The 60,948-nt window shown below is 43.5% G+C and overlaps 1 protein-coding gene across 1 annotated transcript; it reads left to right on the top strand.

Moving 5' to 3' along the window:
* Nucleotides 1-602: 602 nt before the first annotated feature.
* LOC121577897 (PHD finger protein 10-like) lies at nt 603-25,540 on the top strand. The gene is made up of 12 exons (XM_041891880.2): nt 603-757; nt 7,898-8,004; nt 8,318-8,448; nt 8,715-8,798; nt 8,950-9,074; nt 9,770-9,919; nt 17,686-17,795; nt 17,897-18,041; nt 18,201-18,344; nt 24,072-24,180; nt 24,365-24,553; nt 25,181-25,540. The coding sequence occupies exons 1-12, from the start codon at nt 689-691 to the stop codon at nt 25,276-25,278; spliced, it is 1,461 nt and encodes a 486-aa protein (XP_041747814.1). The 5' UTR covers nt 603-688; the 3' UTR covers nt 25,279-25,540.
* The last annotated feature ends 35,408 nt before the right edge of the window (nt 25,541-60,948 follow it).

Raw genomic sequence — 60,948 nt, 5'->3', positions numbered from 1 at the left:
AGTACTTTTTGACCACTAGGTTTTATGGGTATTATGACTTGTGCACTGTGGGGCTCTATACATCCCCATTTACTTTGTTCATATCATCTTTTATTATTTCTTATTGTTGTTGCATTGTCGAGAAGGAACCTGCAAGTAGTAAGCATTTCGTTGGACTTGTATACCATGTGTATCCTGACTAATAAAACTTGCAATTTGAGAAACGAAAAACACTGCTAAATCAAAACTGTTTAACCAATCACAGAGCGCTGATATATAGCTGATGAGCAACCCACTTATTTCGCCACGCCCACTTTCCGCGTATGCAGTTACCTATACTTGATTGGTTGTCACTAGTTACCACATCACAAAGTCATAATTATGGCTAAACCCCACCAATTACTACAAATGATCTTCTTAAAATCAGATTTTAAACCTAACCTTAACCACACTGCTAACCTTATGCCGAACCCTTAAATTAAGACCAAAAAGCAAATGTTTGTTTTCATGAATTAGTATAATATAGCCAATGTTGGTAAAAATGTGGCAAAAATGTATTCCCCGTCCATAGACTTGCTTTACCGCCTCCCAGTGGTTAGAGTTAGACATTACTTGAAGAACATTTGTTCCTTGTCTCTGTTTCCGGTCGGTAACATTATTTTCCCAGTGTGCATCTCTGAACTAGCTAGCAGCACAGTAGCCGCTAAACATGGCTACTGTTCTCCCACCCAGACCTTGCGATAGCAACCCTGCAACCCCGGGAGTTCAGTCTGTAAAGGTAAACTTGGCAAAGATATCGGACTGGAAATACTACTATACACATTGCTGGCCACATACATATTAATAATGTGTTGAAGACACAACATGCTAAGGTAGCTAACGTTAGTTAGCTGACAACACAACTCCTTTGTTTTATTCAACCTACTGCCGTTTCGCTAGTTAGCTAACGTTAGAAATACAATTGTTAGCTATCTAGTTATTGGGGTTCGATGTGTTGTAACTCTTGTGTCGTCGTTAGTTAACGACTAGATAGTTTACGTTATTAGCTAGCTAGCTATCCATAACGTTAACTACATTTTACTTAGCTAGTCTAGCTATCTAGGTAGGTACCTAGCTGTTTAATACTAGTGTCAGCATATCATTGTTTTTCATTACATCGTGTGTGTCATTATAAACTGGGTGGCTCGAGCCCTGAATGCTGATTGGCTGACAGTCGTGGTATATTTAAGCAATAAGGCATGAGGGGGTGTGGTATATCAAATCAAGTTGTATTGGTCACATACACATATTTAGCAGATGTTATTGTGGGTGTAGCAAAATGCTTGTGTTTCTAGCTCCAACAGTGCAGTAGTATCTAACAATTCACAACAATACACAAATCTAAAAGTAAAATAATGGAATTAGGAAATATATAAATATTATGATGAACAATGTTGGAGTGGCATTGACTAAAATACAGTAGAATCGAATACAGTATATACAGTACATTTACATATTAGTCATTTAGCAGACGCTCTTATCCAGAGTGACTTACAGTTAGTGAGTGCATACATTTTCATACTGGACCCCCATGGGAAACGAACCCACAACCCTGGCGTTGCAAGTGCCATGCTCTACCAACTGAGCTACTGTCAAAAGTTTGGACACACCTACTCATTCAAGGGTTTTTCTTTATTTGTACTATTTTCCACATTGTAGAATAATAGTGAAGACATCTAAACTATGAAATAACACATATGGAATCATGTACTAACCAAAAATGACAGCTTTGCACACTCTTGGCAATCTCTCAACCAGCTTCACCTGGAATGCTTTTCCAACGGTCTTGAAGGAGTTCCCACATATGCTGAGCACTTGTTGGCTGCTTTTCCTTCACTCTGCGGTCCAACTCATCCCAAACCATCTCAATTGGGTTGAGGTCGGGTGATTGTGGAGGCGAGGTCATCTGATGCAGCACTCCATCACTCTCCTTCTTGGTCAAATAGCACTTACACAGCCTGGAGGTGTGTTTTGGGTCATTGTCCTGTTGAAAAACAAATGATAGTCCCATTAAGTGCAAAACAGATGGGATGGCGTATCGCTGCAGAATGCTGTGGTAGCCATGCTGGTTAAGTGTGCCTTGAATTCTAAATAAATCACAGACCGTGCCACCAGCAAGCACCCCCACACCATCACACCACCTCCGCCATGCTTCATGGTGGGAACCACACATGCGGAGATCATCCGTTCACCTACTCTGAGTCTCACAAAGACAAGGCGGTTGGAACCAAAAATCTCAAATTTGGACTCATCAGACCAAAGGACAGATTTCCACCGGTCCAATGTCCATTGCTCGTGTTTCTTGGCCCAAGCAAGTCTCTTCTTCTTATTGGTGTGCTTTAGTAGTGGTTTCTTTGCAGCAATTCAACCATGAAGGCCTGATTCACACACTCCCCTCTGAACAGTTGATGATGAGATGTGTCTGTTACTTGAACTCTGTGAAACATTTATTTGGGCTGCAATTTCTGAGGCTTGTAACCCTAATGAACTTATCCTATGCAGCAGAGGTAACTCCGGGTCTTCCTTTCCTGTGGCGGTCCTCATGAGAGCCAGTTTCATCATAGCACTTGATGATTTTTAAAACTGCACTTGAAGAAACTTTCAAAGTTCTTGAAATTTTCCGTATTGACTGACCTTCATGTCTTAAAGTAATGATGGACTGTCATTTCTCTTTACTTATTTGAGCTGTTCTTGCCATAATATGGACTTGGTCATTTACCAAATAGGGCTATCTTCTGTATACCACACCCCAATCTTGTCACAACACAACTGATTGGCTCAAACACATTAAGAAGGAAATAAATTCCACAAATTAACTTTTAACAAGGCACCTGTTAATTGAAATGCATTCCAGGTGACTACCTCATGAAGCTGGTTGGGAGAATGCCAAGAGTGTGCACAACTGTCATCAAAGCAAAGGGTGGCTACTTTGAAGAATCTCAAATCTCAAATATATTTTGATTTGTTTAACAGTTTTTTGGTTACTGGATGATTCCATATGTGTTTTTTCATAGTTTTGATGTCTTCACTATTCTACAATATAGAAAATAGTAAAAATAAAGAAAATCCCTTCAATGTGTAGGTGTGTCCAAACCTTTGACTGGTACTGTACATATTAGATGAGTAAAGCAGTATGTAAACAATGTTAACGTGACTAGTGTTCCATTTATTTAAGTGGCCATATCTTATGTACAATTGAAGTCGGAAGTTTACATACACTTAGGTTGGAGTCATTAAAACTCGTTTTTCAACCACTCCACAAATTTCTTGTTAACAAACTATCGTTTTGGCAAGTCGGTTAGGACATCTACTTTGTGCAAGACACAAGTAATTTTTCCAACAATTGTTTACAGACAGATTATTTCACTTGTAATTCACTGTATCAAAATTCCAGTGGGTCAGAAGTTTACATACACTAAGTTGACTGAGCCTTTAAACAGCTTGGAAAATTCCTGAAAATTATGTCATGGCTTTAGAAGCTTCTGATAGACTAATTGACATCATTTGAGTCAATTGGAGGTGTACCTGTGGATGTATTTCAAGGCCTACCTTCAAATTTTTGCTTGACATCATGGGAAAATCAAAAGAAATCAGAAAAGACCTCAGCAAAAAAATTGTAGACCTCCACAAGTCTGGTTCATCCTTGGGAGCAATTTCCAAACGCCTGAAGGTACCACGTTCATCTGTACAAACAATAGTACGCAAGTATAAACACCATGGGACCACGCAGCCGTCATACCGCTCAGGAAGGAGACACGTTCTGTCTCCTAGAGATTAACGTACTTTGGTACGAAAAGTGCAAATCAATCCCAGAACAACAGCAAAGGACCTTGTGAAGATGCTGGGGGAAACAGGTACAAAAGTATCTATATCCACAGTAAAACAAGTCCTATATCGACAACCTAAAAGGCCGCTCAGCAAGGAAGAACCACTGCTCCAAAACCGCCATAAAAAAGCCAGACTACGGTTTGCAACTGCACATGGGGACAAAGATCGTACTTTTTGGAGATATGTCCTCTGGTCTGATGAAACAAAAATAGAACTGTTTGGCACTAATGACCATCGTTATGTTTGGAGGAAAAGGGGTTGGCTTGCAAGCCGAAGAACACCATCCCAACCGTGAAGCACGGATGTGGCAGCATCATGCTGTGGGGGTGCTTTGCTGCAGGAGGGTCTGGTGCACTTCACAAAATAGATGGCATCTTGAGGAAGGAAAATTATGTGGGTATATATTGAATCAACATCTCAAGACATCAGTCAGGAAGTTAACGCTTGGTCGCAAATGGGTCTTCCAAATGGACTATGACCCCAAGCATACTTCCAGAGTTATGGCTTAAGGTCAACAAAGTAAAGGTATTGGAGTGGCCATCACAAAGCCCTGACCTCAAGCCTATAGAACATTTGTGGGCAGAACTGAAAAAGCGTGTGCGAGCAAGGAGGCCTACAAACCTGACTCAGTTACACCAACTCTGTCAGGAGTAATGGGCCAAAATTCACCCAACTTATTGTGGGAATCTTGTGGAAGGCTACCCAAAATGTTTGACCCAAGTTAAACAATTTAAAGGCAATGCTACCTAATACTAATTGAGTGTATGTAAACTTCTGACCCACTGGGAATGTGATGAAAGAAATAAAAGCTGAAATAAATAATTCTCTCTCCTATTATTCTGACATTTCAAATTCTTAAAATAAAGTGGTGATCCTAACTGACCTAAAACAGGGAATTTTTACTAGGATTAAATGTCAGGAATTGTGAAAAACTGAGTTTAAATGTATTTTGCTAAGGTGTATGTAAACTTTTGACTTCAACTGTATATAGGGCAGCAGCCTCGAAGGTGCAGGGTTGAGTAGCCGGGTGGTTGCTGGCTAGTGATGGCTATTTAACAGTCTGATGGCCTTGAGATAGAAGCTGTTTTTCAGTCTCTCGTCCCAGCTTTGATGCAACTGTACTGACCTCGCCTTCTGGATGATAGCGGGGTGAACAGGCCGTGGCTCGGGTGGTTGATTTCCTTGATCTTTTTGGCCTTCCTGTGACATTGGGTGCTGTAGGTGTCCTGGAGGGCAGGCAGTGTGCCCCCGGTGATGCCTTGGGCAGACCGTACCACCCTCTGGAGAGCCCTGCGGTTGTGGGCGGTGCAGTTGCCGTACCAGGCGGTGATACAGCCCGACAGGATGCTATCAATTTTGCCTTTGTAAAAGTTTCTGAGGGTCTTAGGGGCCAAGCCAAATTTCTTCAGCCTCCTGAGTTTGAAGAGGCGCTGTTGCGCCTTCTTCACCACACTGTCTGTGTGGGTGGACCATTTTAAGATTGTCAGTGATGTGTACGCAGAGGAAATTGAAGCTTTCCACCTTCTCCGCTGCGGTCCCATCAATGTGGATAGGGGCGTGCTCCCTCTGCTGTTTCCTGAAGTCCACGATCAGCTCCTTCATTTTGTTGACATTGAGGGAGAGGTTATTTTCCTGGCACCACTCCGCCAGAGCCCTCACCTCCTCCCTGTAGGCTGTCTCGTCATTGTTGGTAATCAGGCCTACTACTGTTGTCGTGTGCAAACTTGATGATTGAGTTGGAGGCGTGCGTGGGCACGCAGTCATTGGTGAACATAGAGTACAGGAGGGGGGGACTGAGCACGCACCCTTGTGGGGCCCCTGTTTTGAGGATCAGCGAAGTGGAGGTGTTGTTTCCTACCATAACCACCTGGGGCCGGCCCGTCAGGAAGTCCAGGACCCAGTTGCACAGGGCGGGGTTCAGACCCAGGGCCCCAAGCTTAATGATGAGCTTGGAGGGTACTATGGTGTTGAAGGCTGAGCTGTAGTCAATGAACAGCACTCTTACATATGTATTCCTCTTGTCCAGATGGGATAGGGCAGTGTGCAGTGCGATGGCGATTGTATCGTCTTTGGATCTATTGGGGCGGTAAGCAAATTGAAATGGATCTAGGGTGTCGGGTAATGTAGAGGTGATATGATCCTTAACTAGCCTCTCAAAGCACTTCATGATGACAGAGGTGAGTGATACGGGGCGATAGTCATTTAGTTCAGTTACCTTTGCTTTCTTGGGTACAGGAACAATGGTGGCCATCTTGAAGCATGTGGGAACAGCAGACTTGGAAAGGGAGAGATTGAATATGTCCGTAAACACTCCAGCCAGCTGGTCTGCGCATGTTCTGAGGACGTGGCTAGGAATGCTGTCTGGGCCGGCAGCCTTGCGAGGGTTAACACGCTTAAATGTCTTACTCACGTCGGCCACGGAGAACGAGAGCCCACAGTCCTTGGGAGCGGGCTGCGTTGGTGGCACTGTGTTAACCTCAAAGCGGGCGAAGAAGGTTTTTAGCTTGTTTGGGAGCAAGACGTCGGTGTCCGTTACGTGGCTTGTTTTCCTTTTGTAGTCCGTGATTGTCTGTAGACCCTGCCACATATGTCTCATGTCTGAGCTGTTGAATTGCGACTCCACTTTGTTTCTGTACTGACGTTTTGCCTGTTTTGATTGCCTTACGGAGTTAATATCTACACTGTTTGTATTCAACCATATTCCCAGTCACCTTGCCATGGTTAAATGTGGTGGTTCGCGCTTTCAGTTTATACCACAAACCCCCGAGTTGCCTTATTGCTATTATAAACTGGTTACCAATGTAATTAGAACAGTAAAAATAATATATTTGTCATACCCCTGTCAGCCAATCAGCAATCAGGGCTCGAACCACCCAGTTTATAACAGACCGTATACCACGAGTATGACAACATTTATTTGTACTAGTCTAATTACGTTGGTAACACGTTTATAATAGCAATAAGGCACCTCGGGCCAATATACCACAACTAAGGGCTGTATCCAGACACTCCGCGCATCCCTTAGCCGTGGTATATTGGCCATATACCACCCCTCCTCCGGCCTTATTGCTTAATTGTGGTCCTCTGTAGCTCAGCTGGTAGAGCACGGCGCTTGTAACGCCAAGGTAGTGGGTTCGATCCCCGGGACCACCCATACACAAAAAAATGTATGCACGCATGACTGTAAGTCGCTTTGGATAAAAGCGTCTGCTAAATGGCATATTAAATTAAAATTATTATTAAATTAAATTATTAAATTAAATATTAAATTAAATTAATTAGACCATAGTCCAAATCCAATGCTCTCTGTTTTGCCTCTAGGCATGCCTAATAAATCAGACTGTGATAACAATTCATCGTATACATTCTGAAACAAAACACTGCAAAAACTTTAAAAGTTTCCTTACAATCCAGAATGTTGAATACAAGTACATTTGAACTTGGTACTTCAGTTGGTTGAAATTAGAGACAAAATATCCACAGGAAAGTATTATTTACCCAACTTTGTGCTCTGGCACATGCGCAAAACCATGTAAACACCTGCAAGACTTCGGTTAGTATGCATGTATCGCGTGCGTGTACTTCCATCTTGTGCACATGCCTTGGGTCATGTGCACAAGACGGAAGTAAACAAATCTTGATTGCCACATAGACTCGCGTTTTGAAGTCGTTTAATAAATATTTCCTGTGGATATTTTTGTCTTACATTTTGACCAGCTGAATGACCAACCCCATGGACAATCGGCAGAGTAAGTTAAAATATAATTGTATTCAACATTCGTGACAGACAATGGATGTTTATGTAAATGCGTGCCTATGCTATACATAATGGAAGGCATTGCCACAATCGGGAATAGGGCTACCTCTAAGTCAGCTTTATCTAGTGAGAGGGGAACGGTGCTTAATGGATCTACACAACAGAGGAAATTAACTAACCCCTTGAGATCTGAAAACGTCAACAAACTTTCATTTAGGAGAGAACTATTAACTTTAACAAGTAGTAATAGTTCAGGTGTTTTGTGTATCCTAACTGTATGGGCTATCCTTTTAGGATGACATCGAGGAAGTGTCCAATGATGGCAGTCAAGCTCCAAAAAGACGGCGCATGGGTTCAGGCGACAGTTCCAGAAGTTGCGACACCTCCAGTCAGGAACTTGGGTATGTGGTCAGATCATATCTGAAGGCGTAGATTGAAATATTTTCATCACTACTTCCTAATAGACCACGTCCAATCCCCATTACAAACTCTTAGGCTGCGTTTACACAGGCAGTGCAGTTCTGATCTTTTTTCCACTAATTGGTCTTTTGACAAATCAGATCTTTTCACATTAGATTTGATTGGTCAGAAATATCAGAATTGGGCTGCCTGTCTAAACGCAGCCTATGTGTCCAATAACATTGAGTCCCTCTTTCAAATAGGCTTAATACTTCTACCCTGCTCTTAACCTTTCAGTCAAATGTGTTTCCCCAGGCCCACATACTTCTCAGCAGAAAATCTGACCGAGTACAGGTGGCCGTCAGACGGCAGTGGGGAGTACTATATGTTGCAAGAACAAGTCAGTGAATATCTGGGAGTCACTTCATTCAAGCGAAAATATCCAGGTAATGTGACTGAACGTTTGGCATGTATGGTGTAGGAGGATCATTGTGTGTCAATTTAATGATTAGGCTAATAGGCTATAACGAAACTATCTGTAGATTATACTGGTCAATCTCTAGCTAACCATGCCTTATTTAAATGGTAATAAGCCTCCAGGTTTGATTTGTTTTTTTATCCTCAATAATTGTTTTTGTATGTAATGTTGTCTCTGGCTAGAGCGGTCTACTACTTTGAATTACCTAATCAATTCAATCAATTATTCTTTTAGATTTGGAAAGGAGAGACCTCTCCCACAAGGAGAAGCTATATCTGAGGGAGCAAAATGTCATCACAGAGACTCAGTGCACCTTGGGTGAGAACTGGAAAAACATGGAATTGTTGCGTAATCAGGAAGAGCTTGGAGTGCGGCATAAACCACCAGGGCCTCAAGCCTTACCAAGAGTTGTTTTGGGGAATTAGGCTATTCATGGATACATTCATTAATTGTGAATCTCATTTTCCAGGCCTGACTGCTTTACGAAGTGATGAAGTCATTGATTTGATGATCAAGGAGTACCCGGGAAAACATGCTGAGTATTCTGTAATCCTCCAAGAGAGGGAGCGCCAGAGGATAACAGAAGAGTACTCTGTAAGTACTCTCAGTTCAGAGAGTATCATTGTTAGTACTCTCAGTTCAGAGAGTACCACTAACGTTAGTACTCTCAGTTCAGTGAGTATCATTAATGTTAGTACTCTCAGTTCAGTGAGTATCACTAATGTTAGTACTCTCAGTTCAGTGAGTATCACTAATGTTAGTACTCTCAGTTCAGTGAGTATCACTAATGTTAGTACTCTCAGTTCAAGTTCAGTGAGTACCACTAACGTTAGTACTCTCAGTTCAGAGAGTATCACTAATGTTAGTACTCTCAGTTCAGTGAGTATCACTAATGTTAGTACTCTCAGTTCAGTGAGTATCACTAATGTTAGTACTCTCAGTTCAGTGAGTATCACTAATGTTAGTACTCTCAGTTCAGTGAGTATCACTAATGTTAGTACTCTCACTTCAGTGAGTATCACTAATGTTAGTACTCTCAGTTCAGTGAGTATCACTAATGTTAGTACTCTCAGTTCAGTGAGTATCACTAACGTTAGTATGCTCAGCAACATTGACACATTTTAATTGATGCAAAGTTAGTTTTGTGTTTGCTGATTTCTAGATCTTGTTACAGCAGTCTTGGACTTGAGTTCCCCGATTTGTATATTTTCACTCATAGTACATTTACAGTTGACATGGTTATTCAATATGTTGTTGGTAAGTTTTTATTCTATGTTTTTATCTCCAAGAAAATGCAGCAACAAAGGCCTCAGAAGGTTGAAGCCAGTAGAGTGCCAGAGTACATACAGAAAGCTGCCAAGAAAGCTGCTGAGTTCAACAGTAACTTCAACAGGGAAAGGATGGAAGAGAGAAGGGCATATTTTGACCTTCAGACACACGTACGTTAATTCATTGAATATATGCGTGTAGCTCTATTAGTCATTCATATTTTGACCTTCAGACACACGTACGTTAATTCATTGAATATACACTACCGGACAAAAGTTTTAGAACACCTACTCATTGAAGGTTTTTTCTTTATTTTTACTATTTTCTACACTGTGGAATAATAGTGAAGACATCAACACTATGAAATAACACATGAAATCGTGCAGTAACCAACAAAGTGTTAAACAAATCAAAATATATTTTATATTTGAGATTCTTCAAATAGCCACCCTTTGCCTTGATGAGCTCCTGAATGGCGCAGCGGTCTAAGGCACTGCATCTCAGTGCTTGAGGCGTCACTAAAGACACCCTGGTTTGATTCCAGGCTGTATCACAACCGGCCGTGACTGGGAGTCCCATAGGGCGGCGCACAATTGGCCCAGCGTCGTCCGGCTTTGGCCGGTGTAGGCCGTCATTGTAAATAAGAATTTGATCTTAACTGACTTGCCTAGTTAATAATAATAATAATAATAATAATAATAATAATATGCCATTTAGCAGACGCTTTTATCCAAAGCGACTTAGTCATGTGTGCATACATTTTTACGTATGGGTGGTCCCGGGGATCGAACCCACTACCCTGGCGTTACAAGCGCCATGCTCTACCAATTGAGCTACAGAGGACCAGTTAAATAAAGGTACAAATATATATATTTTTATGAAAGCTTTGCACACTCTTGGCATTCTCTCAACCAGCTTCACCTGGAATGCTTTTCCAACAGTCTTGAAGGAGTTCCCACATATGCTGAACACTTGTTGGCTGCTTTTCCTTCACTCTGCGGTCCGACTCATCCCAAACCATCTCAATTTGGTTGTGGTTGGGGGATTGTGGAGGCCAGGTCATCTGATGCAGCACTCCATCACTCTCCTTCTTGGTCAAATAGCACTTACACAGCCTGGAGGTGTGTTGGGTCATTGTCCTGTTGAAAAACAAATGATAGTCCCAGTAAGCCCGAACCAGATGGGATGGCGTATCGTTGCAGAATGCTGTGGTAGTCATGCTGGTGAAGTGTCCTTGAATTCTAAATAAATCACAGACATTGTCACCAGCAAAGCACCCCCACACCATAACACCTCCTCCTCCATGCTTACGGTGGGAAATACACATGCGGAGATCCTCTGTTCACCCACACCGCGACTCACCCTCCGTTCAAGACACGGCGGTTGGAACCAAAAATCTCCAATTTGGACTCCAGACCAAAGGACACATTTCCACCGGTCTAATGTCCATTGCTCATGTTTCTTGGCCCAAGCAAGTCTCTTCTTCTTATTGGTGTCCTTTAGTAGTGGTTTCTTTGCAGCAATTTGACCATGAAGGCCTGATTCACACAGTCTCCTCTGAACAGTTGATGTTGAGATGTGTCTGTTACTTGAACTCTGTGAAACATTTATTTGGGCTGCAATTTCTGAGGCTGGTAACTCTAATGAACTTATCCTCTGCAGCAGAGGTAAATCTGGGTCTTCCATTCCTGTGGCGGTCCTCTTGAGAGCCAGTTTCATCATAGCGCTTGATGGTTTTTGCGACTGCACTTGAAGAAACTTTGTAAGTTCTTGAAATTGTTAGTATTGACTGACCTTCATGTCTTAAAGTATTGATGGACTGTTGTTTCTCTTTGCTTATTTGAGCTGTTCGTGCCATAATATGGACTTGGTCTTTTACCAAATAGGGCTATCTTCTGTATACCACCCCTACCTTGTCACAACACAACTGATTGGCTCAAACCAATTAAAAAGGAAATACATTCCACAAATTAACTTTTAAGAAAGCACACCTGTTAATTGAAATGCATTCCAGGTGACTACCTCATGAAGCTGGTTGAGAGAATGCCAAGAGGGTGCAGAGCTGTCATCAAAGAAAAGAGTGGCTATTTGAAGAATCTCAAATATAAAATATATTTTGATTTGTTTAACACTTTTTGGGTTACTACATGATTCCATATGTGTTATTTCATTGTTTTGATGTCTTCACTATTATTCTACAATGTAGAAAATAGTAAAAATAAAGAAAAACCCTGGAATGAGTAGGTGTTCTAAAACATTTGACCGGTAGTGTATACGTGTAGCTCTATTAGTCATTCATATTTTGACCTTCAGACACACATACGTTAATACGTTGTGTATATATACAGTTGAAGTCGGAAGTTTACATACACCTTAGCCTTGTATACTCAGTGTATCTACTCAAACATAAAAATGTTCTTATAAACACAAAATATGAATGACTAATAGAGCTTTTCGTATTTATTCAAGGTATTAACGTAGAGTTGAAGTCGGAAGTTTACATACACCTTAGCCAAATACATTTAAACTCAGTTTTTCACAATTCCTGACATTTAATCCTAGTAAAAATTCCCTGTTTTAGGTCAGTTAGGATCACCACTTTATTTTAAGAATGTGAAATGTCAGAATAATGGTAGAGAGAATGATTTATTTCAGCTTTTATTTGTTTCATCACATTCCCAGTGGATCAGAAGTTTACGTACACTCAATTAGTATTTGGTAGCATTGCCTTTAAATTGGAGGTGTACCTGTGGATGTATTTCAAGGCCTACCTTCAAACTCAGTGCCTCTTTGCTTGACATCATGGGAAAATCAAAAGAAATCAGCCAAGACCTCAGAATAAAAAAATTGTAGACCTCCACAAGTCTGGTTTATCCTTTGGAGCAATTTCCAAATGCCTGAAGGTACCACGTTCATCTGTACAAACAATAGCACGCAAGTATAAACACCATGGGACCATGCAGCCGTCATACCGCTCAGGAAGGAGACGCGTTCTGTCTCCTAGAGATGAACGTACTTTGGTGCGAAAAGTGTAAATCAATCCCAGAACAACAGCAAAGGACCTTTTGAAGATGCTGGAGGAAACGGATACAAAATTATCTATATCCACAGTAAAACAAGTCCTATATCGACATAACCTGAAAAGCCGCTCAACAAGGAAGAAGCCACTGCTCCAAAACCGCCATAAAAAAGCCAGACTACGGTTTGCAACTGCACATGGGGACAAAGATCTAACTTTTTGGAGAAATGTCCTCTGGTCTGATGAAACAGAAATAGAACTGTTTGGCCATATTGACCATCGTTATTTTTGGAGGAAAAAGGGGGTGGCTTGCAAGCCGAAGAACACCATCCCAACCGTGAAGCACGGGGGTGGCAGCATCATGCTGTGGGGGTGCTTTGCTGCAGGAGGGACTGGTGCACTTCACAAAATAGATGGCATCATGAGGAAGGAAAATTATGTGGATATATTGAAGCAACATCTCATGACATCAGTCAGGAAGTTAAAGCTTGGTTGAAAATGGGTCTTCCAAATGGACAATGACCCCAAGTATACTTCCAGAGTTGTGGCAAAATGGCTTAAGGACAACAACGTCAAGGTATTGGAGTGGCCATCACAAAGCCCTGACCTCAATCCTATAGAAAATGTTAGGGCAGAACTGAAAAAGCATGTGCGAGCAAGGAGGCCTACAAACCTGACTCAGTTACACCAGCTCTGTCAGGAGGAATGGGCCAAAATTCACCCAACTTATTGTGGGAAGCTTGTTGAAGGCTACCCGAAACGCTTGACCCAAGTTAAGCAATTTAAAGGCAATGCTACCAAATACTAATTGAGTGTATGTAAACTTCTGACCCACTGGGAATGTGATGAAAGAAATAAAAGCTGAAATAAATCATTCTCTCTACCATTATTCTGACATTTCACATTCTTAAAATAAAGTGGTGATCCTAACTGACCTAAAACAGGGAATTTTTACTAGGATTAAATGTCAGGAATTGTGAAAAACTGAGTTTAAATGTATTTGGCTAAGGTGTATGTAAACTTCCGACTTCAACTCTACGTTAATACCTTGAATATATACGTGTAGCTCTATTAGTCATTCCTATTTTGACCTTCAGACACACGTATGTTAATACCTTGAATAAATACGAAAAGCTCTATTAGTCATTCATATTTTGTGTTTATAAGAACTCACTTGTCATGTTTGAGTAGATACACTGAGTATACAAGGCATCAGGAACAAATCAAATCAAATTTTATTGGCCACATGCGCCGAATACAACAGGTGCAGACATTACAGTGAAATGCTTACTTAAAGCCCTTAACCAACAGTGCATTTATTTTTTAATAAAAAAGTAAAATAAAACAACAACAAAAAAGGGTTGAGAAAAAAAGAGCAGAAGTAAAATAAAATAACAGTAGGGAGGCTATATATACAGGGGGGTACCGGTGCAGAGTCAATGTGCGGGGGCACCGGCTAGTTGAGGTAGTTTAAGTAATATGTACATGTGGGTAGAGTTAAAGTGACTATGCATAAATAATTAACAGCAATTAGCAGCAGCGTAAAAAGATGGGGTGGGGGGGCAGTGCAAATAGTCCGGGTAGCCATGATTAGCTGTTCAGGAGTCTTATGGCTTGGGGGTAGAAGCTGTTGAGAAGTCTTTTGGACCTAGACTTGGCACTCCGGTACCGCTTGCCGTGCGGTAGCAGAGAGGACAGTCTATGACTAGGGTGGCTGGAGTCTTTGACAATTTTGAGGGCCTTCCTCTGACACCGCCTTGTATAGAGGTCCTGGATGGCAGGAAGCTTGGCCCCAGTGATGTACTGGGCCGTACGCACTACCCTCTGTAGTGCCTTGAGGTCGGAGGCCAAGCAGTTGCCATACCAGGAGGTGATACAACCAGTCAGGATGCTCTCGATGGTGCAGCTGTAGAATTTTTTGAGGATCTGAGGACCCATGCCGAATCTTTTCAGTCTCCTGAGGTGGAATAGGCTTTGTCGTGCCCTCTTCACGACTGCCTTGGTGTGTTTGGACCATGATAGTTCGTTGGTGATGCGGACACCAAGGAACTTGAAGCTCTCAACCTGTTCCACTACAGCCTCGTCGATGAGAATGGGGGCGTGCTCAGTCCTCTTTTTTTTCCTGTAGTCCACAATCATCTCCTTTGTCTTGGTCACGTTGAGGGAGAGGTTGTTATCCTGGCACCACACGGCCAGGTCTCTGACCTCCTCCCTGTAGGCTGTCTCATCGTTGTCGGTGATCAGGCCTACCACTGTTGTGTCGTCGGCAAACTTAATGATGGTGTTGGAGTCGTGCCTGGCCATGCAGTCATGGGTGAACAGGGAGTACAGGAGGGGACTGAGCACGCACCCCTGAGGACCCCCAGTGTTGAGGATCAGTGTGGCAGATGTGTTGTTACCTACCCTTACCACCTGGGGGCGGCCCGTCAGGAAGTCCAGGATCCAGTTGCAGAGGGAGGTGTTTAGTCCCAGAATCCTTAGCTTAGTGATGAGCTTTGAGGGCACTATGGTGTTGAATGCTGAGCTGTAGTCTATGAATAGCATTCTCACGTAGGTGTTCCTCTTGTCCAGGTGGGAAAGGGCAGTGTGGAGTGCAATAGAGATTGCATCATCTGTGGATCTGTTGGGGCGGTATGCAAATTGGAGTTGGTCTAGGGTTTCTGGGATAATGGTGTTGATGTGAGCCATGACCAGCCTTTCAAAGCACTTCATGGCTACAGACGTCAGTGCTACGGGTCGGTAGTCATTTAGGCAGGTTATCTTAGTGTCCTTGGGCACGGGGACTTTGGTGGTCTGCTTGAAACATGTTGGTATTACAGACTCAGTCAGGGACATGTTGAAAATGTCAGTGAAGACACTTGCCAGTTGGTCAGCACATGCTCGGAGTACACGTCCTGGTAATCCGTCTGGCCCTGCGGCCTTGTGAATGTTGACCTGCTTAAAAGTCTTACTCACATCGGCTACGGAGAGCGTGATCACATAGTCATCCGGAACAGCTGGTGCTCTCATTCATGCTTCAGTGTTGCTTGCCTCGAAGCGAGCATAGAAGTGGTTTAGCTCGTCTGGTAGGCTTTTGTCACTGGGAAGCTTGCGGCTGTGCTTCCCTTTGTAGTCTGTAATAGTTTTCAAGCCCTGCCACATCCGACGAGCGTCAGAGCCGGTGTAGTACGATTCAATCTTAGTCCTGTATTGACTCTTTGCCTGTTTGATGGTTCGTCGGAGGGCATAGCGGGATTTCTTATAAGCGTCCGGGTTAGAGTCCCGCTCCTTGAAAGCGGCAGCTCTACCCTTTAGCTCAGTGCGGATGTTTCCTGTAATCCATGGCTTCTGGTTGGGGTATGGACGTACGGTCACTGTGGGGACGACATCATCGATGCACTTATTGATGAAGCCAGTGACTGATGTGGTGTACTCCTCAATGCTATCTGAAGAATCCCGGAATATGTTCCAGTCTGTGCTAGCAAAACAGTCCTGTAGCTTAGCATCTGCGTCATCTGACCACTTTTTTATTAACCGAGTCACTGGTGCTTCCTGCTTTAGTTTTTGCTTATAAGCAGGAATCAGGAGGATCGAGTTATGGTCAGATTTGCCAAATGGAGGGCGAGGGAGAGCTTTGTATGCGTCTCTGTGTGTGGAGTAAAGGTGGTCTAGAGTTTTTTTTCCTCTGGTTACACATTTAACATGCTGGTAGAAATTAGGTAGAATGGATTTAAGTTTCCCTGCATTAATGTCCCCGGCCACTAGGAGCGCTGCCTCTGGATGAGCGTTTTCCTGTTGATTTATGGCCTTATACAGCTCATTCAGTGCAATCTTAATGCCAGCATTGGTTTGTGGTGGTAAATAGACAGCTATGAAAAATATAGATGAAAACTCTCTTGGTAAATAGTGTGGTCTACAGCTTATCATAAGATACTCTACCTCAGGCGAGCAAAACCTCAAGACTTCCTTAGTATTTGATTTTGTGCACCAGCTGTTGTTTACAAATATACACAGACCGCCACCCCTTGTCTTACCGGAGTCAGCCGTTCTATCCTGCCGATGTAGCGTATAGAGCACAGCGCTTGTAACGCCAAGGTGGTGGGTTCGATCCCCGGGACCACCCATACACAAAAAAAAATGTATGCACGCATGACTGTAAGTCGCTTTGGATAAAAGCGTCTGCTAAATGGCATATTATTATTATTATTATTATAGCCCGCTAGCTGTATGTTATCCATATCGTCGTTCAGCCACGACTCGGTGAAACATAAGATATTAGTTTTTAATGTCCCGTTGGTAGGATAACCGTAATCTTAGGTCATCCAATTTATTTTCCAACACCTGCTCTTTCCATGACATAGACTGACCAGGTGAATCCAGGTGAAAGCTATGATCCCTTATTGATGTCACTTGTTAAATCCACTTCAATCAGTGTAGATGAAGGGGAGGAGACGGGTTAAAGAAAGATTTTTAAGCCAGTTGAGACATGGGTTGTGTATTTGTGCCATTCAGAGGGTGAATGAGCAATACAAAATATTGAAGTGCCTTTGAACGGGGTATGGTAGTAGGTACCAGGCGCACCAGTTTGTGATAACTGCAATGCTGCTGGGTTTTTCACGCTCAACAGTTTCCTGTGTGTATCAAGAATGGTCCACCACCCAAAGGACATCCAGCCAAGTTGATACAACAGTGGGAAGCATTGGAGTCAACATTGGCCAGCATCCCTGTGGAATGCTTTTGACACCATGTAGAGTCCATGCCCCTACGAATTGAGGCTGTTCTGAGGGCAAAAGGGGGTGCAACTCAATATTACGAAGGTGTTCCTAATGTTTTATACACTCAGTGTATATCGGTACATTAATAAACTGTAGTACTTATCTATGTGGAGTTGAACGTGTAATTGAATGAGTAAAAGTTTCAACAGTAACTTTCTAACAGATTATCCAAGTACCCCAAGGGAGGTATAAAGTCCTTCCTCCAGAGAGAACCAAGACTGGACCCTATCCAGTGGCCCTCATCCCTGGGCAGTTCCAGGACTATTACAAAAGGTATGGTTCACTAATCAAAAAACTAGTCTTCATGAATGCAGGTCCTGACCTCTAAAGATATTTGAATAGCTGATAAATTGACGTTCCTGTGTTTGATACAGGTACTCTCCCAATGAGCTGCGCTACTTGCCCCTGAACACAGCCCTGTTCGAGCCCCCCCTGGACCCGGAGCTGCCTGCCCTGGACAGCGATGGGGACTCGGACGATGCAGATGACAACAAGGGAGAAGAGGGCAAGAAAAATTCAGTAAGAAACTGGATCCTGGAACTGGTTTTACACAGCTAGAGATGCGAAGACATATTGTATTGTATTACCAGTAAATGCCTAGAGCTGCTCTGTAAGTTGACTTCAATGTAAACTCCTTTGCAGCTTGCTTGAATAGTAAGAACTGAATTGTGTCTACAGGACAGCTCATCTGGAAACACCTCAGATGGGGACAGTCAGGACAGTGGAGTGCAGTCAAAGGGCAAGGCCAAGGACAGGACTGCCACCCCGGCTAAAGATGCCACCCCACGCCTCAACCAACACAAATCTGTCCCTGGGTACAAGGTAGAAGAAAAAAGCCCCTGACTTTCTCTTCCCTTTACCCTTCTAGCTTCTTCAGCACTTTCAGTAGAGAACCTCCTTTGTCCCCACCCTAACACACACACACTCCACCAGGTGGCAATAGTTATTTATTGGGGCAACACTCAAGTCTGTGGACTTGTTCTGCCTTCCCTCTTTCACTTGGTCCAGTTTGTTACTGATGGTTCCATATCAACCGTATGGTTAAAATGCTGATGGTTCCATATCAACCGTATGGTTAAAACTAATTATTTATATACAGTATATACACTAGATGACTGACGGGGTTCTGTTTTGAAGCCACCACGACTCCATCTTGACACTCCCCCACCATTGTAAAAAAAAAAAAAAGCTATAAAAATGCATTTATTAATGTCTACATTTTGTTTTTGACACATTTATTCTATTACAGAAACATTTAATGCATACTTTTAAATTACATTATGTGAACTAAACATAAAAAGTAAAGCTAAAATCCTTAATTGAAACAATAACAAAGCGTACACCCCGCCTCTGTTTTGGTAAAAAGCTGAGGAATGGGCCTGGAGAAATGTAACCACTCTCAGATGAATAGACAGAGCTATGGATGCAAGGACTGACCATCCATGATACCAACATTATAGATTGAACCATGTTTTGAGGCTATACAGTGTTTGTTTCCATTTACATTGTTTACAAACATTGGAGTAAAACAAGCTTCTATTTTGGGTTTTGATGGGGAGGACAGTTAAACTAAGCTCACGAGGCATTTAGAAGTTATATTCTTCAAGAATCAATGGGTATACAGTACTAGTCAAAAGTTTGGACACACCTACTCATTCCAGGGTTTTTCTTTATTTTTACTATTTTCTAGATTGTAGAATAATAGTGAAAATATCAAAACTATGAAATAACACATATGGAATCATGTAGTAACCAAAAAAGTGTTAAACAAATCAAAATATATTTTATATTTGAGATCGTTCAAAGTAGGCACCCTTTGCCTTGATGACAGCTGTGCACACTCTTGTCACTCTCTCAACCAGCATCATGAGGTAGTCACCTGGAATACATTTCAATTAACAGGTGTGCCTTGTTAAAAGTTAGTTTGTGGAATTTCTTTCCTCCTTAATGCGTTTGAGCCAATCAGTTGTGTTGTGACAAGGTAGGGGGTATACAGAAGATAGCCCTATTTGGTAAAAGACCAAGTCCATATTATGGCAAGAACAGTTCAAATAAGCAAAGAGAAACGACAGTCCATCATTACTTTAAGACATGAAGGTCAGTCATTCCGGAAAATTTCAAGAACTTTGAAAGTTTCTTTAGTGCATTTGCAAAAACCATCAGCGCTATGATAAAACTGGCTCTCATGAGGACCGCCACAGGAAAGGAAGACCCAGAGTTACCTCTGCTGCAGAGGATTAGTTAATTAGAGTTAACTGCACTTCAGATTGCAGCCCAAATAAATGCTTCACAGTGTTCAAGTAACAGACATATCTCAACATCAACTGTTCAGAGGAGACTGCGTGAATCAGGCCTTCATGGTCAAATTGCTGCAAAGAAACCACTACTAAAGGACACCAATAAGAAGAAGAGACTTGCTTGTGCCAAGAAACACGAGCAATGGACATTAGACCGGTGGACATCTGTCCTTTGGTCTGATGAGTCCAAATTTGAGATTTTTGGTTCCAACCGCTGTGTCTTTGTGAGACGCAGAGTAGGTGAACGGATGATCTCTGCATGTGTGGTTCCCACCGTGAAGCATGGAGGAGGAGGTGTGATGGTGTGGGGGTGCTTTGCTGGTGACACTGATGGTGATTTATTTAGAATTCAAGGACACTTAACCAGCGTGGCTACCACAGCATTCTGCAGCGATACGCCATCCCATCTGGTTTGCGCTTAGTGGGACTGTCGTTTGTTTTTCAGCAGAACAATGACCCAACACACCTCCAGGCTGTGTAAGGGCTATTTGACCAAGAAGGAGAGTGATGGAGTACTGCATCAGATGACCTGGCCTCCACAATCACCCGACCTCAACTCAATTGAGATGGTTTGGGATAGGTTGGACCGCAGAGTGAAGGAAAAGCAGGCAACAAGTGCTCAGCATATGTGGGAACTCCTTCAAGACTGTTGGAAAAGTGGCGCAGTTGTCTAAGGCACTGCATCGCAGTGCTAGCTGTGCCACTAGAGATCCTGGTTCGAGTCCAGGCTCTGTCGCAGCCGGCCGCGACCGGGAGACCCATGGGCGGCGCACAATTGGTCCAGCGTCGTCAAAGATAGGGGAGGGTTTGGCCGGCAGGGATGTGGGTTTGTTTCCCACGGGGGGCCAGTATAAAAAAAAAAAAAAAACATGCATTCACTGACTGTAAGTCGCTCTGGATAAGAGCATCTGCTAAATGACTAAAATGTAAATGTAAAGGATTCCAGGTGAAGCTGGTTGAGAGAATGCCAAGAGTGTGCAAAGCTGTCATCAAGGCAAAGGGTGGCTACTTTGAAGAATCTAAAATCTAAAATATATTTAGATTTGTTTAACACTTTTTTTGGTTACTACATGATTCCATATGTGTTATTTCATAGTGTTGATGTCTTCACTATTATTCTACAATGTAGAAAATAGTAAAAATAAAGAAAAACCCTTGAATGAGTAGGTGTGTCCAAACTTTTGACTGGTACTGTATATCATTAATTTAAATCCCAAAGTTGATGTAGCAGCTAAGGATTCAAGCTTTAAAGTATTATTTTGAGAAAGTACCAATGTTACTGTCCCCACTACAACAATAACAAATATTTAAATACATGTAATTTTGTCCTTGAAACATTTAATTGAAATACTGTATAATTCCGTTCATTCCTATGCTTCTTCTGGGCAGTGCCAATATGGCCGACCGGTGACTTCAAAGCGTCTCATTGGCCAATACATAGCATCAGCAATCCAGGGTTTATATACATCATTGGTTAAAACACTAATGGTTCCATATCAGACTTTATGAGCAATAACATTTTGGAGTAGTTCTGTCACATCTGGGATTTTGTCTTCACAGCACTTTTAATTGGTCCTAAAGACTTGTACATTTTTCACCGTATTCTTTGAATGTCTTAATATACCTCTTTTCTGTGTACTTGGCAACAGACTAATTAAAGGGATAGTTCACCCAAATTACAAAATGACATTGGTTTCCTTACCTTGTAAGCAGTCTATGGACAAGGTATGACAGCGATCCATGCGTTGGTTTAGTTTCCATGGCACTGTTTCCAAATTCTAATGTTTTAGCATTTGTGGCACAAATCCATTTCAAGTCATGGGACCGATTATTAGCTTTTTCGTGCATCATGTTCAAATAATTTATAAGTGACTTTGTTTTTACAATACATTTTCAATACTTTCGGATGATTTGGACGTGATGTGTGAAAAATGCTAATATCGGTCCCATGACTTGAAGTGGTTTTGTGCCACAAATGCTAAAACGTTAGCATTTGGAAACGGTGCCATGGAAACTAAACCAAACCATGGATTGTTGTCATACCTTGTCCATAGACTGCTTACAGGGTAAGGAAACCAACATGTAATTTGGATGAACTATCCCTTTAAGACAAGTGATCAGAAATATTTGGCTGCTAGATTAATTGTTTTGAAACATCATACAGTATTTCTTGTTATGAAACAGACTTTATAAGATGCATACATTTTATTTAGTAGTAGCACTTAAACTACGGTAATACTTGAGTGTTTGAACGTTTTATAATTCAACTTATGTTTCAGTACTTTTAATGCAGTATTCTTGTGCTGTAAATCTATAACGGTTGTTTTGATATAACCTTACATACTGTTCTTTGTTTTTTTATGAGACTGGAGAACACAATGTCAGTGTGCCAGAGGCCTGTTAATACATGTTCTATATGTTGGCTTTTTTGCTTTCGATTGCCTCTGAAAGTTGTTGTGTTAAGTTTAAATTATTTGATAAGAGTATGGCATTTCTGGGATCAACATGATCTACCTTCTGGCAATTTACGCTCATCTGTCTTACTGCAAGGGCAACATGGGAGATGATTAAAAGTTTGTTTGCCAAAAATGACAGCAAGAGCAGTAAGCACAAATATATCTTGTCATGGCATGACTGTGTTATTACTACACCACATCCTACATCAGGATGTGATCATTGGTCATTGATTGATGTGGAGAGCTCATAACTTTCCACAGGGATTGATTTGTCTGTTACCTTTCCAATCAGCATGTTTCCCTGTTACCTTTCCAATTAGCAGGTTTCCAAAGGGAATTTGAACAATTTATTTTGAGTGCCCCAAACCAAACTTTTAAATGTTTAAAAACGTTTCTCTACTTACCTTCCATTTATTGTTAGTATGTAATGAATGTAATTAGACTAAATATCTTAGATGTGTTTGGAATTTAACACAAACTTTACAATATCAGAGCTCATTGAATTTAAGGCTAAAGTCGATACAGTACTTGCAGAATAATTACCCAGCCATAGATAACATGGCCTTAAAGTTGACTTTATTATCATTTTAATACAAGTTAGAGTTCAGGAGCTGTACAATAAATTGATCATTTTCATACTGGTAATGGTATGAATATCCTGCGTTGGCACTACACTGCAGGGGTAGCCTTCTGAAGCCTAACAGAAAATATGTAGCCTTTTCTTCTTATTTTGCACCAGTCAGATGAAACATTTCAAGATGGCAACACCAAACATTTGACATTTTGAAAATGTATTATATATCCATGAACACATAGAAACCTACTTCATACTCATGGGCTGTGTCCTCCCAACTGATTGCACACTTGTCATTCCCAATATTTGTGCAGACTGTCCACCTAAGTAGGTACAGTTTATGTTCAATTTGTTCCCGACTTGTACCCTTCCCTCTTAGAATGTCCATTTGTCTTACATGTTTGATGTGAGTGTAATGACAAAGGTGTCCCTCTGAGTGTCATACCTTCCTTTTGGATAAATATTTTGTTCTCCTAGTTTAGCTGGCACCTTTTTCTGTGGAGACATCTTGTATTCAATTAGCTGTCCTTTTATTAATTGAACTGTGTGTCTCTAACCTCCGGTTCGCCCTCCCACATGTTTCGTCATTTGTTTGTTTTAGAAAGGCTTTTACTGCTCTTATCTAATCCAATACTTTTTATGTAGGAAAAGCTTTGATATGTCAGTCTTTAGACACAGTTAACCATTGAAATAAAGATTTCAAACAAATAGACTGTTCAGAGATGTTTTGATTCTATTAGCAGCACAGAGACTGAGGTCCTGTAATGAAATACCTGCAGGGAAATAGTTTTCCTCCTGTCAGAAATCACTTTGGCTAACTAACGTTTTATATGGAAACACCTCGGTGTCTACAGGAGGGACATTCAAGTGTTTAACCTGTTATGAGCAGCTGTGGGGGACACCGTGGCACATCCAAATGGATCTTAAATCAGCTTGACCTCTTGGTGTTTGCCTTTGGAGATTTTGAGATCCAAGTATCATAGTCTCCCAGTCCCCATGAGACAAAAGGCTTTTCCTAGTCATTCTTGTTTGGTGTTGTGAAGTAAGAAGCACCTAACAAGATTGGATCTATTGCGAGTTAAATTAATTAATATATACCTCATATCAGGCCTTTTAGGATTTAACACGTTGTACAGTATAATGTGTGTTACCCAGAAGCCCTGTGTCACATGGTGCATTAGGCCTTGTTGCTAAATATGATAGAATTGTTCTGTCCTTGCAGCCTAAGGTCATACCCAATGCTATATGTGGAATTTGCCAGAAGGGTAAGGAGTCCAACAAGAAAGGAAAGCCAGAAGCTCTCATTCACTGCTCACAGTGCAAGAACAGTGGTAAGTGGAACTTCTGTTTTGTTTTTTAATTAAAACTGACGAATTGCACAGGCTTGTTCATAATGACCATTAAGCCTCTAAAATATGAGCAACAGAACTTAATCTGATTTGTCGGGATCACAAATTGGAATTATACAGTGTGTTTTGGAGTAGTGCTATGGTGCGATCATTGTGTGTGTCCCAGGTCACCCATCGTGCCTGGACATGAGTGAGGAGCTGGTGGGTCTGATTAAGACCTACCCGTGGCAGTGCATGGTGTGTAAGACGTGCACGGTGTGTAAGCATCCCCACCACGAGGAGGAGATGATGTTCTGTGACAAGTGTGACCGGGGCTTCCACACCTTCTGCGTGGGCCTGGACTCCATCCCTCTAGGTGAGCTCTCTCTGGGTCTGTTCAAATACTTTTAAGAATGCATCCTTCCTCCTTTCCTTGGTGAAAGCTTTATGATAAATTCGTTGCTTGCGCCTATCAATATATGTTAGATCAGTGATTAGGAAGGAAGGGAGGGTATGTAAAAATAAAATATATATATACAAATCTCTGTCTTGCTGTTGCACTCTGTCTCTCTCTTTCTCTCTCATTGTATCTTATCTTATTATTCTTTTATGGACTTTTGGGGTGATTGAATTTCTGGTTTTATGTGAAAACAACATTAATTTGCGTAGCCAACTGAGCTTGGTGAATAATGCTAAATTAGAAACCTGTTTTTAGAGTTTTCCAAGACTGACATTTTAAGATTTTTTTGTGCTGTCAAGAATGGTTGTGTGTTACCTCAACTTGCTATAATTAGCGTTGCTGCAAATTAAACATCGGAAAGTTCATGTTTGGAATGTGGTCGAAGTGCTTTAAAAGTGTTGAAATCAAATGTTGGAAAGAGACGGTTTTGTCTAGATGCCTTTTAGTCTGAAAGATCCCACAATGCATTCTGTTTTCTAGCCTTTGGTTTGATGTGGATCAACTGAAATATGTAACATAATTGTTTTGTGTTTTTCTCCTCAGGTTGCTGGGTTTGTGAGTGTTGCAACAAGGAGTTCACAACCCCCAAGAACAAAGGAGGAACAAAAAGAAAAACTATGTCTAAATCTGCACATAAATAGAATGTGATTACAGGCTGATCAAATCAACTAGCTAACCCTTTTGATACTTTTTGTACTTTAGATTGTGTTAAGATTAAGTTTGTAATCCTGTATATATAGATTTGCTTTCTCTTAATTATATTTGAAATGTCATTGCCACTGAAGTTATATAATTTTTGCCAGTAAATGTTTTTTTAATGATATAACACATGACTGTCCTGAAGTTTCATTAAAACACAGATGATGTCCCAAAAATGCCCTTCCTACCATTGTGCACCAATAACTTCTCATCAAGGTAGTGCCAGCAAATACCACCTATTCCTCTCTGATAAGTTACAATAGAACTCTGAATTAACCACATCATGTTGTTGTTGTGTGACATTTCTAAGACCACAATCAATACAACCAGACATACAGCAGGCACCACAGTATCTCCTCATGCATATTTGACAAGGACTGGCTTAAGTGTGACCAATTAGTCACCTGGAGAGGTGGCCCTATGTAGCATCTGAACAGTTCTGTCCAGGTGAGTCAAAGAGATCAGTTTGCCTCTTATGGTTCCTTTGGGCCCTGGTGTGAAGTCTTAGAGCAGCTGCTACGTGGCGACCAGGTAGACTACAGTAAGTGAGAGACGTGCGTGGGTCCCTGTCATCTGATATGTGAGGGTGTGGAGTACCATGGGCAGTTGGGAGCAGCAGCAAGACACTGTAACGATACGCGTGTGAACGCTCGCTGCGTCTCACAGAAAGGTCAGTGTTCCACTCAACAGCCGGTGTTTGTTTTGAGGAGCCCATTCAGTCAACATATCAAATGTTATTGGTCACATACACATAATTAGCAGATGTTATTGCTGGTGTAGCGAAATGCTTGTCTTCCTAGCTCCAACAGTGCAGTAGTATCTAACAATTCACAACAATACACACAAATCTAAAAGTAAAAGAATCATCAGCGTTCAACAACTGAAGCCTGGCTTGGTCTGTTGAAAAGTGGTCTGTTGTGAATTTGTATAAATTGCAGTGTATATGAGCCATCAGTTGAAATGAGGTACTTTCTATCTTTGGGGCTAGAAGAGGAATGGCGTTTTATGCATGCTGGTCTAAACCTCGAGAGCAGTAAGAACTTGCTGTGCTGTTTCCTAAATTACCACTGGATGGAAGCCAAGAGCTTTTGGTTGAGCCACCTTTGCTCTCTGTCAATATCCCTGGTTGGTATGAAGATGCTGTAGAGTGAACAAATACCATATTCAATAGCTTGAAAGATTCCTGCTCTTGAAGGTTTGCCCCAGATTTTGTACCAGTTTGCGCTTTGTATTTAGGAAATAATGCATCCTGTTGCCTCACAATTTTTGGTAACACAGCAAACCAATGTTCTGGGGAGAATAGATGTTCTTAATCAGTGGGCCAATGTTTGCGACCTTTTTGTTAAGAAATTTGATGGAACTTTTTGGAAATGAGTAATTGTTCAATTTTTATTCACTGCAGACTTCTTTATTGCTATCAGATGTCAAAGCGCTCTCTTGGGTTGATGATTTTCAGCATAACATGTCAAACTCTGATATATTTTTTTATTGCAGTCTGCCAAACTGTATTGCCCTGGAGTCTCTTGTTGGCGTACTGAGATAAGGACGTCTTTCACGAGGAGTCTTTATGACCAGGATTTATGTACAAACTCTGGGACACACTTTATAAAGAGGGAGTGAAAGTACCATCTTTTTTGATAGATTGCAACACTTATGTGTTAAAATACTTTTACACAATGTGTCATGAAATAAAACCGATCCTCTCATGAAGCCAGCAGTAGTGGTCAGAGAGATAACAGCCTGTGGCTGTCTGAACCTCTAGCAGGCTACTTCCTGTGCTCTGCTCCCATGCCTCCCTCCTCTGGCTTGTGTCCAAACAAACACTGGATCACTTGTTACTATGTATCAATTATTAATCGGGTAAGCTCATGGAAATTACAAACTGATTATGGCTTTTAAATTAAAAGGCACCTCTGCTGTTTTGACTTGCGGTGGATATAGGCTCAGGGTGTCCTCTCTTGTTGCCAGGCTGTTAAACCAGGTGTAATGGTCCTCTCTTGTTGCCAGGCTGTTAAACCAGGATGTTAAACCAGGTGTAATGGTCCTCTTGTTGCCAGGTTGTTAAACCAGGATGTTAAACCAGGTGTAATAGTCCTCTTGTTGCCAGACTGTTAAACCAGGTGTAATGGTCCTCTCTTGTTGCCCGGCTGTTAAACCAGGTGTAATGGTCCCCTCTTGTTGCCAGGCTGTTAAACCAGGTGTAATGGTCCTCTCTTGTTGCCAGGCTGTTAAACCAGGTGTAATAGTCCTCTCTTGTTGCCAGGCTGTTAAACCAGGTGTAATGGTCCTCTCTTGTTGCCAGGCTGTTAAACCAGGTGTAATGGTCCTCTCTTGTTGCCAGGCTGTTAAACCAGGTGTAATGGTCCTCTCTTGTTGCCAGGCTGTTAAACCAGGTGTAATAGTCCTCTCTTGTTGCCAGGCTGTTAAACCAGGATGTTAAACCAGGTGTAATGGTCCTCTCTTGTTGCCAGGCTGTTAAACCAGGTGTAATGGTCCTCTTGTTGCCAGGTTGTTAAGCCAGGATGTTAAACCAGGTGTAATAGTCCTCTCTTGTTGCCAGGCTGTTAAACCAGGTGTAATGGTCCTCTCTTGTTGCCAGGCTGTTAAACCAGGTGTAATGGTCCTCTCTTGTTGCCAGGCTGTTAAACCAGGTGTAATGGTCCTCTCTTGTTGCCCGGCTGTTAAACCAGGATGTTAAACCAGGTGTAATGGTCCTCTTGTTGCCCGGCTGTTAAACCAGGTGTAATGGTCCCCTCTTGTTGCCCGGCTGTTAAACCAGGTGTAATGGTCCCCTCTTGTTGCCAGGCTGTTAAACCAGGTGTAATGGTCCTATTGTTGCCAGGCTGTTAAACCAGGTGTAATGGTCCTCTCTTGTTGCCAAGCTGTTAAACCAGGTGTAATAGTCCTCTCTTGTTGCCAGGCTGTTAAACCAGGATGTTAAACCAGGTGTAATGGTCCTCTCTTGTTGCCAGGCTGTTAAACCAGGTGTAATGGTTCTCTTGTTGCCAGGTTGTTAAGCCAGGATGTTAAACCAGGTGTAATAGTCCTCTCTTGTTGCCAGGCTGTTAAACCAGGTGTAATGGTCCTCTCTTGTTGCCAGGCTGTTAAACCAGGTGTAATGGTCCTCTCTTGTTGCCAGGCTGTTAAACCAGGTGTAATGGTCCTCTCTTGTTGCCAGGCTGTTAAACCATGTGTAATGGTCCTCTCTTGTTGCCAGGCAGTTAAACCAGGTGTAATGGTCCCCTCTTGTTGCCAAGCTGTTAAACCAGGTGTAATGGTCCTCTTGTTGCCTGGCTGTTAAACCAGGTGTAATAGTCCTCTCTTGTTGCCAGGCTGTTAAACCAGGATGTTAAACCAGGTGTAATGGTCCTCTTGTTGCCCGGCTGTTAAACCAGGTGTAATGGTCCCCTCTTGTTGCCCGGCTGTTAAACCAGGTGTAATGGTCCTATTGTTGCCAGGCTGTTAAACCAGGTGTAATGGTCCTCTCTTGTTGCCAAGCTGTTAAACCAGGTGTAATAGTCCTCTCTTGTTGCCAGGCTGTTAAACCAGGATGTTAAACCAGGTGTAATGGTCCTCTCTTGTTGCCAAGCTGTTAAACCAGGTGTAATAGCCCTCTCTTGTTGCCAGGCTGTTAAACCAGGATGATAAACCAGGTGTAATAGTCCTCTCTTGTTGCCAGGCTGTTAAACCAGGAGTAATGGTCCTCTCTTGTTGCCAGGCTGTTAAACCAGGTGTAATGGTCCTCTCTTGTTGCCAGGCTGTTAAACCAGGTGTAATGGTCCTCTCTTGTTGCCAGGCTGTTAAACCATGTGTAATGGTCCTCTCTTGTTGCCAGGCAGTTAAACCAGGTGTAATGGTCCCCTCTTGTTGCCAAGCTGTTAAACCAGGTGTAATGGTCCTCTTGTTGCCTGGCTGTTAAACCAGGTGTAATAGTCCTCTCTTGTTGCCAGGCTGTTAAACCAGGATGTTAAACCAGGTGTAATAGTCCCCTCTTGTTGCCAGGCTGTTAAACCAGGTGTAATGGTCCTCTCTTGTTGCCAGGCTGTTAAACCAGGATGTTAAACCAGGTGTAATAGTCCCATCCTGTTGCCAGGCTGTTAAACCAGGTGTAATGGTCCTCTCTTGTTGCCAAGCTGTTAAACCAGGTGTAATAGCCCTCTCTTGTTGCCAGGCTGTTAAACCAGGATGTTAAACCAGGTGTAATAGTCCACTCTTGTTGCCAGGCTGTTAAACCAGGTGTAATGGTCCTCTCTTGTTGCCAGGCTGTTAAACCAGGTGTAATGGTCCTCTCTTGTTGCCAGGCTGTTAAACCAGGTGTAATGGTCCTCTCTTGTTGCCAGGCTGTTAAACCATGTGTAATGGTCCTCTCTTGTTGCCAGGCAGTTAAACCAGGTGTAATGGTCCTCTTGTTGCCAAGCTGTTAAACCAGGTGTAATGGTCCTCTTGTTGCCTGGCTGTTAAACCAGGTGTAATAGTCCTCTCTTGTTGCCAGGCTGTTAAACCAGGATGTTATACCAGGTGTAATAGTCCCCTCTTGTTGCCAGGCTGTTAAACCAGGTGTAATGGTCCTCTCTTGTTGCCAGGCTGTTAAACCAGGATGTTAAACCAGGTGTAATGGTCCTCTTGTTGCCAGGTTGTTAAACCAGGATGTTAAACCAGGTGTAATAGTCCTCTTGTTGCCAGACTGTTAAACCAGGTGTAATGGTCCTCTCTTGTTGCCCGGCTGTTAAACCAGGTGTAATGGTCCCCTCTTGTTGCCAGGCTGTTAAACCAGGTGTAATGGTCCTCTCTTGTTGCCAGGCTGTTAAACCAGGTGTAATAGTCCTCTCTTGTTGCCAGGCTGTTAAACCAGGTGTAATGGTCCTCTCTTGTTGCCAGGCTGTTAAACCAGGTGTAATGGTCCTCTCTTGTTGCCAGGCTGTTAAACCAGGTGTAATGGTCCTCTCTTGTTGCCAGGCTGTTAAACCAGGTGTAATAGTCCTCTCTTGTTGCCAGGCTGTTAAACCAGGATGTTAAACCAGGTGTAATGGTCCTCTCTTGTTGCCAGGCTGTTAAACCAGGTGTAATGGTCCTCTTGTTGCCAGGTTGTTAAGCCAGGATGTTAAACCAGGTGTAATAGTCCTCTCTTGTTGCCAGGCTGTTAAACCAGGTGTAATGGTCCTCTCTTGTTGCCAGGCTGTTAAACCAGGTGTAATGGTCCTCTCTTGTTGCCAGGCTGTTAAACCAGGTGTAATGGTCCTCTCTTGTTGCCCGGCTGTTAAACCAGGATGTTAAACCAGGTGTAATGGTCCTCTTGTTGCCCGGCTGTTAAACCAGGTGTAATGGTCCCCTCTTGTTGCCCGGCTGTTAAACCAGGTGTAATGGTCCCCTCTTGTTGCCAGGCTGTTAAACCAGGTGTAATGGTCCTATTGTTGCCAGGCTGTTAAACCAGGTGTAATGGTCCTCTCTTGTTGCCAAGCTGTTAAACCAGGTGTAATAGTCCTCTCTTGTTGCCAGGCTGTTAAACCAGGATGTTAAACCAGGTGTAATGGTCCTCTCTTGTTGCCAGGCTGTTAAACCAGGTGTAATGGTTCTCTTGTTGCCAGGTTGTTAAGCCAGGATGTTAAACCAGGTGTAATAGTCCTCTCTTGTTGCCAGGCTGTTAAACCAGGTGTAATGGTCCTCTCTTGTTGCCAGGCTGTTAAACCAGGTGTAATGGTCCTCTCTTGTTGCCAGGCTGTTAAACCAGGTGTAATGGTCCTCTCTTGTTGCCAGGCTGTTAAACCATGTGTAATGGTCCTCTCTTGTTGCCAGGCAGTTAAACCAGGTGTAATGGTCCCCTCTTGTTGCCAAGCTGTTAAACCAGGTGTAATGGTCCTCTTGTTGCCTGGCTGTTAAACCAGGTGTAATAGTCCTCTCTTGTTGCCAGGCTGTTAAACCAGGATGTTAAACCAGGTGTAATGGTCCTCTTGTTGCCCGGCTGTTAAACCAGGTGTAATGGTCCCCTCTTGTTGCCCGGCTGTTAAACCAGGTGTAATGGTCCTATTGTTGCCAGGCTGTTAAACCAGGTGTAATGGTCCTCTCTTGTTGCCAAGCTGTTAAACCAGGTGTAATAGTCCTCTCTTGTAGCCAGGCTGTTAAACCAGGATGTTAAACCAGGTGTAATGGTCCTCTCTTGTTGCCAAGCTGTTAAACCAGGTGTAATAGCCCTCTCTTGTAGCCAGGCTGTTAAACCAGGATGTTAAACCAGGTGTAATAGTCCTCTCTTGTTGCCAGGCTGTTAAACCAGGTGTAATGGTCCTCTTGTTGCCTGGCTGTTAAACCAGGTGTAATAGTCCTCTCTTGTTGCCAGGCTGTTAAACCAGGATGTTAAACCAGGTGTAATGGTCCTCTTGTTGCCCGGCTGTTAAACCAGGTGTAATGGTCCCCTCTTGTTGCCCGGCTGTTAAACCAGGTGTAATGGTCCTATTGTTGCCAGGCTGTTAAACCAGGTGTAATGGTCCTCTCTTGTTGCCAAGCTGTTAAACCAGGTGTAATAGTCCTCTCTTGTTGCCAGGCTGTTAAACCAGGATGTTAAACCAGGTGTAATGGTCCTCTCTTGTTGCCAAGCTGTTAAACCAGGTGTAATAGCCCTCTCTTGTAGCCAGGCTGTTAAACCAGGCTGTTAAACCAGGTGTAATGGTCCTCTCTTGTTGCCAGGCTGTTAAACCAGGTGTAATGGTCCTCTCTTGTTGCCAGGCTGTTAAACCAGGTGTAATGGTCCTCTCTTGTTGCCAGGCTGTTAAACCATGTGTAATGGTCCTCTCTTGTTGCCAGGCAGTTAAACCAGGTGTAATGGTCCCCTCTTGTTGCCAAGCTGTTAAACCAGGTGTAATGGTCCTCTTGTTGCCTGGCTGTTAAACCAGGTGTAATAGTCCTCTCTTGTTGCCAGGCTGTTAAACCAGGATGTTAAACCAGGTGTAATAGTCCCCTCTTGTTGCCAGGCTGTTAAACCAGGTGTAATGGTCCTCTCTTGTTGCCAGGCTGTTAAACCAGGATGTTAAACCAGGTGTAATAGTCCCATCCTGTTGCCAGGCTGTTAAACCAGGTGTAATGGTCCTCTCTTGTTGCCAAGCTGTTAAACCAGGTGTAATAGCCCTCTCTTGTTGCCAGGCTGTTAAACCAGGATGTTAAACCAGGTGTAATAGTCCTCTCTTGTTGCCAGGCTGTTAAACCAGGTGTAATGGTCCTCTCTTGTTGCCAGGCTGTTAAACCAGGTGTAATGGTCCTCTCTTGTTGCCAGGCTGTTAAACCAGGTGTAATGGTCCTCTCTTGTTGCCAGGCTGTTAAACCATGTGTAATGGTCCTCTCTTGTTGCCAGGCAGTTAAACCAGGTGTAATGGTCCTCTTGTTGCCAAGCTGTTAAACCAGGTGTAATGGTCCTCTTGTTGCCTGGCTGTTAAACCAGGTGTAATAGTCCTCTCTTGTTGCCAGGCTGTTAAACCAGGATGTTATACCAGGTGTAATAGTCCCCTCTTGTTGCCAGGCTGTTAAACCAGGTGTAATGGTCCTCTCTTGTTGCCAGGCTGTTAAACCAGGATGTTAAACCAGGTGTAATAGTCCCATCTTGTTGCCAGGCTGTTAAACCATGTGTAATGGTCATCTCTTGTTGCCAGGCTGTTAAACCAGGTGTAATAGTCCTATCTTGTTGCCAGGCTGTTAAACCAGGTGTAATGGTCCTCTCTTGTTACCAGGCTGTTAAACCAGGTGTAATGGTCCTCTCTTGTTGCCTGGCTGTTAAGCCAGGTGTAATGGTCCTCTTGTTGCCAGGCTGTTAAACCAGGTGTAATAGTCATCTCTTGTTGCCAGGCTGTTAAACCAGGTGTCATGGTCCTCTCTTGTTGCCAAGCTGTTAAACCAGGTGTAATAGCCCTCTCTTGTTGCCAGGCTGTTAAACCAGGATGTTAAACCAGGTGTAATAGTCCTCTCTTGTTGCCAGGCTGTTAAACCATGTGTAATGGTCCTCTCTTGTTGCCAGGCTGTTAAACCAGGTGTAATGGTCCTCTCTTGTTGCCCGGCTGTTTAACCAGGTGTAATGGTCCTCTTGTTGCCAGGCTGTTATACCAGGTGTAATAGTCATCTCTTGTTGCCAGGCTGTTAAACCAGGTGTAATGGTCCTCTCTTGTTGCCAAGCTGTTAAACCAGTTGTAATAGCCCTCTCTTGTTGCCAGGCTGTTAAACCAGGTTGAATGGTCCTCTCTTGTTGCCAGGCTGTTAAACCATGTGTAATGGTCCTCTCTTGTTGCCAGGCTGTTAAACCAGGTGTAATAGTCCCCTCTTGTTGCCAGGCTGTTAAACCAGGTGTAATGGTCCTCTCTTGTTGCCAGGCTGTTAAACCATGTGTAATGGTCCTCTCTTGTTGCCCTGCTGTTAAACCATGTGTAATGGTCCTCTCTTGTTGCCAGGCTGTTAAACCAGGTGTAATGGTCCTCTCTTGTTGCCCGGCTGTTAAACCAGGTATAATGGTCCTCTTGTTGCCAGGCTGTTAAACCAGGTGTAATAGTCATCTCTTGTTGCCAGGCGGTTAAACCAGGTGTAATGGTCCTCTCTTGTTGCCAGGCTGTTAAACCAGGATGTTAAACCAGGTGTAATAGTTCACTCTTGTTGCAAGGCTGTTAAACCAGGTGTAATGGTCCTCTCTTGTTGCCAGGCTGTTAAACCAGGTGTAATAGCCCTCTCTTGTTGCCAGGCTGTTAAACCAGGATGTTAAACCAGGTGTAATAGTCCTCTCTTGTTGCCAGGCTGTTAAACCAGGTGTAATGGTCCTCTCTTGTTGTCAGGCTGTTAAACCAGGTGTAATGGTCCTCTCTTGTTGCCAGGCTGTTAAACCAGGTGTAATGGTCCTCTCTTGTTGCCAGGCTGTTAAACCATGTGTAATGGTCCTCTCTTGTTGCCAGGCAGTTAAACCAGGTGTAATGGTCCTCTTGTTGCCAAGCTGTTAAACCAGGTGTAATGGTCCTCTTGTTGCCTGGCTGTTAAACCAGGTGTAATAGTCCTCTCTTGTTGCCAGGCTGTTAAACCAGGATGTTATACCAGGTGTAATAGTCCCCTCTTGTTGCCAGGCTGTTAAACCAGGTGTAATGGTCCTCTCTTGTTGCCAGGCTGTTAAACCAGGATGTTAAACCAGGTGTAATAGTCCCATCTTGTTGCCAGGCTGTTAAACCATGTGTAATGGTCATCTCTTGTTGCCAGGCTGTTAAACCAGGTGTAATAGTCCTATCTTGTTGCCAGGCTGTTAAACCAGGTGTAATGGTCCTCTCTTGTTACCAGGCTGTTAAACCAGGTGTAATGGTCCTCTCTTGTTGCCTGGCTGTTAAGCCAGGTGTAATGGTCCTCTTGTTGCCAGGCTGTTAAACCAGGTGTAATAGTCATCTCTTGTTGCCAGGCTGTTAAACCAGGTGTCATGGTCCTCTCTTGTTGCCAAGCTGTTAAACCAGGTGTAATAGCCCTCTCTTGTTGCCAGGCTGTTAAACCAGGATGTTAAACCAGGTGTAATAGTCCTCTCTTGTTGCCAGGCTGTTAAACCATGTGTAATGGTCCTCTCTTGTTGCCAGGCTGTTAAACCAGGTGTAATGGTCCTCTCTTGTTGCCCGGCTGTTTAACCAGGTGTAATGGTCCTCTTGTTGCCAGGCTGTTATACCAGGTGTAATAGTCATCTCTTGTTGCCAGGCTGTTAAACCAGGTGTAATGGTCCTCTCTTGTTGCCAAGCTGTTAAACCAGTTGTAATAGCCCTCTCTTGTTGCCAGGCTGTTAAACCAGGTTGAATGGTCCTCTCTTGTTGCCAGGCTGTTAAACCATGTGTAATGGTCCTCTCTTGTTGCCCTGCTGTTAAACCATGTGTAATGGTCCTCTCTTGTTGCCAGGCTGTTAAACCAGGTGTAATGGTCCTCTCTTGTTGCCCGGCTGTTAAACCAGGTATAATGGTCCTCTTGTTGCCAGGCTGTTAAACCAGGTGTAATAGTCATCTCTTGTTGCCAGGCGGTTAAACCAGGTGTACTTGTCCTCTCTTGTTGCCAGGCTGTTAAACCAGGATGTTAAACCAGGTGTAATAGTTCACTCTTGTTGCAAGGCTGTTAAACCAGGTGTAATGGTCCTCTCTTGTTGCCAGGCTGTTAAACCAGGTGTAATGGTCCTCTCTTGTTGCCAGGCTGTTAAACCATGTGTAATGGTCCTCTCTTGTTGCCAGGCAGTTAAACCAGGTGTAATAGTCCTCTTGTTGCCAAGCTGTTAAACCAGGTGTAATGGTCCTCTTGTTGCCTGGCTGTTAAACCAGGTGTAATGGTCATCTTTTGTTGCCAGGCTGTTAAACCAGGATGTTAAACCAGGTGTAATAGTCCTCTCTTGTTGCCAGGCTGTTAAACCAGGTGTAATGGTCCTCTCTTGTTGCCAGGTTGTTAAACCAGGTGTAATGGTGCTCTCTTGTTGCCCGGCTGTTAACCCAGGATGTTAAACCAGGTTTAATAGTCCTCTCTTGTTGCCAGGCTGTTAAACCAGGTGTAATGGTCCTCTCTTGTTGCCAGGCTGTTAAACCAGGTGTAATGGTCCTCTCTTGTTGCCAGGCTGTTAAACCAGGTGTAATGGTCCTCTCTTGTTGCCCGGCTGTTAAACCAGGTGTAATGGTGCTCTCTTGTTGCCAGCCTGTTAAACTAGGCTGAGTGCAGACATCAGCATGGTTATGGGACCTTCCTCATGCATATTTGACTAGAGAAGGTTTTAAGCCGGGGCACATGCCTCACACCTGTTGCCCCTCCACAATGAGAGTGCCTTCGCCCCGGTGGACGAGCGGCATAAGTGAGGACTGGCCATGCGGTAGGCACCTTTCACTGCCGTTCTGTCTCACCAGCCTTGAATGGAGCAGTTAATGGAGGGGTGTCAGTTGAGGGAGGTAAAGGGTAAAGAAGGGAGTGTGAATGGAGTGGGTTTACTGGTTTTGTTCCAGTGAGGTATCTTTAGCCAGGTATATCGTACCACCAGAATAAGGCCTAATCTCATGACAAACAACAGAGTCAATAATTGAGGTGTTTGAAGCGTTGGTGGATCTCCCTCTGTTGACTGGGAGGTATTCGTGTGGTGTAGTGTTGACTGGGAGGTATCCGTGTAGTGTAGTGTTGACTGGGAGTTTCCGTGTGGTGTAGTGTTGACTGGATGTGTCCGTGTGGTGTAGTGTTGACTGGATGTGTCCGTGTGATTGTGTGTAATTGTGAGGGCCACACAGGACCTAGACAAGGGTTCTCCAGTAGTCACCCACAGGACCTAGACAGGGGTTATCCAGTAGTCACCCACAGGACCTAGACAAGGGTTCTCCAGTAATCACCACTCACTGCTTCGGACCAACAGCTGGCTGCAGCTGCTCTCCAGTGGCACCACATGCTTGAGTGAGGTAAGTGACTGGCTGCACAGACAGACATAAAGTAAACCTGCACAGCCAACACTTACAAAGAAGCTTCGCACATGGTCCCCCTCAGCAGGGAAGACTGCAGATTTTTTGTTCAGTACTGGTGGCCACTTCACCCCCCAGTTCTGCAGCCTGTATTACTTAGTGTGACTTCACCCCCTCAGTTCTACAGCCTGTATTAGTTAGTGTGACTTCACCCCCTCAGTTCCATCCTGTATTAGTTAGTGTGACTTCACCCCCTCAGTTCTGCAGCCTGTATTAGTTAGTTTGACTTCACCTCCTCAGTTCTGCAGCCTGTATTAGTTAGTGTGACTTGACCCCCTCAGTTCTGCAGCCTGTATTAGTTAGTGTGACTTCACCTCCTCAGTTCTACAGCCTGTATTAGTTAGTGTGACTTCACCCCCTCAGTTCTACAGCCTGTATTAGTTAGTGTGACTTCACCCCCTCAGTTCCATAGCCTGTATTAGTTAGTGTGACTTCACCCCCTCAGTTCTGCAGCCTGTATTAGTTAGTGTGACTTCACCCCCTCAGTTCTGCAGCCTGTATTAGTTAGTGTGACTTCACCCCCTCAGTTCCATAGCCTGTATTAGTTAGTGTGACTTCACCTCCTCAGTTCTGCAGCCTGTATTAGTTAGTGTGACTTCACCCCCTCAGTTCTGCAGCCTGTATTAGTTAGTGTGACTTCACCCCCTCAGTTCTGCAGCCTGTATTAGTTAGTGTGACTTCACCCCCTCAGTTCTGCAGCCTTTATTAGTTAGTGTGACTTTACCCCCTCAGTTCCATAGCCTGTATTAGTTAGTGTGACTTCACCCCCTCAGTTCTGCAGCCTGTATTAGTTAGTGTGACTTCACCTCCTCAGTTCTGTAGCCTGTATTAGTTAGTGTGACTTCACCCCCTCAGTTCCATAGCCTGTATTAGTTAGTGTGACTTCACCCCCTCAGTTCCGCAGCCTGTATTAGTTAATGTGACTTCACCCCCTCAGTTCTGCAGCCTGTATTAGTTAGTGTGACTTCACCTCCTCAGTTTTACAGCCTGTATTAGTTAGTGTGACTTCACCCCCTCAGTTCTGCAGCCTTTAATAGTTAGTGTGACTTCACCCCCTCAGTTCCATAGCCTGTATTAGTTAGTGTGACTTCACCCCCTCAGTTCTGCAGCCTGTATTAGTTAGTGTGACTTCACCTCCTCAGTTCTGCAGCCTGTATTAGTTAGTGTGACTTGACCCCCTCAGTTCTGCAGCCTGTATTAGTTAGTGTGACTTCACCCCCTCAGTTCCATAGCCTGTATTAGTTAGTGTGACTTCACCCCCTCAGTTCCATAGCCTGTATTAGTTAGTGTGACTTCACCCCCTCAGTTCTGCAGCCTGTATTAGTTAGTGTGACTTCACCCCCTCAGTTCTGCAGCCTGTATTAGTTAGAGTGACTTCACCCCCTCAGTTCCATAGCCAGTATTAGTTAGTGTGACTTCACCCCCTCAGTTCTGCATCCTGTATTTGTTAGTGTGACTTCACCCCCTCAGTTCTACAGCCTGTATTAGTTAGTGTGACTTCACCACCTCAGTTATGCAGCCTGTATTAGTTAGTGTGACTTGACCCCCTCAGTTCTACAGCCTGTATTAGTTCGTGTGACTTGACCCCCTCAGTTCTACAGCCTGTATTAGTTAGTGTGACTTCACCCCCTCAGTTCCATAGCCTGTATTAGTTAGTGTGACTTCACCCCCTCAGTTCCATAGCCTGTATTAGTTAGTGTGACTTCACCCCCTCAGTTCTACAGCCTGTATTAGTTAGTGTGACTTCACCCCCTCAGTTCTGCAGCCTGTATTAGTTAGTGTGACTTCACCCCCTCAGTTCTGCAGCCTGTATTAGTTAGTGTGACTTCACCCCCTCAGTTCCATAGCCTGTATTAGTTAGTGTGACTTCACCCCCTCAGTTCCATAGCCTGTATTAGTTAGTGTGACTTCACCCCCTCAGTTCCATAGCCTGTATTAGTTAGTGTGACTTCACCCCCTCAGTTCCATAGCCTGTATTAGTTAGTGTGACTTCACCCCCTCAGTTCCATAGCCTGTATCAGTTTAGACCTCATGTCCTGAATCCTGGACTTGAGCAGCAGCATGATGTAACTGAATACCACCTGTACTGTAATGTCCTCCACTGTATCATCAAATTGAGTTTTAGTATACACTATATCCCTCAGGTTGTTAAATGCGTATTAAAGTTGGGGCAGCTGTAAAATGGGAATTGTTTTTAGTTAGTATCGGTATAAGCAATATACAACACCTAGATGTGCTGTCCTGCCTGTCAGTGACTACCTCCCCTTTCGCCTGTTCCTCCACAACGTGGGAAGGAGACCTGTGAAAAGCTAGACTTTGATGTAAACCCTGTTCTCTCTGCTGAGTGTCTGTGCTGCTGCGTTGGGGGTGGGCAGGCAGGCTTCATTTTACAGTTCATTCCAGTTTCTCTGGCCTCTGGAACAGTTTCACAGTCCTGTTCCAAACAGTGGGCCCGCTTTGTCACTGAGCTGCTGAAGCACCTCTGGGGCTCCCTGTGATTGAAGACAGCATATGGACAATGCCCTCCCTTCCTGTTTCAAGGGAATGTTGTTCGGGCTGGGTGGATGCCTGGGAAAGGGAGCGCTACCTTTGACCTCTGGAATCACTCATTTACTCTGGGCCCAGGGAGAAGATGAGGGGGTCTGCAGGAAGGGATGCAGCCAACCAGCTGTCACTAGAAACTCCCTTCCAGTGTTTCTGTGGCCATTCTCAGGGAGGAAGGCAGACCCTTTTGAGGGCAGGGCAGAGCAGATTAACAGGGCCAAAGAATTTGCCTGATGATCTGTGTTGGCCATTTCTATCGCTGCCTTCTGCAATGCAGATTTTAGGCTTTTGGTACAAACTGTGAAGCCATGATGGGGTAGAGATAATAAGATGTATGGGTATGCTGTTGATTGGTGTTTTATGAGAAATATTGTGTATTTCTCTAGTTTGTTTCTTGGCTGTATTTCTATAATTATTTGTGTTGCAGCCAGGTTGAGGTTTGTGTGTCTAAAAAAAAACCTGTCTTCTCTTATGGGATGCATTTCTCTTTCTCTGTCTATCCTCTCTCAATTTATAATCCCTGTTACAGTCCCCCGAATGGGCAGTTTGATGGTTTGACACCACATCCCAGACCTGTATCTGTCTGTGCACTAATTCAAGTAGCAAGTATTTTAAGACATCATCTGCCATCCTACCATTTCTGATGTGTCTGTCTGTCATTGGGCTGGGTGTGGGCAGAAACCTGAGCCGTTTACAAGACTAAGTCCTGGAGAAACACAGTCCTCCAAACTATCCCCTGACAGGGAATTGGGGATTATCATCCCTGACCCTGACCTGTTTGCTATGAGTTATCTATTGTTATCTATTGTTACGGATATTTAAGATACAGAAAAGGTTTTGCAAGAGCAAATAAAACACTTTCTTTAATTGTAGAAAATATTCAGTTAAACATTGTGGAGACAGGAGAGGAGCACTTATTTTGGTTATAGGTGTACTGTGAGGTGATGTTTCATCATAGGTGTATACTGTGAGGTGATGTTTCATCATAGGTGTATACTGTGAGGTGACGTTTCATCATAGGTGTATACTGTGAGGTGATGTTTCATCATAGGTGTATACTGTGAGGTGATGTTTCATCATAGGTGTATACTGTGAGGTGATGTTTCATCATAGGTGTATACTGTGAGGTGACGTTTCATCATAGGTGTATACTGTGAGGTGACGTTTCATCATAGGTGTATACTGTGAGGTGACGTTTCATCATAGGTGTATACTGTGAGGTGACGTTTCATCATAGGTGTATACTGTGAGGTGACGTTTCATCATGGGATGAAATGGAACAAACAGAACTTGATGCTGGATAGTGAACAATACCGAAAAGCCTTTGTTCAAAATAACTTCCAGAAAGCACTTTTCATGTAGTGGAAACATTTCTACAGAACATATTGGGATGAAGTCAGCAATATAATGGGAATGATTTATTGATTACTGCATTGTTGGGTTTAGAGCTTGCAAGGCATTTCACTGTACTTGTGCATGTGACATTGAAACGTATCTATAAGGCCCCTAAACCCCTGTAATCCTATTAGTGTAGGTTTGGATACCTAAACTGTTATGAGACAGGATGAGAAATATAGCTATAGTTGGACAGGGTCGAGGGGTTTACTTTTGACACCTGCTGGTTGATTTGAACAAATGGTCACCAGCTACTGCAGGATGTTTTTCAACCAAATAAACAGTTTAATCTACAGTAGGCTACCAGTGGAGCTGGTATGTGGTACGGTTCATCCACAAGCAATGCAAATACCTTTATCTTTCATGTGGATGGTAAAACAGCCTTCTGTGGGTCAGTGACATGATTACTGCGGGAATAACAGAGTGTAGAAAAACATGTAGCTCAACTGGGATCAAAACGCTGGGCTGGGACCAAAACGCTGGGCTGGGACCAAAACGCTGGGCTGGGACCAAAACGCTGGGACGTAGAGTAAACAAGCAAACAAAAACACACAAATATAAAATAAATATATAATACAGATATATACAGGTATGTAATTTAATACAGGTAACTGCCTAAATACAGGAAACGCCAACAAAGTGTCTTATAGGGTGTTGGGCCAGAACAGCTTCAATGCACCTTGGCATAGATTCTACAAGTGTCTGGAACTCTATTGGAGGGATGTGACACCATTCTTCCACGAGAAATCCATCATTTGGTGTTTTGTTGAGGTGGTGGAAAACGCTGTCTCAGTGCCGCTCCAGAATTTCCCATAAGTGTTCAATTGGATTGAGATCTGGTGACTGAGATGGCAATGGCATATGGTTTACATAGTTTTCATGCTCATCAAACCATTCAGTGACCACTCATCCTATGGGGGCATCGACATGGTAACCAAAATAATGGCCTGCCCAGCGTTTTTATATATGACCCTAAGCTTGATGGGATGTTAATTGCTTAATTAACTCAGGAACCACACCTGTGTGGAAGCACCTGCTTTCAATATACTTTGTATCCTTCACTTACTCAAGTGTTTCCTTTATTTTGGCAGTTACCTGTATGTCAAGACCTCACAGAGGGGAAATAGGAGAAAGCATAGTTACTCTCCAAGAGGGACAATGTCTTATACAACAATACTGTATCACGTCTGTTGGAGCAATTGGAAAAACTAATAAAGCTCTTGTATTTCTTGGATGTTTTTCATTTATATGAAATAAATTCAATGTTTGAAAAGTGTGTATTCATAAACTCTCTGTAGCAATATTTTCAAAGTGAAAATGAACCATTGGCCATTTACTGAGCTTAGATCAAAATAGAACCAACAACGGTCTGATTTTCAGCCTGAGAACACCCTTCATCCAGTTCGTCTTTCAGAGAAAGAAGTGACCAAACAGAAGCGCTCTGGTGTGGTGTGGTTGAGGCCGGGTGGCCAAAGGAGGCGGTCCCCCCGAGCAGGCGACTGTGGTGAGAGTGAGGCGCCATAGACGGGCTGGAGACCCACTGAGAAGAGAGAAAACATTCAGTGGCCCTGTCTGACACCAGGGGTCAGGGGTTCAGCCCCAGCCACTGTAGGAAGCTTAGAAGGCAGGGCCCTCCCCCCAGCGCCATCATTTTGAAGCCGGAGCAGCTGGCAGGTGTCAGGAGTTACAAAGGGACATCTGTGCAGAGAGAACTGTCCCAACCATTCCTTCGTTCGCTACTTCATTAAACTTTCCACTTCATAAACCCAATCGGGCCAGCTCGCTGTCGCTGGCCAGCGTGTGGGCCACGCTCCCCAACTTTTTTCCCAGCGCTCACTCGGTCCACATTGCCAACTATAAACAAGTGACAAGCCGCTTTTTACCATTCTCAACTGTTTTATCTATTTGGCTGGTGGGAAGAAAAACAAAACAAAAAAACTTTTATTGGCAGGCTTGAGAGATGGAATTTTGAGATCAAAATAAATGATTTACAACAGTTTTTGATATTATGAAGAAAACAAGATGCAACTGTGATGTACTGAAGTGATGGAACTGTATATTTAAAAAAACTTTTCAAATATAGCTGCGAGCAGCAATGCACAGGGTTCACAGGGTGACAGAAAGAACAAGATCAGTTGGATAACAAAGCAAGCACTCTATCACGTAGGAACTATATTCCCTTATGTGCAGTCAGTGAAATCGTTTATCTCTCAATACCCCAAGGATGACACAAGTGAAGTTTATTCTAGTGCGCAAGTATTTCCAAATCAAACCAAATCAAATTGTATTTGTCAAATACACGTGTTTAGCAGATGTTATTGCGGGTGTAGTGAAATGCTTGTGCTTCTAGCACTGACAGTGCAGTAATATCTAACAAGTAATATCTAACAATTTCAACATATACCCAATACACACAAATCTAAGTAAGGAATGGAATTAGGAATATATACATATATGGACGAGCAATGACAGAGTGGCATGGACTAAGATACAGTAGAATATTATAGAATACAGTATATACATATGAGATGAGTAATGCAAGATATGTAAACATTATTAAAGTGACTAGTGTTCCATTTCTTAAAGTGGCCAGTGATTTCTAGTCTATGTCTTTAGGCAGCAGCCTCTAATGTGCTAGTGATGGCTATTTAACAGTCTGATGGCCTTGAGATAGAAGCTGTTTTTCAGTCTCTCGGTCCCAGCTTTGATGCACCTGTACTGACCTCACCTTCTGGATGATAGCGGGGTGAACAGGCAGTGGCTCAGGTGGTTGATGTCCTTGATGATCTTTTTGGCCTTCCTGTGACATCGGGTGCTGTAGGTGTCCTGAAGGGCGGGTAGTTTACCCCTGGTAATGCGTTGGGCAGACCGCACCCTCTGGAGAGCCCTGCGGTTGCAGGCGGTGCAGTTGCCGTACAGTGGTGAACAGGGAGTACAGGAGTGGGCTGAGCACGCACCCTTGTGGGGCCCCAGTGTTGAGGATCAGCGAAGTGGAGGTGTTGTTTCCTACCTTCACCACCTGGGGGCGGCTCGTCAGGAAGTCCAGGACCCAGTTGCACAGGGCGGGGTTGAGACCCAGGGCCTCGAGCTTAATGATGAGCTTGGAGGGTACTATGGTGTTGAATGCTGAGCTACAGTCAATGAACAGCATTCTTACATAGGTATTCCTTTTGTCCAGATGCGATAGGGCAGTGTGATGGCGATTGAAGTGGTTCTAGGGTGACAGGTAAGGTGGAGATTATCCTTGATTAGTCACTCAAAGCACTTCATGATGACAGGTGAGTGCTACTTAGTTTAGTTACCTTTGCTTTCTTGGGTACAGGAACAATGGTGGCCATCTTTAAGCATGTGGGTACAGCAGACTGGGAAAGGGAGAGATTGAATATGTCCGTAAACACACCAGCCAGCTGGTTTGAGCATGCTCTGAGGACTCGGCTAGGGATGCCGTCTGGGCCGGCAGCCTTGCGAGGGTTAACACGCTTAAATGTCTTACCTACGTCGGCCACGGAGAAGGATAGCCCACAGTCCTTGGTAGTGGACCGCGTCAGTGGCACTGTGTTATCCTCAAAGCGGGTGAAGAAGGTTAGCTTGTCCGGAAGCGAAACGCCGGTGTCGGCGACGTGGCTGGTTTTCCTTTTGTAGTCCGTGATTGTCTGTAGATCCTGCCACATACAGTGGGGAGAACAAGTATTTGATACACTGCCGATTTTGCAGGTTTTCCTACTTACAAAGCATGTAGAGGTCTGTAATTTTTTTATCATAGGTACACTTCAACTGTGAGAGACGGAATCTAAAATAAAAATCCAGAAAATCACATTGTATGATTTTTAAGAAATTAATTTGCATTTTATTGCATGACATAAGTATTTGATCACCTACCAACCAGTAAGAATTCCGGCTCTCACAGACCTGTTAGTTTTTCTTTAAGAAGCCCTCCTGTTCTCCACTCATTACCTGTATTAACTGCACCTGTTTGAACTCATTACCTGTATAAAATATATCTGTCCACACTCTCAATCAAACAGACTCCAACCTCTCCACAATGGCCAAGACCAGAGAGCTGTGTAAGGACATCAGGGATAAAATTGTAGACCTGCACAAGGCTGTGATGGGCTACAGGACAATATGCAAGCAGCTTGGTGAGAAGGCAACAACTGTTGGCACAATTATTAGAAAATGGAAGAAGTTCAAGATGACGGTCAATCACCCTTGGTCTGGGGCTCCATGCAAGATCTCACCTCGTGGGGCATCAATGATCATGAGGAAGGTGAGGGATCAGCCCAGAACTACACGGCAGGACCTGGTCAATGACCTGAAGAGAGCTAGGACCACAGTCTCAAAGAAAACCATTAGTAACACACTACGCCGTCATGGATTAAAATCCTGCAGCGCACGAAAGGTCCCCCTGCTCAAGCCAGTGCATGTCCAGGCCCATCTGAAGTTTGCCAATGACCATCTGGATGATCCAGAGGAGGAATGGGAGAAGGTCATGTGGTCTGATGAGACAAAAATAAAGCTTTTTGGTCTAAACTCCACTCGCCGTGTTTGGAGGAAGAAGAAGGATGAGTACAACCCCAAGAACACCATCCCAACCGTGAAGCATGGAGGTGGAAACATCATTCTTTGGGGATGCTTTTCTGCAAAGGGGACACGACGACTGCACCGTATTGAGGGGAGGATGGATGGGGCCATGTATCGCGAGATCTTGGCCAACAACCTCCTTCCCTCTAAGAGTATTGAAGATGGGTCGTGGCTGGGTCTTCCAGCATGACAACGACCTGAAACACACAGCCAGGGCAACTAAGGAATGGCTCCGTAAGAAGCATCTCAAGGTCCTAGAGTGGCCTAGCCAGTCTCCAGACCCGAACCCAATAGAAAATCTTTGGAGGGAGCTGAAAGTCCGTATTGCCCAGCGACAGCCCCGAAACCTGAAGGATCTGGAGAAGGTCTCTGTGGAGGAGTGGGCCAAAATCCCTGCTGCAGTGTGTGCAAACCTGGTCAAGACCTACAGGAAACGTATGATCTCTGTAATTGCAAACAAAGGTTTCTGTACTAAATATTAAGTTCTGCTTTTCTGATGTATCAAATACTTATGTCATGCAATAAAATGCAAATGAATTACTTAAAAATCATACAATGTGATTTTCTGGATTTTTGTTTTAGATTCCGTCTCTCACAGTTGAAGTGTACCTGTGATACAAATTACAGACCTCTACATGCTTTGTAAGTAGGAAAACCTGCAAAATCGGCAGTGTATCAAATTCTTGTTCTCCCCACTGTACAGTGGGGAAAAAAAGTATTTAGTCAGCCACCAATTGTGCAAGTTCTCCCACTTAAAAAGATGAGAGAGGCCTGTAATTTTCATCATAGGTACACGTCAACTATGACAGACAAATTGAGAATTTTTTTTCCAGAAAATCACATTGTAGGATTTTTAATGAATTTATTTGCAAATTATGGTGGAAAATAAGTATTTGGTCACCTACAAACAAGCAAGATTTCTGGCTCTCACAGACCTGTAACTTCTTCTTTAAGAGGCTCCTCTGTCCTCCACTCGTTACCTGTATTAATAGCACCTGTTTGAACTTGTTATCAGTATAAAAGACACCTGTCCACAACCTCAAACAGTCACACTCCAAACTCCACTATGGCCAAGACCAAAGAGCTGTCAAAAGACACCAGAAACAAAATTGTAGACCTGCACCAGGCTGGGAAGACTGAATCTGCAATAGGTAAGCAGCTTGGTTTGAAGAAATCAACTGTGGGAGCAATTATTAGGAAATGGAAGACATACAAGACCACTGATAATCTCCCTCGATCTGGGGCTCCACGCAAGATCTCACCCCGTGGGGTCAAAATGATCACAAGAACGGTGAGCAAAAATCCCAGAACCACACAGGGGGACCTAGTGAATGACCTGCAAAGAGCTGGGACCAAAGTAACAAAGCCTACCATCAGTAACACACTACGCCGCCAGGGACTCAAATCCTGCAGTGCCAGACGTGTCCCCCCTGCTTAAGCCAGTACATGTCCAGGCCCGTCTGAAGTTTGCTAGAGTGCATTTGGATGATCCAGAAGAGGATTGGGAGAATGTCATATGGTCAGATGAAACCAAAATAGAACTTTTTGGTAAAAACTCAACTCGTCGTGTTTGGAGGACAAAGAATGCTGAGTTGCATCCAAAGAACACCATACCTACTGTGAAGCATGGGGGTGGAAACATCATGCTTTGGGGCTGTTTTTTCTGCAAAGGGACCAGGACGACTGATCCGTGTAAAGGAAAGAATGAATGGGGCCATGTATCGTGAGACTTTGAGTGAAAACCTCCTTCCATCAGCAAGGGCATTGAAGATGAAACGTGGCTGGGTCTTTCAGCATGACAATGATGCCAAACACACCGCCCGGGCAACGAAGGAGTGGCTTCGTAAGAAGCATTTCAAGGTCCTGGAGTGGCCTAGCCAGTCTCCAGATCTCAACCCCATAGAAAATCTTTGGAGGGAGTTGAAAGTCTGTGTTGCCCAGCGACAGCCCCAAAACATCACTGCTCTAGAGGAGATCTGCATGGAGGAATGGGCCAAAATACCAGCAACAGTGTGTGAAAACCTTGTGAAGACTTACAGAAAACGTTTGACCTGTGTCATTGCCAACAAAGGGTATATAACAAAGTATTGAAAAACTTTTGTTATTGACCAAATACTTATTTTCCACCATCATTTGCAAATAAATTCATAAAAAATCCTACAATGTGATTTTCTTGATTTTTTTTTTTCTCATTTTGTCTGTCATAGTTGACGTGTACCTATGATGAAAATTACAGGCCTCTCTCATCTTTTTAAGTGGGAGAACTTGCACAATTGGTGGCTGACTAAATACTTTTTTCCCCCACTGTATGTCTTGTGTCTGAGCCGTTGAATTGCGACTCCACTTTGTCTCTATACTGACGTTTTGCTTGTTTGATTGCCTTGCGGAGTGAATAGCTACACAGTTTGTATTCTGTCATATTCCCAGTCACCTTGCCATGCGGTGGTTTGCGCTTTTAGTTTTGCGCGAATGCTGCAGTCTATCCACGTTTTCTGGTTAGGGTAGGTTTTAATAGTCACAGTGGGCACAACATCTCCTATACACTTCCTGGTAAACTCAGTCACCATTTCAGTGTATTCGTCTAAATTAGTTTCGCAAGCAACTGCAACATATCCCAGTCCGTGTGATCAAAACAATCTTGAAGCGTGGATTCCGATTGGTCAGACCAGCATCGAATAGTCCTTAGCACGGGTACTTCCTGTTTGCTTTTCTGCCTATAGGAAGGGAGGAGCAAAATGGAGCCGTGGTCAGATTTGCCGAAAGGAGGGCGGGGGAGGGCCTTGTAAGCATCCCGGAAGTTCGAATAGCAATGGTCGAGTGTTTTAGCAGTGCGAGCACAGCAGTCGATATGTTGATAGAACTTCGGCAGCCTAGTCCTCAAATTTGTTTTGTTAAAATCTCCAGCTACAATAAATGCAGCCTCAGGATATGTGGTTTCCAGTGAAGTTCTTTGAGGGCCGTCATGGTATGGGCTTGAGGGGGGATATAAACAGTGTTGGCTATAACCGAGGAAAATTGTCTTGGGAGATAATACGGTCTGCATTTGATTGTGAGGTATTCTAGGTTGGGTGAACAAAAGGACTTGAGTTCTTGTATGTTACTACAATTACACCATGAGTCGTTAATCATGAAACAGACACCTCCGCTCTTCTGCTTCCCGGAGAGATATTTATTTCTGTCTGCGCGATGAACTGAGAACCCATCTGGCTGGACTGATTTCGACAGAATATCCCAAGAGAGCCATGTTTCCATTAAACAAAGTATTGTTACAGGCCCTGATTTCTCTCTGGAAAGAAACCCTTGCCCTGAGCTCGTCAACTTTGTTATCTAAAGACTGAACATTAGCGAGTAATAAACTCGGAAGCGGTGGGTGGTTTGCCCGCCTCCTAAGTCGAACCAGCAGGCTGCTCCGAGTGCCTCTCCTCCGCCGGCGATGTTTTGGTTCAGCCTCTGGAATCAGTTCAATTGCCCTGGGGAGTGCGAACAAAGGATCTGCTTCGGGAAAGTCGTATTCCTGGTCGTAATGCTGGTAGTTCTGGTGAGTTACCGCCGCTCTGATATCCAATAGTTTTTCCCGGCTGTATGTAATGATATAAAACATTTTCTGAGCTAATAATGTAAAAAATAATACATAAAAAAACAAAATACTGCAAAGTTTCTTTGTCGGCGCCAGTTCCGGTTCACGTTTTCTAATACGGCAACAATAGTGCACATTATGCAGACATAATAATTCAAATATTTTACACTGCTGTTCAAATAATTCACATTTCAGTTGGTGCAGTGCATATTAGTTTTCCAAAAATGCGTCCACATCAACAGCTGTCATACACTATGTTTGAGGTTTTCTTAAAAATATATAAAAAAATGTTTGCAGCTCTTTCATATTAGACAATGCAAACATAATAATACAAATATGTCAATCTGTTTGTGTATATGATTAAATCTCAGTTGGTACACTCCACATTAGCGTTCCAAAATACTTCAATACACTTGCACAGCTGTAATGTGCTGACTGTGCAAGTGGCAGGACTTCCGGTTTCTAATTTTCCCTAATAAAATATCTACTTTTCACTACGTTCAGACCACATAATAGGGCAACAATATGTGATTATAGAGATACAGTGAGGGAAAAAGGTATTTGATCCCCTGCTGATTTTGTACGTTTGCCCACTGACAAAGAAATGATCAGTCTATAATTTTAATGGTAGGTTTATTTGAACAGTGAGAGACAGAATAACAACAAATAAATCCAGAAAAACGCATGTCAAAAATGTTATAAATTGATTTGCATTTTAAATTAGGGAAATAAGTATTTGACCCCCTCTCAATCAGAAAGAATTCTGGCTCCCAGGTGTCTTTTATACAGGTAACGAGCTGAGATTAGGAGCACACTCTTAAAGGGAGTGCTCCTAATCTCAGTTTGTTACCTGTATAAAAGACACCTGTCCATAGAAGCAATCAATCAATCAATCAGATTCCAAACTCTCCACCATGGCCAAGACCAAAGAGCTCTCCAAGGATGTCAGGGACAAGATTGTAGACCTGCACAAGGCTGGAATGGGCTACAAGACCATCGCCAAGCAGCTTGGTGAGAAGGTGACAACAGTTGGTGCGATTATTCGCAAATGGAAGAAACACAAAATAACTATCAATCTCCCTCGGCCTGGGGCTCCATGCAAGATCTCACCTCGTGGAGTTGCAATGATCATGAGAACGGTGAGGAATCAGCCCAGAACTACACGGGAGGATCTTGTCAATGATCTCAAGGCAGCTGGGACCATAGTCACCAAGAAAACAATTGGTAACACACTATGCCGTGAAGGACTGAAATCCTGCAGCGCCCGCAAGGTCGCCCTGCTCAAGAAAGCACATATACAGGCCCGTCTGAAGTTTGCCAATGAACATCTGAATGATTCAGAGGAGAACTGGTGAAAGTATTGTAGTCAGATGAGACCAAAATCGAGCTCTTTGGCATCAACCTAACGTGTTCGGAGGAGGAGGAGGAATGCTGCCTATGACCCCAAGAACACCATCCCCACCGTCAAACATGGAGGTGGAAACATTATGCTTTGGGGGTGTTTTTCTGCTAAGGGGACAGGACAACTTCACCGCATCAAAGGGACGATGGACGAGGCCATGTACCGTCAAATCTTGGGTGAGAACCTCCTTCCCTCAGCCAGGGCATTGCTCTAGTATCCTATGGTGCCACTGGTGCCAATTACATCTATAGTAGCACCAACTGGTATGGTGCAGCCACCTAAGGTTGCAGTTACTTTATATTCACTCAGCTTCTAAGGACATATACATAAGGTTTACATACCAAATTTCATGGCCCTATGTCCATCGGTTCAGTTCTTACAGCCCTGGAGTGATATGGTGCCATCTAGTGGTGTAGCTTGGCCGACTTTGAATGCAGCAGCTAATCTTCCTCAAATTCATTAGGAAGTCCTGGATCCAGTTGCAGAGGGAGGTGTTTAGTCCCAGGGCCCTTAGCTTAGTGATGAGCTTTGTGGGCACTATGGTGTTGAATGCTAAGCTGTAGTCAATGAACAGCGTTCTCACATAGGTGTTCCTTTTGTCCAGGTGGGAAAGGGCAGTGTGGAGTGCGATTGAGATTGCGTCATCTGTGGATCTGTTGGGGGATTGGTGTGGGTCTAGGGTTTCCGGGATGATGATGTTGATGTGAGTCATGACCAGCCTTTCAAAGCACTTCATGGCTACCGACGTGAGTGATACGGGGCGGTAGTCATTTAGGCAGGTTACCTTCACTTTCTTGGGCACAGGGACTATGGTGGTCTACTTGAAACCTGTAGGTATTACAGACTCGGTCAGGGAGAGGTTGAAAATGTCAGTGAAGACACATGCCAGTTTGTCCGCGCATGCTCTGAGTACACGTCCTGGTAATCCGTCTGGCCCCGCAGCCTTGTGAATTTTGACCTGTTTAAAGGTCTTGCTCACATCGGCTATGGAGAGCGTGATCACACAGTCGTCCGGAACAGCTGGTGCTCTCATGCATGCTTCAGTGTTGCTTGCCTCGAAGTGAGCATAAAAGGCATTCAGCCCGTCTGGTAGGCTCGCGTCACTGAGCGCTCGCGGCTGGGATTCCCTTTGTAGTCCGTAATAGTTTGCAAGCCCTGCCACATCCGACGAGCGTCAGAGCCGGTGTAGTACGATTCAATCTAGTCCTGTATTGGCTCTTTGCCTGTTTGATGGTTCGTCTGAGGGCATAGCGGGATTTCTTATAAGCGTCCGGATTAGTGTCCCGCTCCTTGAATGCGGCAGCTCTAGCCTTTAGCTCGGTGTGGATGTTACCTGTAATCCATGGGTTCAGGTTGGAATATGTACGTACGGTCACTGTGGGGATGACGTCGTTGATGTACTTATTGATGAAGCTGGTGACTGAGGTGGTATACTCCTCAATGCCATTGGATGAATCCTGGAGCATATTCCAGTCTGTGCTAGCAAAACAGTCCTGTAGCGTAACATCCGCGTCATCTGACCACTTCCGTATTGAGCGAGTCACTGGTACTTCCTGCTTTAGTTTTTGCTTCTAAGTAGGAATCAGGAGGATAGAATTATGGTCAGATTTGCCAAATGGAGGGCGAGGGAGAGCATTGTACGCGTCTCTGTGTGTGGAGTAAAGGTGGTCTGTTATTTTTTTCCTCTGGTTGCACATGTGACATGATGGTAGAAATTAGGTCAAATGGATTTAAGTTTGCATGCATTAAAGTCCCCAGCCACTAGGAGCACCGCTTCTGGATGAGCATTTTCTTGTTTGCTTATGGCCTTGTACAGCTCGTTGAGTGCGGTCTTAGTGCCAGCGTCGGTTTGTGGTGGTAAATAGACAGCTACGAAAGATATAGATGAAAACTCTCTTGGTAGATAGTGTGGTCTACAGCTCATCATGAGGTACTCTACCTCAGGCGAGCAATACCTCGAGACTACCTTAATATTAGACATCGCGCACCAGCTGTTATTGACAAATAGACACTCACCCCCACCCCTCGTCTTACCGGACGTAGCTGTTCTGTCCTGCCGATGCACGGAAAACCCAGCCAACTGTATATTATCCGTGTCATCGTTCAGCCACGACTCGGTGAAACATAAGATATTACAGTTTTTAATGTCCCTTTGGTAGGATAGTCTCGAACGGAGCTCATCCAGTTTATTCTCCAGTGATTGCACGTTGGCCAATAGAACGGATGGTGGAGGCGGGTTACCCACTTTCCGACAAATTCTCACAAGGCACCCTGATCTGCGCCCCTTCCATAGTATGCGTTGTTTTAATATTATATGCCCACGAGAAGCAATTATGGTGCCTGTAAGTGTATTTAGACACAGCCTATTTAAAACAAGTTGTTGTTTCGTTTAGAATTTTATCCAAGTTATTCGCTGTCTTTTTAGGCCTTATCAATAATGAATTTAATCTTGGTTATTGACAACATTTGGCATGTCTATGCTCCGCCATAATGCAATTTACAGTAGGCCTAGCCCCTATATCAGTGCGAATTCTATGCATATTTTTCCACATTAAAGCCATGCAATTACTTAGAACAATATGGACTGCAAACAGGTTCAAGTTAACACATTTTATTATTTTGTTTTTGTAAGCTGTTTATCAAACTACAACAGACTAACATTTTAATTGGAGTTCATTCAAAGGCAATACATAAGAGACCGTAAATACACAACTTGAAGCAACCACATATTTAGCCATGGAGCACTTTCTGATTGGCCAGTGAGGGGACAAGCCTCGAACACTTACAACTTGTTTATAAATCAAAACCCAGCCCTTTTGCGCCAACGCCAGCAACTGCGCCAATAATTGTGGTTGTGAAAATATAAAATACTATTTCTGACACACCCCTGAACCTATACCGCCAGCGCTTAGATCGACCATTGCGTTAGTTTTGTTAACATAGAACCCATGGCCTCTAGTTTCTGTGTGCCAAATTAGATTTTAAAAAATGTACCAATCTATGCTGGAGTTATGCTTCGCTTTGAACCCCTGATTACATCAAAGACTCAATTGCATTGGATATACAGTATATTTAAGAAACTACATAGAGCCACAGAATTTCTATGACAAATTGTACTATCTATTAGATGGCGTTATCTTTCTGTTAAGAAATGTGGAACTAAAGTGTATGTTGTGTTATGCACCTTAATTACCAGATGTATTTAGAACCCTAAAATGGAGATGATATAATGTCTATGAACAAGTATAGACCTTGATATAATTTTTTGTTAGTTAAATACCTATACACATGGTGGTGGTCAGTGTGGCTTAAAACCAATGACAAGACAGAATGGAGGTGAGGGTGCTGGCAGAGATTTGGGACAGGGCCCCCAGACAGTGAGTCCAACATTGTTCCCTGGTGTTGAAACAGTTAAGTTGGTAACAAGCGTGGCAGTTGGAAAGGCTCAGGATATGAGAGGGAAATGGTCCGAGTAAGGAAAGACTCATTCTCAACTCGCTCAAATAGGAAATGGGCACTGATTCCAAGGAAACGGTCTGTGTTCCTGACTAATCATTTGGGCAGGCCTTCTACTGTAATCCAGCCTCTTCCTCCAGCAGTGCTGTCTGTCCGTCTATCTGTCTGTCTGGAAAGCACTGTGGAGCAGGGGCAGGAACAGCACAGGTCAGAGAGGAGAGGAGAGGGCAGAAACAGCACAGGTCACAGAGGAGAGGAGAGGGCAGGAACAGCACAGGTCACAGAGAAGAGGAGAGGAGAGGGCAGGAACAGCACAGGTCACAGAGGAGAGGAGAGGGCAGGAACAGCACAGGTCACAGAGGAGAGGAGAGGGCAGGAACAGCACAGGTCACAGAGGAGAGGAGAGGGCAAGAACAGCACAGGTCACAGAGAAGAGGAGAGGAGAGGGCAGGAACAGCACAGGTCACAGAGGAGAGGGCAGGAACAGCACAGGTCACAGAGGAGAGGAGAGGGCAGGAACAGCACAGGTCACAGAGGAGAGGAGAGGGCAAGAACAGCACAGGTCACAGAGGAGAGGAGAGGGCAGGAACAGCACAGGTCGGAGAGGAGAGGAGAGGGCAGGAACAGCACAGGTCACAGAGGAGAGGAGAGGGCAGGAACAGCACAGGTCACAGAGAAGAGGAGAGGGCAGGAACAGCACAGGTCACAGAGAAGAGGAGAGGAGAGGGCAGGAACAGCACAGTTCACATAGGAGAGGGCAAGAACAGCACAGGTCACAGAGGAGAGGGCAGGAACAGCACAGGTCACAGAGGAGAGGACAGGGCAGGAACAGCATAGGTCACAGAGGAGAGGAGAGGGCAGGAACAGCACAGGTCACAGAGGAGAGGAGAGGGCAGCAACAGCACAGATCAGAGGAGAGGAGAGGGCAGGAACAGCACAGGTCACAGAGGAGAGGAGAGGGCAGGAACAGCACAGGTTACAGAGGATAGGAGGGGAGAGGGCAGGAACAGCACAGGTCACAGAGAGGAGAGGGCAGGAACAGCACAGGTCACAGAGGAGAGGGAAGGAGTCCACTATTGTGTGGAGGAATATCTTTGGCAAAGCTGTTAGGACGTGACGTGAGTCATGAGGAAGAAGGGATCCCATTGCTTACGGAGTTCCATATTAGGCTATGGGTTCTATCACAGCCTCATATCTTAGCTATCAACAATTGAAATAATACAGGTAGCCTGCTGGAACACCATTTGGTGCACTAACTGTCTGCTGGATGTGACAAGCGCAGTATTAGTTAAGCAGTTGGTGGGTCTTTAAACCACAACATGGTTGGTTGATGTTGTGTCTTTGTATTCACCCTGTCACCATAACATCTAGGGTCACTACATCAAATGGGTAATAACGAGAGATTGAGGTGCTCACTTACAGATGCATTCTCAAACTTTTGTATAATTTCAGCCAGTAGTTTTTAATGTGGTGCTCACGAGCCAAAAGTGGTCCCCATTTTATGTGTATTTCGTCATCCATTTCGTATGATTTGCTACATCCATGATATGCTCGTATGATGTGCTACATCCATGATATGCTTGTATGATATGCTACATCCATGAAATGCTTGTATGATATGCTACATCATGACACGTGGTCCTCTGTAGCTCAACTGGTAGAGCACGGCGCTTGTAACGCCAAGGTAGTGGGTTCGATCCCCGGGACCACCCATACACAAAAATGTATGCACGCATGACTGTAAGTCGCTTTGGATAAAAGCGTCTGCTAAATGGCATATTATTATTATTATTATTACACTGTATGCTTTGTATGATATGCTATGTATGATATGCTACATCCATGATATGTTCGTATGATATGCTACATCCATGATATGCTCGTATGATATGCTACATCCATGATATGCTCGTATGATATGCTACATCCATGAAATGCTTGTATGATATGCTACGTCATGACACTGTATGCTTTGTATGATATGCTATGTATGATATGCTACATCCATGATATGTTCGTATGATTTGCTACATCCATGATATGCTCGTATGATATGCTACATCCATGAAATGCTCTTATGATATGCTACATCCATGATATGCTCGTATGATATGCTACATCCATGATATGCTCGTATGATATGCTACATCCATGAAATGCTTGTATGATATGCTACATCATGACACTGTATGCTTTGTATGATATGCTATGTATGATATGCTACATCCATGATATGTTCGTATGATATGCTACATCCATGATATGCTCGTATGATTTTCTACATCCATGATATGCTCGTATGATATGCTACATCCATGAAATGCTCTTATGATATGCTACATCCATGATATGCTCGTATGATATGCTACATCCATGATATGCTTGTATGATATGCTACATCCATGAAATGCTTGTATGATATGCTACATCATGACACCGTATGCTTTGTATGATATGCTATGTATGATATGCTACATCCATGATATGCTACATCCATGATATGCTACATCCATGATATGCTCGTACGATATGCCACATCCATGATATGCTCGTAAGATATGCTACATCCATGATACTGTATGCTATGTATGATATGCTCTATATGATATGCTACATCCATGATATGCTCTTATGATATGCTACGTCCATGATATGCTTGTATGACATGCTACCAATCCAATTTGTACTATATGTTAAGAATTTGTTGAGCTTAAGATCCTGGAGTGCATCTTTAACCCTATAGGGAAAGATCCTGGAGTGTGTCTTTAACCCTATAGGGTAATATCCTGGAGTACGTCTTTAACCCTATAGGGTATGATTCTGGAGTGCATCTTTAACCCTATAGGGTAATACCCTGGAGTTCATCTTTAACCCTATAGGGTAATATCCTGGAGTTCATCTTTAACCCTATAGAGTAAGATCATGGAGTGCATCTTGAACCCTATAGGGTAAAACGTTTCCCTGGATGGGGTCTCCCTACCGGGCGTTTATCCCGAGTCTTTCTGTCCCTGGAAGGGCTACTGCAGCCACACACTCCCCAGCCCCCCTTGTCCCCAGAGCTGGTGTCTCTGGTAATGACAGGAAGACGTATGGTTGCAGTGTGCTTGCACTCATACATGAATTCATTTACTGTTCATAACGGTGATTACAGGAATTCACTTAGTATTTTTAATGGAGATTACATGAATTCAGTTTGTTTATAATAGTGATTACATTAATTAAGTTATCAAATCAAATTTTATTGGTCACATACACATGTTTAGCAGATGTTATTGCAGGTGTAGCGAAATGCTTGTGTTTCTAACTCCAACAGTGCAGTAATATCTAACAATTCACAACAATACACACAATACACACAATCTAAAAGTAAAAGAATAGAATTAAGGAATATATAAATATTATGACGAGCAACGACGGAGTGGCATAGACTAAAATAAAGTAGTATAGAATACAGTATATACATACAGTACCAGTCAAAGGTTTGGACACACCTACTCATTGTAGAATAATAATGAAGACATCAAAACTATAAAAGAACACATATGAAATCATGAAGTAACCAAAAAAGTGTTAAATATTTGAGATTCTTCAAAGTAGCCATCCGTTGCCTTGATGACAGCTTTACACAATCTTGGCATTCTCTCATCCAGCTTCATGAGGTAATCACCTGGAATGCATTTCAATTAACAGGTGTGCCTTGTTAAAAGTTAATTTGTGGAATTTCTTTCCTTCTTATTGCGTTTCAGCAAATCAGTTGTGTTGTGACAAGGTAGGGTTGGTATACAGAAGATAGCCCTATTTGGTAAAAGACCAAGTCCATATTATGGCAAGAAAAGCTAAAATAAGCAAAGAGAAACGACAGTCCATCATTACTTTAAGACATGAAGGTCAGTAAATCCGGAAAATTTCAAGAACTTTTAAAGTTTCTTCAAGTGCATTCGCAAAAACCATCAAGCGCTATGATGAAACTGGCTCTCATGAGGACCGCCACAGGAAACTGCGTGAATCAGGCCTTCATGGTCGAATTGCTGCAAAGAAACCACTACTAAAGGACACCAATAAGAAGAAGAGACTTGGTTGGGCCAAGAATCACGAGCAATGGACATTAGACCGGTGGAAATTTGTTATTTGGTCTGATGAGTCCAAATTTGAGATTTTTGGTTCCAACCGCTGTGTCTTTGTGAGACGCAGAATAGATGAATGGATGATCTACGCATGTGTGGTTCCCACCATGAAGCATGGAGGAGGAGGTGTGATGGTGTGGGGGTGCTTTGCTGGTGACACTGTTGGTGATTTATTTAGAATTCAAGGCATACTTAACCAGCATGGCTACCACAGCATTCTGCAGCGATACGCCATCCCATCTGGTTTGCGCTTAATGTGACTATCATTTATTTTTCAACAGGACAATGACCCAAAACACACCTCCAGGCTGTGTAAGGGCTATTTGACCAAGAAGGAGAGTGATGGAGTGCTGCATCACAATCACTCTACCTCAACCCAATTGAGATGGTTTGGGATGAGTTGGGCCGCAGAGTGAAGAAAAAGCAGCCAGCAAGTGCTCAGCATATGTGGGAACTCCTTCAAGACTGTTGGAAAATCATTCCAGGTGAAGCTGGTTGAGAGAATGCCAAGAGTGTGCAAAGCTGTCAAAGGGTGGCTACTTTGAAGAATCTAAAATAAAAAATATACTTGGATTTGTTTAACACTTTTTTGGTTACTACATGATTCCATGTGTTATTTCATACTTTTGATGTCTTCACTATTATTCTATACTGTAGAAATAGAAAAAATAAAGAAAAACCCTTGAATGAGTAGGTGTGTCCAAACTTTTGACTGGTAGTGTACGTCTCCCCAACGTAGACACAACGTATATAGGATACATCAGGAAGATGCAGTTTAGACATTGCTCATTGGAAAGACGTCTTTTATTAGAATACCTACATTCTAAATTCTACAGTTCTACATCGTTTGTATGTCAGCCAGACATCAACATTCTATTCTGATGTCTCGGGGACGTCTTCCCAATGTGCGAAAGATCTCCAAACTATATATTCCCTAAGCAATGTGATACATCGGCCAAAGGTGTGCTGTTTACTATGTTCCTTTAGATGTTTTTTTGTAGAACTTACCCAGAGTCATACAAAATCCTATGTTTCTCTACTTCGACAATTAATCCACAGATAAAAAGGGAAACCTAGTTAGATCAAGCACCCACATGGGTTTGTATCTTCAGGAAAACCAATAAGGAGATGGGAGAGGTGGGACTTGCATTGTGTTGAGGATCTCAAATAGAACCCTGTTAACTATCAGCGATGCATCACCTAGCCACGCTAGCTTTACCCAGAATGGCTCACCATGTGGTTACTAGCATACCAACAGCATGCTAGGAATTGCTAGTGTTACTGAACCCAGGCACACACACACATCCAACACGGTCCGCACACATACTTCCACGTTAATGCACACACCTAGTCAGGTTACAGAACAATTAGGCAAGCCTAAGGCTCCTAGACCCAGTAGGTTTTACTGTTACATTACACTCGCTGGGTCTATTGTTCTGTAACCTGACTAGGTGTGTGCATTAACGTGGAAGTATGTGTGCGGACCGTGTTGGATGTGTGTGTGTGTGCCTGGGGACAGTGAACTAACCGGGATCCAGGACCAGCTCCGTGGGTTGGTTAGATTTTGAAGCATGAGTATGTGCGTGGGCAGGAGGGGATGACCCAATGACCCAAACTTTCACAGTGTCAGTAAAGGCATTTTGTTTAAATTAAAAATTAGCAAATGAGCCAGAGCTAAACAACCTATCAAAATGTCCTCTTAAAATGAAGGCATTAGCTCGTAACGCGGTGAAGGAAGCATACCAACCCCTGACAACAAATCAAATCGTGGCATTCTCCCATGGGTCTGTTAGACCAGCTCCATCCTGACTCCCATGGGTCTGTTAGACCAGCTCCATCCTGACTCCCATGGGTCGGTTAGACCAGCTCCATCCTGACTCCCATGGGTCTGTTAGACCAGCTCCATCCTGACTCCCATGGGTCTGTTAGACCAGCTCCATCCTGACTCCCATGGGTCTGTTAGACCAGCTCCATCCTGACTCCCATGGGTCTGTTAGACCAGAGGATTATTGATTAGGGTGACCAAAATATTTACAAAAAGACACTCAGAATGACCGGTCGAAAACTATGGTTAACTACTGTAAAACCAAATAAAGAGGTTAACTACTGTAAAACAAAATAAAGACCGACAGGCCTATGTCTACCTCTCTCTCAAGGATTGACCAACCTCCCAATTTCCCTTACCTGTGCACTTTTTGGCCACACCCACACAGGAAGCAAAATTTGAATTGAATTTGAATTGAAGGTAGTAGAATTTAATTCAAAGCAATTCAAACAAATTCAATATGAAAGTCTCATTCATTTGACAAATCTTTTATCAAATCTTATTAATGCAAAGAATACACATACCATTTTATTTTTATTTGTCATGAGCTGTTAGATTGTTCCCTTCCATACTGAAGTGTTTGATGTAATGCATTCTGGAAAATAAAACAAATAGGATATTTCAAAACGTTAAGGGAATTATGAATTATTATAGACAATCCACAACATGATCTTAGAATATTTCCAGACCATTGTAATTACTTAAAATTGTTTTAGGAGAATGAGTTTAAAATTGTGTACTCCTGAGTGGGGCAGTGGTCTAAGGCACTGCATCGCAGTGCTAACTGTGCCACTAGAGATCCTGGTTCGAATCCAGGCTCTGTCGCAGCCGGCCGCGACCGGGAGACTCATGGGCGGCGCACAATTGGCCCAGCATCGTCCAGGGTAGGGGAGGGAATGGCCGGCAGGGATGTAGCTCAGTTGATAGAGCATGGCGTTTGCAACGCCAGGGTTGTGGGTTCGAATCCCACGGGGGGCCAGTATAAAAAAATATCTATTCACTAACTGTAAGTCGCTCTGGATAAGAGCGTCTGCTAAATGACTAAAATGTAAAATTGGAATGTTTTAACAATAAACATTTCTATGGTGATGTATAGAATAAATTAGCCATTTGAATGTCATTGAATTAAATTCTACTTCCTTTAATTCAAATTCAATTCAAATTCTGCTTCCTGTGGGGTGTGGACAATTCAAATTCAAGAATTTATTTGAAATTGAAGAGCAATTTGTAACTCAATTCAGAATTGACC

Source organism: Coregonus clupeaformis, chromosome 1, assembly GCF_020615455.1.
Source record: "Coregonus clupeaformis isolate EN_2021a chromosome 1, ASM2061545v1, whole genome shotgun sequence".
NCBI lineage: Eukaryota > Metazoa > Chordata > Actinopteri > Salmoniformes > Salmonidae > Coregonus > Coregonus clupeaformis.
This window is presented reverse-complemented; position numbering and strand designations above follow the sequence as displayed.

What these genes read in the sequence shown, in the direction of transcription:
- LOC121577897 (XM_041891880.2), top strand. Translation starts at nt 689, where the DNA reads ATGGCTACTGTTCTCCCACCCAGACCTTGCGATAGCAACCCTGCAACC. An exon ending in CGGGAGTTCAGTCTGTAAAG is followed by an intron (nt 758 to 7,897) that starts GTAAACTTGGCA and finishes CTATCCTTTTAG; the next exon opens with GATGACATCGAGGAAGTGTC. An exon ending in CCTGGACTCCATCCCTCTAG is followed by an intron (nt 24,554 to 25,180) that starts GTGAGCTCTCTC and finishes TTTTCTCCTCAG; the next exon opens with GTTGCTGGGTTTGTGAGTGT.